The sequence below is a fragment of the Amblyomma americanum genome, chromosome 7 (assembly GCF_052857255.1).
Source record: "Amblyomma americanum isolate KBUSLIRL-KWMA chromosome 7, ASM5285725v1, whole genome shotgun sequence".
NCBI lineage: Eukaryota > Metazoa > Arthropoda > Arachnida > Ixodida > Ixodidae > Amblyomma > Amblyomma americanum.
The window spans coordinates 2,476,330-2,548,418 of NC_135503.1; the positions used below are offsets into that span (position 1 = coordinate 2,476,330).

The 72,089-nt window shown below is 46.4% G+C and overlaps 2 protein-coding genes across 5 annotated transcripts; both read right to left on the minus strand.

The window, feature by feature from the left end:
* Positions 1-23,405: 23,405 nt before the first annotated feature.
* LOC144098263 (uncharacterized) lies at positions 23,406-31,173 on the minus strand. 3 transcript variants are annotated; one of them, XM_077630774.1, is made up of 9 exons: positions 29,278-31,173; positions 28,669-28,741; positions 28,172-28,201; positions 27,493-27,525; positions 27,344-27,429; positions 26,690-26,800; positions 25,000-25,044; positions 24,579-24,632; positions 23,406-23,942 (listed from the first exon to the last, which is right to left on the minus strand). In XM_077630774.1, the coding sequence occupies exons 1-9, from the start codon at positions 29,326-29,328 to the stop codon at positions 23,658-23,660; spliced, it is 768 nt and encodes a 255-aa protein (XP_077486900.1). In that variant the 5' UTR covers positions 29,329-31,173; the 3' UTR covers positions 23,406-23,657. The 3 variants fall into 3 exon arrangements, with proteins under 3 accessions (XP_077486900.1, XP_077486901.1, XP_077486899.1); XM_077630775.1 differs by lacking the exon at positions 27,493-27,525; XM_077630773.1 differs by having other exon boundaries at positions 27,344-27,525.
* Positions 31,174-57,236: 26,063 nt separating this feature from the next.
* Positions 57,237-62,413, minus strand: LOC144098262 (uncharacterized). 2 transcript variants are annotated; one of them, XM_077630772.1, is made up of 4 exons: positions 62,304-62,413; positions 60,307-61,864; positions 59,929-60,228; positions 57,237-58,137 (listed from the first exon to the last, which is right to left on the minus strand). In XM_077630772.1, coding segments are annotated over exons 1-4 (1,869 nt in total). In that variant the 5' UTR covers positions 62,313-62,413; the 3' UTR covers positions 57,237-58,135. The 2 variants fall into 2 exon arrangements, with proteins under 2 accessions (XP_077486898.1, XP_077486897.1); XM_077630771.1 differs by having other exon boundaries at positions 59,929-61,864.
* Positions 62,414-72,089: the final 9,676 nt, after the last annotated feature.

The following is a 72,089-nucleotide window of genomic DNA, read 5'->3' on the forward strand; positions in this document are numbered from 1 at the left end:
TGTATGTCGAATAGAACAGATGCTTTGGCAAAAAACGAAAAAAGACAAAAGTGTGCCTGAAACTTTTCTTTTTTTCTACTTTTCGCCCCTAAAATTACTTGTGTGCACTGATTCGCATGCGTTCGTGAGATTGAGGAGCTAGGTTTCACCATTCTTGCTTTATTGTGTCACTAATTAAGAGGCAATGTAGCGAAAAGAAACAAAAGTTGTCAACCATGGTTAAGCGCCTTGAAAAGTGAAAGGGTTCCAATGCCAGTCTTGAAGTCACCTCACGTTTTTGGCAGAAGCAGCTGTGGACTACAGAAATCTTGTACAAACCTCTCATGTCTTTTTCATGTCCCATACTGCTTCAAGATATGTCATGTATTGTCGCGATTTGTACTGCAATAAATATTAATGTCATACCTGCACGAACATTGTCTCTTCCGTATTGTTATTTGGCGTCACTGGTCACCTCCCTGCAAGACAGTGCAGTTCCGACGGAAAAAAATAGTCGCAGTTCCGGACATTTCAAGGTAAACATAAAAAAAGCGCTTAACGGCATGCCTAGCTGGGTAAGCACTCTGTTTTAACGCGGCCCCATTACGCAGGAAATCTGGAGTCGGCGTTGTCGCCGTTGTGCACGAAAAATCGCGAGCATGACTCTGGCAGGTGGACAGCAACCTAGGAGGCAGGTGCGCCACCTAGGCCACGTGACCTTGAGACGCGACCACAACCTGCCCACCGTGGCAGGTGGCAGCTGAGTTAATGATAGGTCGCTTGGGAAGATGTACGTGGGCCGCATAACACCCGCCGTTGGCCGTTATGCACCCCCTGCCAAAGCTTAACCGCTGCACCATCGAGGAAGGAGGGATGTGAGGACTCCCTGGGATCTATGAATGTTAAGTAGATAACGACCTTCTGCATATACGGGAACTCACCAACTTACGCTATCGCGTCGTACCCTTAAGACGGAGCTCAAGTGCCTCTTTCTTTAAGTCCACGGACTAAGCAGCTTTCTATTTCTGATTCGTTCGCCTTTTCTAATAATGTGAAGAATAGAACTGCGTGTTTTTGTTTGCGGAGTCCGGGGTAGCTTTCAGAAATGAGTTTTCAGATTACGTAGAGCAGCATATCCCAATACCATCCTTGTCGCTGCCGGCGCCATGCTAGAACAGAGAATACCGCAGTAAACCCGCCCTTTCGTCGGCTTTCCAAGGCTTGATGAACGCTGTGGGGTGGAAAGAAAAATTCTTCCACACATCACAAAGTTTTGCAGAAATATTGCGAGCTCCTTGCAGGAGATGACCAGAAGAGAACCAGCTATGTTCGATACTTATGGGAAAAGAATGTTGGTGAAAACTAAAAAAGATATTGCACAGCCAGAAAAAGTTCCATCCCTCCTTATGAACACTAACAAAATAAAACTCTTCTATACCCGACGCAAGGCGGCAAGGATAGAAGTTCAGCACTGCTTGTTTCATGGAAAGCTCGGCACCCCGGCTACACTTCATGTCACACCGTCGTTAAGTCGAAAAACACGACACAAACAACCAGATATATATGTCGCAAGGCTTCGAGAAAACAAGCTTACACAAATTATAAATTTTCCACAAGAACCTTTTACTGGAACTACCTGCCTAAAAAGCATTGCACGTACGAAAACTTCAAAGAGGCCCTTCACAATATTTCTCAAAAGGACAGAGAGCTATCGCGAATTACATTTTTAATGCGTTTGCAATAGAACGTCCCTTAGCGCAATATGTGTCCGGTATTGGCGTTGTGTGAATCCTCAGGAAAGGTGAGGCAAAGTTACAAGCAATGGTCGAGAAGGAGAGGGAAGATGAGAGGATGTAAAGCAGGTGGGAGAGGGAAACTACGGTTGCCGCTCACAGTCGAGGGGTGGGGAGAGTAGCGAGGGCTCACTGCGATTGCTGGATTGGGTCGGGCAGGCAGATATCGCACGGAGGTTGACTGACTGGATCACGACACCGTCACAGCGGAGCACTATTCATAACGCTTCTGCATGAATTTCATTGATCGTCTGCGGTTTTTTGTCCTGATTTCTATGTTCTAGACAGGCGTGATCAAAATGTTTGCAATCAACATGTTCTGATGCATGAGTTTTGAAGAACATTTCTGCAAAGTGTTATTAGTGAAAGGCACTGCAACATTGTTTCTTTGTGTTTTACTTATTTCTCTTCTTCTTGGACCAAATATTCTGAATTACTATGTATAGAAACGAATATAATAAATGAAGTGTTTGAACCCTTACCTTCGCAGGCATGAACTATTTTTATCCGGCTCGTCGCATTGCCTCTTGGACGCCCACCATGAACTGGTTCTGAACCACATTCCACTGGAAACATTGCTTTAGCAAGAGGGGTAGAAGCTTAAAAGCGGTACATAATACGTATTCTGCGTTGGGAAACTAGGCGGCGCACTTGTTAGCGAGTCGCCCATAGTGCTTAGCCAAAAGTAGACAGCACACTTTTGAATTATGTGACGCAGTGAATGTTTCTGGTTTGATATCATTGGGCCTAATAGTGATTCAGACTGCTCTATTTTCTTGTTATTAATTTCGTGTCGTCGCATTCGTAGTAGCGACCCTTTTATTAGGATAATGAAAGAAAACAACAGTGAGATTTTAACCACCCTTCGAGGAAATATGGTTAATAGAAAAAGGGGCTTAGTATCATAAAGCACAACTAAGTCGGCTGGCAAACGAACCTGCGTGCTTGTGAAAGCGTCAAACTGAATTGGAGAAAGTAAGCATGCAAGTCCAAAGGCTGGGGTCATCGACATCTGCCGCGCTGGTAGCCAGCAGTGACCCACTCCGTCCTGTGAACAAAAATATAGTCGCGCTGCCAAAAAAAAAATTATGCACCAAAAGTAAATTCCGACGTGGTTTAGCGCCCACGCATGACCTTACTTCTTTTTTTCCCTCGAAGAGGCCAGTGTGTGTTGTGCCGGCCATTGTCTCTGCACTTTCATTTGCAGCGGATGAGCCCCGTACGTGCTCGTTACTCGATTTGTTGCTCGCCGCTTGTCCCTCTCTTTCGGCTTTCAAACTCAGAATAGGCGGCAGTCAGCTATGTATTGAGCGATCTAGCTCGCCAAGGGGCGGGTAGGAGAAGTGGACATACTAACAACCCCGCAGCAGGTCCAGTGTCCTGTTTAGGTGCAGGGAATTACGTACTAGTCATTGTGGCGGTACTGGGCGATGTTAAATGTAGTGCAGTAGTGCACCTATCTTCATTTGCACTAGCAGTGCAGTGTGCCCCTATTGTCACAGATTTCTGCGTTCTGAAGAGGGGCACACACACCGCGCGTCTTCTCACCCAAGCCATCAGAGGTTTCTCCACGCACGACGACACCAACGGCCAAGGAGTACAACACCCCGTGAAAAGTATGTGCCGCTGTGGCTAGAGGCATTCGATGGAGGCATTCCTCGCCACAATTAACTGAGTGCACCGCATTGCTTGGAACCGAGGCAGCAGTGCACCACGAGAGGGGACAACAAAAAGTTGGCGAGGAGTGTTCAGCCAATTGTGCGAGAGGAAATTGTCGAAACAGACAATTTCATGACACATTTTGTTGCCGCGTTTTACAGCGATATGCGAATATATAGGATGATCTTTGCCCACACAGATCGGGCAGTCATCGGTGTTTCATTTCTTTTATTCCACGCACTGAAGCACATGAGAGAGCGAAAGCTACCTTGTGGGCAGCTTGACAAGCTCGCACCCCCTAATACGTAAGGGCAAGGGCAGACAGTACAAGCGGTACGTGAAACACTAAGAAACAACACCATTTGTGAACAAAACTGCCAGAGAAAAAAATCATTTGATATTGAGAAACATGACCGGATTCTATAAATAAACACTAATATACAAAATTTCTAGAGCAATACGTCGCTATGTCCTTCACTGAGATGTTACAAAAAAGTTTTAAAAACTACGAAACACCAATATATAGGGCATGCACAACCAAATCTGCATGCATCAGAATACATATGAGATGATACAACTCAAGTGTACAACACGTTGGAATTTCTAATATACTCATGCATCGTATCGTTAGTAGGAAGGTTGTTTAAGAGTCTTAGAATAATGTTCGACAGTATTTACATTACGTAACTTGTTCTTGATCAGGGAACCTTCTTGTGTTCCATCCCCGTGTATGATACGCTTGGTAGTTTTTACCTGTGTAAGCCAACTGTGATACGAAGCTATTTTGATTTTTGTCTTTGATTAGGACTTTGCACAAACAGAAATTTTAATAGTCTTCCATGTTTACTAAGTTCAGTTGTTTAAAGAGTGTACCGTTATAACATTGTGGGAGTGGGTTTGAGAGTATTTCTATAATCTTACTTTGAACACGAGTAATTTTTGCAGCACTAGCACATGTACTGTTTCCCTACACGAGAAAGCAGTATCGCACACCAGACAAAAAAAGTGTGCGATAAAGCAAAAGACTTATGTTAAAAGGAAGTACTATGGCGATCGAATGAAATGTGAACAACGCGGCGCCTAGAAGCTTCCCCGTGCGAATTTCTTTTCATCGCACTTTTACCTGGATGGTAAGAAAAAGACGTTAGAGTCGTCCTGGAATGTAATTTACAATATCTATGGGTGTTTCATTTAGAAAGAGAGAGTGGTTCTGTTCTAAATGCTTGCCATCGGTCGAAAAACTACAGCTTTTTGTTTTCTGGGTGTTAACAGTTCACCCATTACCAAATGACCAGCCAGCTAGCTTAGATAAAACTTGATTCGCACGGCGAAAGAGAGCTTCACTGTCACTATCTGCAATAAACGAGCTAATATCATTAGCATAGATTATGTGTCTTACGAACTGGTCAATTTACATCATATCATTTATGAAAGTGTTATATAGAAAAGGCCCCAAAATGACCAGTTATTCAAATATATGTATCGTTTACGGTTGTCAGAATAAGACTTCATATCAAGAGCGAGGTCCCGTACACCATATAATTCAAACTTTTTCAGGAGTAAGTTTCGATTAAAAGAATCAAAGGCCTCACTGATATGAGCAAATATTCCTAACACAAACTTGTTTTGTTCAATGTTTTGCGAATAAATTCTTTAGAAACAACTCGTAACTTAAAACTCCAGTGCCCACCTGCCGGCCCGCACATGAGGCAGCGCGAGATCTTACCCTCCCCTCTGCCCCGCGCTACGGCATGGCGGTACTCCCCGAGAACAGAGACTCCCCTTCCACATACAATGAGATCACGAAGTATTACATTCTTAATCGCAGGGTTTATGGTTTGCCGCATCCTGAACTAAACAGGGCTCAGACACTTACATTACGCTTACTACAGACTGGTACTTATCCTTGCCCACGGAGGTTGAACATGTTTTATCCTCAGACGTATACGGAGCCTTATTGCCAGGATTGTGGTGATTTAGCCACGCTCGAACACATGCTCTGGTCTTGCGCAATAATTGAAGTCTCGGCGATCAAGGACGCGTCCAAGTGGGAGGCTGCACTTCGCAGCCCGAAACTGGATGAACAATTCTGGGCTGTCCAGCAGGCTCACGACGTGGCCGTGAGGCTTGGTCTTCCGGTCCCGACGTGGGAGCGGCCCGCTTAGTGGTTACTTATCACTACTTGCAGGACCCAATAAAGTTTTCCATCCAACCACCTGCCTGCCGAAGATAACGTTGTTCGGTTGACTACGGAGAGGGCGCTCTGGAAACCATCTGGAACTGGGCCCTGTTCACTGTGGAGTGCGCGCTGCGGTGGTGAGAATGGCGACCACTTCATAGCCGTCATCGTCGCATCTCCAGCACGGATTTATCTGTTTATCGTTTGTTTGATTGATTGATTGATTGATTGATTGATTGATTGATTGATTGATTGAATGAATATTGATTATTGATTGATGGATTGATTGATCAATCGATCGATCGGTCGGTCGGTTGGTCGATTAGTTGGTTGGTTTATTTATTAATCTATTTATTTATTGATAAGCGATTGACTTCTTGCAGGCCCTTCTTTTTTAATTACTTGCATCCTTTCTCCAGCAAAATGATTTGAAACCTTAAGAACCATTGTGTCATTAACTAAACACTGCTCGGAGAAATTGTTTGATGAGTTGGTCCTCGAACCCCATTCAACTTCTTCCTCGCAAATTTGCTCGAAGGTTCCCTCCACAGCGCGGCATCGAAGCTGACCAGGAGCCGAGCAGACGAGAGGTACGTAGGCGGCAACGATGCGCTGCGGAGGTTGTTGTTGTTGTTGTTGTTGCTGTTGCTGTTGTTGTTGTTGCCTCAAAAACGATAGCACACATCCATGGTGGGGGATTGGCCAGGGTTTGGTGCAGATCCAAACAGGAAAAACTCATCCAGCTTTGTCTCAAGCGGCTCGTAGATATAGAGGAATCTGAGAGAAAAAGATAATCACGAATTTTGAGAGATCTTGAGGAAATCGGAATGAAAATCGAGGAAACAAAGCGTTATGGGCTGAATAAATTTTAAAGAATTAATCATAAAGAAAGTAATTTTGAGAGGAAAGTAAAGGCATCAAGAAAACACAAAAATCTCCCGGTTTCAATGATATACTTGTGAAGAAGCTGACACAACTGCCTAATGGCATGCCCTTTGACGGTTGCCCCGAAGGAGAGGAGGACGATAAGAGTAAACTGTAGCCCTAATTGAGGGAGAGGATTTTGCAAAAACTGAATTCTCCGCCGTGCAAACCGCCGGCAATAGAGGATGAAATGATCTATCGTTTCAACGTCCCCACATCACGTATGTACGTAGATTCGACGGCGAGGAATTCTGCAGCGCGGCAGCGTCATGGAAACCTCACATTGTCTTGATGCGCAAGAACGTATGTTCAAACACGTGGGAATTTTAAATGTTCGAAATCCGCTGTACCAAGGATGGGCTCAGGTGATGGTGTATTTGGTAACAGAGATGGGCATCCTCATGAGGGCGTCCTCACCCTCACCTCATGCGGATTTCACTTGGTGGGGTGAGGGTGAGGGAGGATTGGCGCAAGAAAATTCGTGAGGACGAGGGTGAGGAAGGACAGACATGGTGAGGTGAGGCCGAGGAAGGGAAGACATGGCGAGGTGGTGGTGAGAGAGGGCAGAACTCACTGTTTGAGGGCGAGGGTGATGGCCCGAACCGTACTCCGGGCTAACGCTTTTGTGTGTGCAGCCTGTTATGAATTCCCATTTTAAAGAGCTACTTCTTCGGGTATCCCGGGAAAGACGTAGTTTCTGCACTCTGGAGGTACATGAGGCGAACACGCAACGCGGGTGCAGCAAATCTTCTCCGCCGCCGTGATGTAATACACCGCCGAAAAAAGCGCTCTTCAAACTCGAAAACATTTTTGTAAAATTTATGTAAAGTATTCGGTGAAACACCCTGCATATGCGATAACAAGGTGCCAGTGGCCGGGCCGCGCGGGTGGCTGCCAGTCGAACCAGAACCATGGTACCTAGTCAACATTTTCATTATGAGCCCCGAGTCTGTCGCATGATCAGAGTGTAGAGTAAAAGACGTAGAAATTATACCTAGTAAGGCTGTTGAATTCCCAAGTTCTATGCCTTCTTAGCCAGAACGAAGTCCGATTCCAGATCGTGAGGTTTCACAGAATTGGCTGCACGGCAAAAAATGCTTTTGCAAAAGTACACTGCCAAATCAAAGCCTGTTAGCGGCGTTGGTGTGGAATTTTTTTTATTCACTCTATGAGCAGTTCAGTAGAGTGATATCTTCTTTCTATATTTATTTTCTCTGGAACTGCCGTATAGGAAAGCGGTGCCGCAATGTGGTGGTCAAAGGCGACCACTGTAGACTTACCATGAAAATAAAGCAGCACCTTAGCCACCTTGGTTTGAATTATCGCTCCCTCCGCCTTGGATTGTACGATGTGCTAAAACAAAAGAAGTTGTACTGCTCTCCAAATAACATCAACATCTCTTGGTTTATTTCGGTTCCTGGTAATACCTGTGACCGCGTAATCGCGCGCCTGATTTTATGAACCATATTTCTAGCAGTCATGGTAGGTAACTGGCACTCACCGTATAAGCAGGGCGTAGACGTGAGAGCAAAAATATCACGGGCGGCTTGCTTGGAATTAACCATGAATTATCATGTGCTAGCACCGTTAGTCCTGTTTCGCATGGTTTATCTTGACTTTTTGTGCTGTTGCTTGGCCTTAAAATGCTAACTTTGGTTAATGTGTCATATGATGTAAGTTTGCGTGTTATAGCATCATTTAAGTCTTGTACTGCGGTATAATTGGTCGTTCTCTACATTCACAAATACTTGGGAGTCCTGAGTTCGGGCCGGCACTGTGGCTGAGTAGTTATGGCGCTCGGCTTTTGGTCCGAAAGACGCGGGTTCGATACCGGCCGCGGCGGTCGAATTTCGATGGAGGCGAAATCCTAGAGGCCCGTGTACTATGTCAGTGCGTGTCAGTGCACGTTAAATAATCCCAGGTGGTCATAATCTCTTGAGTCCTTCACTACGGCGTCCCTCATAACCTGAGTCGCTTTTGGAAGTTAAACCCCCATAAACCAAACCAGTCCTGAGTTCGCTCCAGGCGCATAGGTGCAGCGGTTAAGCTACGTGCCACTGCCCTGCGATGGACGGTGCTGCCATCGGTGGGGCTCGGGAGACCTATGTTGTTCCTGAGGAATCTCCCGCAACTAATCATTAAATTGAACTGCCGCGGTGGGTAGTTTGCTCACAATCTGATGGGCAGCTTGTGATGATGTTACAGCGTCACGTGACCAATGTGGCCCACGTGCTAGAAGCAGGCTTCGGACAGACAGACAACCACTTTTCGCCAGATTGGAAGCACTAGAGCACTAAAATGGCAACCACCGGAATCTTTCACTCCAGACTCGGGGAGTTGGTGATTACTACTATTCAGCCCAAATGCTGCATTTTAGCGAGTCGTTTGATTTTCGAGTGGCCTCAATAATGTTTTATTTTGAGCGACTGCATAAGAGCCTCACTGCAGCGGAAAGCCGGCACCGCACGGGGGAAGACACTAAAGAAATATAAAGTCTTAAAGTCGGGGGAGTGCTATCCAAACTCGCGATGGCACTAAAAAGTAAGTGGCCGCTACTTCAGACCACTACGCCGTCGCGATAGCTTTTCTTTTTTAAGTATGACATTTACAAGATTGAAAATGTATTCTGTTTACAATAACTAAATTGTTTACAAAGATTTTAGGATACGCCATTGAACGTATGGCAAAAAAAAAAACAGCAACAGAGCAGTAGACGCGAGGTATAGGCTAAAGGCATCACCAAGAAGGAGTGCCACTCCGCTTTTAAGTCGGTCGGTTCATACACTTCCCTAATTTGAACAATCAGTTGGGAGAAATCATAACATTCTGCCTGTACGAACTGCCAAGCTCTCGTGCTGTGTTTGCAGTGTCGTCGTCTTCGTCACGTAGCCACGTTCACGAGAGTTGCTGTTGAAAGTGCCAGTCTCTCACGCTGTAGTTTGAAAGCGTGGTCTTCATCATCTTCCATCCGTGCGCGTGGAAGCGTCATCAGACGAGCATGTAGCAAACCGCACGAAATGGCGGAAGATTAGAAGCAGTGAAATTCAGAAGACCCAGTGCAATCGCAATCTCATCGGGTAATAATAATTAAGCGACCTACAAAATTTTCTTGTTCTGAGCCTATTCTGTGCTTCGTACTTATTGTAATTATCGTGGTAAACGTTACTGAATGTTTTCTAAATACTCTTGGCGTAGACTAGTTTTATGGGTTGCATATTGCAATCACTCTGTTCAGCCCTTGGGCGCGGCCGGGCAGCCACCAAACCACGTGACGTGACGTCACGACAGCCGGAGGAAAAGCTGGGCCCAACTCGCGCGGTCGCGCGCGGCAGCAGCCGCCACCTGACTCCCGCTCCTCCCGCTAGGGGCGCTGCGCCGGCGCGTGACGTCACGGAGGAAAAGCTGGGCCCCAACTGGCGCGGTCGCGCGCGGCCGCAGCCACCACCTGACTCCCGCTCCTCCCGCTATGGGCGCTGCGCTATGATTGACGTCACGGCATATGTATAAAAGAGCTGCGCTCCTTCGCCGGAACAGTCTTATACCCCTGTCACACGGGCATTTCGAGGGCCCTCGAAGCAATAGTCTATCGACTCAAAGGCGATCGAGCGCTGCTACACGGGCAGTTTCAATGGCGATCGAGTCAATAGCGTATCGAGTCAACGGAGCAGCACGGAACTCCATCGAGATATGCAACACATTCTTGGCTTAACCAAGCTAAGCCTGGCCATTTTTTGTACACAGGCACAACAACGCGCTCACTGATTTTAGCAGTCCATTTTAGCACAGTGGGCATGGCAGCAGAAAACGAGAGAGCATGCTAAGCAATCCTTTTTGGTATGGTATCCAGGTTAGTGATTTCAAATATGCACATTCCTACAGGTGTGACGATCGCTTTCTAGTGCTGCTGCCCTGCCCACTGTGTGTTCAGCGTTTCCTTTTTTGCATGATTGCATCACCAAAAGATCTCTTGTCTTGTGGCGGTGTTGAAACAAATCCTGACCCGATTGAAAAATGAATTCCATCGGAATTGCTAGAAGGCCAGATCAAGATTAATTCGACAACGGAGGTCCTGCAGGCGTCTCAAAACTTAAGTGAGAATAAACTTTCCGGTTTAACTCAGCGAATTGATGGCACTGAGAAACAGTTGTCGGGCCTAAATGTCTTATCCAAGAAGGTAAAAGACATGGAATCGGCAATATCGGAACTTCAGGAGCAGCTTAGTAGAGTTTGCAACCAGATAGACGATTTAGAAAACAGAGGCAGGAGAAATGACCTGATCATTAAATGATAGCTTAGCGAGGAGAGTAGCGAGGAACTGAAAAAGGAAGTAATTGATGGTGTTTTTTTTTCTGGTGCAAGGTTTAACAGTGAGTGGTGTCTAAAGATGCGACAGGTGGGGTAAAACGAAAATAAATAAGGCGCGACCAGTTGTTCTGAAACTCTTCGACTTCTGTGGAAAAATTTCAATATTACTATCATGCTATTATCTCAAAAACACCAAAATCAACTCAAAACCGAAACACCAAAAAAGCTCAAAATCATTAGCTGAGGACTTTTCCAAACGAGTTAGGGAAATACGGAAACAACAGTGGAAAATCTCTGAAGAAGAGGGGAAAGAGGGCGTTAATAGCTTACTGTATGGTTGGGATGCAACAAGAGCTGCTCGCTTTAGGCATAGAAAGAAATCAAACTGACTCCGGACTAAGAGATCTCAGACCCTGAAAATACTAAATGTTAATTACAGATGTGACATAAACAAGACAACTGAGTTGAAGGCTCTCCTCCTTTTGCATGACAATGAAATAGCGGCTTTGACAGAAACTTGGCTTAATAATACCGTGTTCGAAAGTGAGTTTGTTACCACTGGCTACAGTTCGTACCGAAAGGATCGTGATGGTAGAGGTGGAGATGTCAGCATTCGGTTTAAATCATCTCTGCGAATTTTACCAGTGCCTGATGTACCCAATGTAGTGTGCATTTTGTGCACAACGTACTACGGAAACATTAGATATACTTTTGGAGCATTGTACAGGCTCCCCAACTCTACCGTTGCCGTGTTATAGGAACTGAAAAAATATTTACGCACGAATGTTAAACCCAATAATCATATTTATTGTCAGGATATTTTAATTTGCTGAAATAGACTGGTCAAATTTTTCAGCTATAAACCATGACCCCCAAGGTGAAGCTATGTTGGGCATTGATTTTGCCTTCGACTTATTGCAAACTGTAGAAGAAAATACCTTTTTCCGGGCAGTTATCGATAAATGTGGGACCTCTTTATTGTCAGCGGATCAATTACTGCCAGAACAAATGGCAAGAGAGTAGATGGAATATTGGACCACAAAGTTTACTACTCACTACTGCAGACGCCGCTTTAGATAAGAAACCTAAATATTTATTCTATCGAAACATTTCTCGAGCTTTTCTCGAGACACATTATAAGTATCTCGGACTCTTGACCACTGATGACTTCTCTTGGACAAAGCATATTGACTACACAATGGCTAATGTTAATCACAAATTCTTTCTGAGGAGAGCTTTGAGACTACTTATTCTGTCCGACTGCTCGCATACAAAAACATAATTCTGCCGATACTAGACTATGCTTGCGTTATTTGGGACACTATCACTGAAACTTACACTAATAAGATAGAAATGGTGCAACGAAAAGCAGCTCGCTTCATTTATAACATGTTTGGACGTACATCAGTGACGGAACTGTTAACTAAAGCGGACTTGCCCCCATTAACGCAAAGAAACCGTGTGTCGCGACTAAAATTCATCTTTCAATTTATTAACGGCCAATATAAGACAGACCTCACGTAATAATTTTTTGATCTGGTTACGCCACTAGGCAAAGACATAGCCACGCAGTAACGGCATTTGCTACACATAATAGCCTTTTTAAGTATTCTTTCCTTTCCCGAACAGTAATTGAACGGAATCGCCTAACCAATGACCACGTTTAAAAATCATCTATGTCGACACATCTTTTTGTTTAAAAATTTATTGTTTAAAACTTTGTTGTGTATGCTTACTTTCCGAAATTTTCAAGCTACGTTGTTCAGCTTGTTTCTTTTGTTCGTTGCCTGTGTTATTACTTTGCGCTTACTTATCTGTATCCCACCCTGCCAAAATCCCCAGTGGGGATTACAGAATAAGCAACATAAATGTAGATAACAGTGAAATGTTTTAAGTGCAGGGCACATGTATGCATGCAGTGCGTGCCAGAAGTAAAGGCAGAGTGTTACTTTAGGGCCCAACTCGTAACTGCCTCGGTTTTGTCTCACGGTTTAGCTGAAACAGCTCACACACACGTGCCCGCACGTATACGGTGGTCCTCAAAAGTCACCAGACGAACCCGTGCGCCCATGCCGACGGCGAAAATCGTGAATCAGGTCAACATTCTTTTGCACTCCATGCGTCGTCACTAAAGGCTTAAGCTCGTCGCCACAACTGCGCGACATCCATGGATGTTCATGAGCAAAGAATACGTGGGTCTCTATGGGAGCTAGGTTGAAAAAGCGCAACGAGACGATATCCTGTGGTGATGGCTGCGATCTCATAGGGGAGATCGTTCCAGTGACTATCTCTTCGGGGGATAATGACTTCATAAAAGTAGTTGTACGGACACGTTGGCATCAAAATTTCAACACATGACCGATGTGATAAGACATGCGTGATGAAGGGGCGCAGATGTATGGCTCCTGTCTAAGCTGGGAATAATAAAATTTGTGAGACACAGGCTACAAATGTTGCGGCTGAGGGAAATAGTGGATAATCAGGACTGTAGCTCGAGAGATGAAAAGCTAATATCGGGTGGGTATGAGCAATGAAGGAAACAGGCGGCTCTGTTGTGCACAGCTTAACTAACCAGCAAGGTATGCTTGCTGTGGATTTTAAATGACGGATGCACACTCAGCTTTTGACGTGATCGGCGATTTGTAGACAAGTAGCCTTATATTTTGAGGGGCGTCGCGTAGATGACGTTTAAGACAGGCTAGTTCTTTTTTTTTTTTGCTTATCAGAATAGGTTGGTTACATGCTCATGGCATGACAGATCGTTGCTGGCAGTGTGGCCTATAGGAAAATGTAGGATGGGACATGTTCGACAGGAAAATCAGAAATCGTGCATGCAAATGAGTGCGGGTTGCGGTGGTGATGAAGAGACATCCAACCAACCGCCTTACCAGTTACCCCCCTCCCCCCACCGCAGTCTTCAGGGTAACCCAGGGGTACAGAATGAATGAACGAATGAACGAATGAATGAATGAATGAATGAATGAATGAATGAATGAATGAATGAATGAATGAATGAATGAATGAATGAATGAACTTTCTTTATTTCCGTCATCATGGGGCCTCACGGTCGGGGCGCAGCAATTAGCAGGGGGTGCCTCCCAGCCGGCTCTCAGCACCGGAGACCGCGGAGGGAGTCTTGTAGTAAACTGTCTCCCCCTGACGGATGATGAGTCTTTGCTGATCCGGGTAGTGGCTCCGGACCAGCTCTTCCCAGGTGGCAAGGTCTGGGGTGCTTTGTGATTTAGCCCCAGCAGAATCCTGACACTCCCAAATTAAGTGATTTTGCGAAGTCATTCTGTGGCAGCTACTGCAGAGCTCGGGCTCTCCAGTGTCTTCATCGTGCGGCATAGAGTACGGAAAGAATTTGTTGACCTGAAGCCTCCTCCAGGCCCTGCACTCAACTCGCTCGAGAATTATATATCCGAGCGGCTCTGGAAGTGCCCCTGAGAGGGAATAAATGCCCTCTCCTAACGTATAAAGAAATAACCTAAACACCTAGACTGGATAGGAGAACACTGTCACTTCCGGATAGGTCATAGAGCACGGAAACCTGCAAGATTTTTTTGTTTTTCCCGTGGTGCGAGTGCCTTTGCTGTCGAAGGCCTTGATTTTGCTTTGATTTCTCAGCAAAACTCCCACTGACCGCCGATGGCTACTCTTTCATAGTAGGCGCTCATAGACACAAACCATTTTTTTTATTTTTTGCTTGACTCTCCGCGCTCCTCGTGCAAAGCGTATAGCGCTTGTCGGCAGTCGCTGCCCGGGAAACGGCGAGACTGAAATGCACAATACAACAATGGTTGCCATTCCACGTTGAGTCCGTAAAGAAGCAGTCCTCGTTGGAGCCGTCATATTCGTCCGATTGTGGCATCTACGGCAGAAAATATTTGTAGATGTCTACATTTATCAACGCAAAGAGTCCTTATTCTGTGAATCGTACCTTTAGTCTGCGTTTCCACACAAGAAAACCGGGATAAAAAATTTGTAGTCGATTTCGTTGTCGAGTGCAGAAATAAGCATCGAATTCTTACTACGTGCCGTGTCATTCAGCCGCTTCTGCTTTTCGCGATGGGCAGCAGAAAATGCGGATGAAAGTTGAGGAAGGCGGCCACAAGGGCTGCCGCTCAGAACGCACCGTCGATTAGGGTTACCCCTGACCAACCTCTGTGAGTCTTTTGGCGAAATTGAGTCCATAGATCACTTTTTTCTCTTCTCCCGGCGGTTCGCTTCTCTCCGTAGAATTTACTTGGGGATCCCCCTCCTCGCTCGACTAGGGCTTCCTCTGCCTGTTCCGATTCTCCTCTCCTTGGGGGCGAGCGCCAAGGGATACGCCCGGAAACCAGCCTGCCATTACATTCACGACTATATAATTACATCAGGTAGATTCCTCTGCTAGAATGAGAATTCACTGCTTTTTGATTTCAGTTTTTTTATCTCTATTTTTAATCCAAATTCGAGTCTAGGTCACAAAATTATCCAATTACTCCACCCCTTGCCCATCGGTACGCTTGCATCAGCAACGCACCCTGGCCAATCCCCCGCCGTGGGTATGGGCCATTAATCCTGAGGACATCATCACCATCATTACCGCTTGGCCGATCCCCCCGTGTGGGTACGTGCCATCTTTTGAAACGCTAATAAAAACAACGCTCCGCGCGAGACGCGACGGACGAGTGGTCTACTGTCGGCGTCGGCCCTTCTTCGAGTCCCGCTCTGGCCTGTAAATTCTTTCTGCTCGCGGGTTACCGTTCTGACGGAAATCCTCGCAAGTTTTCGGGTAAGTTCGGACTCCTGTGCGCCTGGATTTGCCGAGAATGGGAGCTAAAACATTTCAGGCTTAAAAATTTATTTAATGCGTTTCATAAATAGAGTAAACAAGTTCTCAGGATTTTTTATTGTTTTATTTCAGAATTACTGCCTCTTCAAAGGTCGTGTTGGGCTAACACCAAAGCAAGTACTTCGCGACTGGAAATATCATCCGCAAGCCTTAAATGCGGGAATCCAGGTGCTCCTATGGATAAGAAAATGATAAATGTAAGAGCGGGAAATCGATGGGGAAAAGAAGCGGTGTAGATTACTGAGCAAACAGGAATTCATGGCACTTCTTCTGAAATAAAAAAAAACTATATAAAACGTTTCCTTCTCTATACAAATGCGAATTGCAGCGACTATTTCGGTATTACCAAGTGCTTGATGACTCTTCTATAGAAGTTCTAGAGAACGCCTCGTGACTTCATTCTATTCAGTCCAATCAGAAATTGGCAGTCGGCAAATCAACGTGGCGCGTTGTCGTGCGTGACGTCAGTCCATTTTGCCAAATCAGCATAGTTTGTTGCCACGACGTCATGCGTAACGTCACTCAGTTTAAGTTAATCGGCGTCGAGCAGCTGATGTGTTACGACGACACCAATCCCGCAAAACCGATAAATGAGGCCTTCACAGCTGTTCGCTGTCAAATAAGAGCTGGACGTCGGCGGGACATGCAACACGCAGAACACACAGCCGGTGGTGTATACTCTAGAGTCAGAATGGATACAGAGAGGACGGAAGCCTAATCAGGGTGGTCGTGGCATTTACGCCCTCCCTGGCAGTTACTCAAAAAACATTCCAAACGGTCCTATGAGGTCACTTTCTCGAACTAAACTTCATCTCGCAGATTGCTCCGCATGCTATCTGCGGACCTTGCCGAAGTTTTTTTCATGATGAAAAATTGCGGACGCATTACGCTTTATTAATGGCACAACCACGCACGCAGGTGAGCAGGCGGCACCAAACTCGCACGAGGACAACTTCGTCCTAACCTACATTCCATGCCAAATAATGGGCACAGTGGCATGAGAGGAAACGAAAACAAAAAAACGCGACGATACGCACAAAACTCACGTGCGCACAGGTTTCCTGCTGACTAATGCCCCGCCGTCGCTCTCAATCATCCCCAGTGCAGGTCCGGGGCTGAAAGCCCTTTGGGCCGACACACTGCTGGACAGACATCGCGAATCCAAGCTGGGCGGGGCGGGCTCTACTTGTACCCTTGAGCGATATTAATGCCTCGCTGTCTGCATTCCGCGAACGAGAAATCCGTTTCCGCCGCAGAGCCGACCCGAACTCTACTGCGGCCAACCTGTGCACACTGAAAGGAACAAAAAACAGCGCTCGAGAAAAAGATTTCTTATTGTTTTTTTTTTATTTTACCCCCGTCCTCTTGATTAGAACTAGTTTCTGATGCCCTATTAAAAATTGTTATGAATTAATGTGTGTGCTATGAAATCATATGTCATGTGCGAGACAAATGTGTCCAACACGCGTCACGATAGAATTCATTTGTGTACATACGAGGTATGTGTCACATATCTCTCATGTGAATTCATGTCTGCTGCACACGAGTGCATACGTACCGCAGCGCGTCTCTTACGACGTGTGTGGAGCACATCAACTGATAGAATATGCATACGACCACACAACACCTCTGTGGCGCATGTTGCGTTGTATAAAACAAAAGAGATCGGCTAATTTATTAGTGCTGCGTATAAACTCGAACGTTCTTCGCGAAACACACGGAAAATCAGCGACTAACAATCCCAAAACCAGCGTGTAAGAAAAAACGAGGAAAACAGCACTTGCTTCACACATTTTTCCAGTTTCTCCACTTTTGACCTCTTTCTTGTTCTAAATATAAACCAGCGCTTTCAATCATCCAGCGCAAATATAAAATATGCCCTTCTCTGTTCCGCTGGCGGGTTGTGAAGCTAAGTGATTTATAATGCCACGTATTTTTGAACCATAGTTCCGCGTGTAGCAAAGCATACGTGCACTTTGAGAGTGCGTCCAGACAGCCGGCGCTCTGGAAATTGTTACGCCAATGCATTTCAATACTTGTCACCGAGCGCCTCAAGATTCGGAATATCGATGGCAACTCCCGCGAGCCCGCACGAACCGGCACACTTTCTGGGACCACGGGGGTGCAATTTCTGCGGCGGACAGAGCGAACCAAACAGGTATAAAAATACAGTGAGACATGTCATAAAAAATATTGTGTCTAAAATCTCCATGTCAGCCGCAATAAAGTCGTGTAGCAGTTATAATGCGTGATTGTTGGTCGAGAGAGGTCCCATGGCCTTGCGACGTCATCACAATCTGCCCACCAGGTTGTGAGCGTGCCGGTCAATAACAAATCAGGGGAAAAAATTGGAGGGGACACTCAAGCTCCGCCTTGAGGGTATGACGCGATAGCGCAATGGGTTAATTCCCAGATTCGCAGAAGGCCATTCTCCGCTTCACAATCGTCGACCCCTGGGCGTCCCCGTACCACTCCTGGTGCAGCGCATAAGCGATGCGCCACTGCCCTTCGATGGCTCCCAGCGGTGGGCCTTGTGCGACCGAGGTTGCCCTTCCCGAACGACCGGTCATTAACTGCCACGTGCCGGTCAGGGCTGTTTGCTCACTATCAGGTGGGCAGATTGTAGTGACGCCGCAAGGTCACGCGACCTAAGTGGCCCACCTGCCACCTAGGTTGCTCTCTGGGGCCACCTGCCAGAGCCAGGCCAGTGATTTTTCGCTCACAACGACGACACTGGATTTTCTAGAGAACGGTGCCTTTAACGCTGCCGCCTTAAATTCTGGTACAGGCACATGTCGGCACCATCAGAGCATAGCGGATTAATGCTAGGGCCGCTAGCAGTCCGAGTATGGCGGTCTATGAGCTGACAATAGAAGATAGGTGAAACTGGCTGGAGGTCTGGCAACACCACGCCCCCAGCTTCCAATTTCCTTCTTTGTTCGGTAGAGCTCGTGGGTCGTTTGTTGTGCATGCATTCTTGATACCGTTCAACTGTCATGAGTCTCGCGTGTGGAATTTCGAAAGCCCAGCCTCAGGTGACGTGCTGCTTGCACTGCTGATCTTTTACCAAATGCAGGTCCTTGTAGTCAGCGCCAGCATGCAACTACCGCGCCCTCAGCTTCGCTTGATGTTTGGCGCAGATGATGTTAGGAATCAGAAGTGGAAAATGTGTTTTCCCTTTGTCGTTTCAATGCGCGCATTTAAGCAACGGTTAAAGCGTCGCGCATTATCGTCACAATTTTATTTTCAAGTGTACGAAAATTCATCTGTTAGGGTAGCGAGTGGCTGCTTTGCACAGACGCGTTGGCGTTGGCCTATGTGGCAGGGCAAATTATCGTGCGCGACACGTCGACGACCCTCGACCAGCGGCGCAATGCCATTTTTACGCGATAGCGTAAGACGCTCGTTCTTATGTAACGTCGTCGCCCGTTGCCCGGGAGTTCAGAATGAGGCTAACGATTTGGGGGAGGGTCCAGATAAAGCCGAAATTGGCGAGGAGGATCCTCTAATAGGGGTATTTTAGAATATAGAAATGATCCATTAAAATAATGTAGCCGGCAATGGGGTTCAGAGTGAGACCCTCTGGGTGCCAAGCGGGCACGCAATGCGTATGCATGTCACGAAAGGTCGTTGTATCAAGCGCGTTAGAGGCGCACGTAGTGAACGCGTCGGTGTGTGTATGACTTAGTAACATGTGTTTGGGATGTGTGCTGGTGTTCTAGTCATTAAAAATGTATATAAGTGTGATAGAAAAACTAAGCGAAAGAAAAATAAAATATAAAATGAAGGATAAGGCGCTATCGCACCTGCACTTCCGGCGCAGCTTAGAGTCCTCTTTTTTTTTTTTAACAGCAACATGCAGTGCTCATCCTGTTTTCATCGTCACTGTTACAGAGCTCAGCGCTGTTGACAGTGTTGGTTTTCGCTGTCATAGCTTATAGCGCCGCATTGTCCTCGTTGAAACCGCGTCCGTGGTTGGAGCAAATATTGCACTATTAGCAGTCGATATTAGCAAGCGAAAAGCAGGCTAATATAATATAAAACATTGTTAGCAAAAACATTTTTTTAGGTTTCCTACTTTCGGTAATAAATCTAATTGCATTTTTCTTTTGCGAAATGGTGTTCCGAGGAAAGCCAGGAAAAAAAATGGTAGGGTTTTAACCCACCCCGGTGGCTCAGTGGTTAGGGCGCTCGGCTACTGATCCGGAGCTCCCGGGCTCGAACCCGAGCACGGAGGCCGCGTTTCTATGGAGGCAGAACGCTAAGGCGCCCGTGTGCTGTGCGATGTCAGTGCACGTTAAAGATCCCCAGGTGGTCGAAATTATTCCGGAGCCCTCCACTACGGCACCTCTTTTTTTCCTTTCTTCTTTCAATCCCTTCTTTATTCCTTCCCTTACGGCGCGGTTCAGGTGTCCAACGATATATGAGACAGATAGTGCGCCATTTCCTTTCCCCAAAAACCAATTATTATTATTATTAGGGTTCTAACGTAGTTAAACCGAGAAGACGCGTGAAAGCGTGTGTTTAGCCTGGTTGTCTCATGGTTTTGCATTGCTGGGTCGCCGGCACGTCTGGCGACGATATTAGACTCGGGTTCAGCTCTGATCGACGTCAAGCTGATGGGATCTGTTCGTGCCCAAGATGGAAGTTGATGAGGACTACGATGGGCAATGCACAACGCCAGAGCGCGTTGCAGTTCAACACGAGGCGTGGTCGGGTTCGGCGATAGCATAGTGCTCTCGTGCAGTGGCCATGGAAGCTTATTCGTGCCGCCGCGGGTTCGAATCCCATTTGCGGCGATATTGATTGATTTATTCAACTTAAAGGCTTCAGTGATGGCCGGGCTTATGCTGCTTTGGTCATGAATTAGAGTTCTCGCTCTAAGAAGGTTTATAAACAGATTGACAGGTCCTGAATTTCTTTTTACACGACAGCGGTAGCGTGTCCTTCCGTGCTGCCATGAAGATGGCGCTTGATTAGAGCCTACAGCAGAAGGCATCTGGACTCGGTACGCTGGTCTAGCTGTGTGTGCACGTGTGAAATTCGCGTGCTTTCGTTGCTTCCGACAGATAACTCGCTCGCTCCCACACCTGTATAAAGGGCTTTGGAGCTGAGCAACCTGTTGAAGCTTGCCACAACGATAATAAAACACGACGGCATGAAGCGTTTTCAGAGCACAGTCGTACTTTGTAACTTTTGAATGCTTCTCTCCTTCACATAAAACACCTATGTTATCCACTTTTTGACAGACTCGTAGCGACGGATATTTTTTTTAAAGAATCCTGTAAAAGTAAATCATTCGTGCATCAGTCTTTATACACAGCGTTCATTATATCCCAAAGACGCATTAACGAGCGTAACATGCGGACACGATCGCACGACATTAGAGGAAAACAGTACGTCATGCCTTGTAACTACTACGCGGTCAAGAGAGCCCTTTTCAAAATAATGGAACACATGCAAAACTCAACTGAATACGTAGAAAACTAAGCACTCGCCGGTGCATGGTTCTTTGAGTGCACTAACTTCTCCACGGCACGAGCGATCGAGGTTCAGTGTTGGAGCGCACTGAGTGCCCACGGCCCCTCTTCGCCGACAGATTAATGAAAGCAGTCCTCCGCCACACTGAAGGAGGAGGAGGGCTTTTCGCCCCACTGGAATGTACGCTTGAGCAACACAGGCGTAGGCCGGCTGAAAAAAATTTTCCTCGTCTCTTTCGGTGTTCAATTACGTGCCGGTGTTCCTAATTTTGATCCGAGACAACGAATACTCTGATCCGTATCTTAAATTAAACTCAAGTAAAGCTCTCTGAAAAATCAGTGCAGAAAGCGAAAGCTGTGCACTGGTCGGCGTGCTGACACATGATACCTCACGTGGATTATGGGGCTATTAAAACGTTTGGACAGAGTAAAAAAATTGGCTATGGTTTAGCTCTGGTTCATAATAGTTGAAATGCGAAAGTTTCATTTCCTCGGCACGTCGTCTACGCAGCGTCTCATTCCGACGCTTTCGAGAACTCAAAGCTGTCTCTTCCGCAGTTGAAGAGTTACTCCGGACGTGGCACGACTTCTAGCCGCAATTCAACTAGGGTTAACCGCAATTCAACTAGGGTTCGCCATTCAACTGGGGTTGACCAGAGCTAAACCACAGCCAATTTTTTTTTTGTAGCGGGAGCTACACTAGGCTACCAGTCGAGCATTTCGCGGTACACACGAGAGGCCAATTGTAAGCATGCGCCGTTACCATGGTACATGAAGGAGGACAGTTGTGCGCATGCGCCATTACCATGGCAACCGGCGAGGAGGAGTGGGTGCGCCGCGAGCTTCGTCACTTCTTTCTTCCGGAGTCCCTCCTCTATCCCTTCTCTTATGGCGCGGTTCAGGTGTCCGCCGATATGTGAGACAGATACTGCGTCATTTGCTTTCCCCAAAAACCAATTTAACCTTACGGCCGCGGTCCGCGGTGTCGGTCTCCACGGCAGGCGTCGCATGGATCACACCTACCGTTCCGCTGAACGCATCAAAGTGCACCGACGTGATAAGGGAGGGACAGACAGAAGAAAGGAAGAAAAAGGTGCCATTGTGGAGGGCTCCGGAATAGTTTCGACCACCTGGGGATCTTTAACGTGCACTGATATCGCACAGCGCACGGGTGCCTTAGCGTTCCGCCTCCATCGAAACGCAGCCGCCGCGGTCTGATTCGAACCTGGGTACTCCGGATCCTGGACCGCAAGGATTAACCTTGTGTATCTGAGAGAAAGCAACCAGTCCAAATACTGTGTAGGCAGTATTGAGACAACTGCGAACTTATTTACCGATCATCGGGCTGTGTTAATCTCTGTCCAAACAATTGAATAAATAATGTCTCAGCGAATACTTCCTCAAAGCTTAACATTTAGTCACAACAACAAGCTCGACAACATGCGTAACTAGCGGGAAACTACAGCTCTCACTACGTATATCTAGGCATAGCTGAGCTAAACCACAGCCAATTTTTTTTCCTTCGTTGCTGCATTAAAATGTGTTCCATCTATTTTTGTCCTATTTGTATTCCAGCCTTGTTTTTTTTCTGCCAGCACGTCTCCACATGTGCGCATATCCCCATATGGCATATAAAACGCGCATTTTATAACCTCGTATGGACGAGCCTTTTACACGTATACGTGAGATTTGTCGATGGAATGGCATGCCACCCAGCTGTCGGCCTGTGGAACTCTGCTGTGCCCGTACAGCGACAGATGGATAGCAGTTTTCGCCAGCCAAAGCAAGATGCCATTCACGGGAGGCATAATACGAAACACGTACTGTATGTAACACTGTGCCCACATGATTGTGCAACAGAAGTATGAAGTGATTTCGTCGCTTCGAAGGGCAGTCGAGAAGCAGCTTTTTTTCCCCCGTAAAGCCAAAGGCTCGCTGGATTTCTTTTGTGCGCACGTAGCCACCAGTGCTGGGTGATCAATGATCTACCAGAGAAATAAAGCAGGAGGGCTTCTCTTGCTACTGAGATTTACATCAAGTGCGCCAGCAAAGAATGGCTGACACCATCGGTGAGTTGAACGTGCCGCGAAGCTGGGCGTTCACACTGTTGAGCTGTTATGGAACAAAATTTAAAATTCCGCATGGCAGTGCGTGGCTACGCTCACTCTTAAGGCACATCAATTGTGATCTGTCGGATAGCATTAGGAACGGTGCTGAAATGCGTTGAATAACACATTTATTGGTGCAATCTTATTCCTTGTGTCCGTTTTTTTTTCGCAGCGGTACACATGCATTGCTGACGCACCGAGTATTGCGCAGCTCTCCCCTGTGCATAATCCAAGTCAATGTTCCCTATAAAGGTGATGCTCCTGAGCAATGTGCAGCATTGCCGCCCGATCCTTAACATTTAAATATACAAAAGGATGTGGATGTGCCATGCCAACCTTGCATTCAATTGCCGAAACGTCTGCCAAATATCTGCCATCTTTCATTTTCCGGAACTAGGCGGTGGTAAGCGTAATATTGCTGCGTCGCTTCCTCTTCTTTACACCCTGCGCAACCTTGGACACCTCCGCCTCGGAATCGGAAGCCTCGCTCGAATCCGACTCCGTCGTCTTCTCCGCTCCAGTGCCGTTCGGCTCCACCAGCGTCGATTCCAGAGCCGGCGTCCGCGCTGTCTGGACGGGGAGGGCCACCAGCACCTTGGATCCTCTTTCGTCACTCTCTGGGCGGACGTATACCAAGGGGAAATCGACCTCCAGGATCCGCCGCCTTTCGTACTCTGTCTGCGAGAAGTAACGGAACAGAATCGTGAGTCTGCAAGTGCACGCGCACTCTCGGCCGCTTTGCACCGTGAAGTGCAGTCGCAGGCACGTGGGCTCAGTCGGGGTAATCTGCGGAGAGCGAACGGTAGTAGATCGATTATCTTTCACCGAGTAGGCGTCCCAGATGTGGCGACGGATATGCAGGTGAATCTCACGGCTCACAGAGCACGCCTCACGTAAACAGTAATGTCAAGGTGCGCACACGGACCCCGCACTGGCTCCCAGTAAACACTGTGAAAAACTTGTGCGAGACGTCAGGACGCGCACTGATTTCGTACGTCAAATGAATTTGCGACTCCACCAGCGCTTAGACGACTTCACGTTGGCCATGCCCAGCTCTCCAGAGCTAACCAGTGAGGAATCAAGCTTATGTTAAAAGATATAAATGGTGTCGAGTCTAAGGATATAAAATTCGTACTGATTGGTTCTGTTTCGTTTATTTTTTCGGCTATGACGCGATGCTCGTATCTTGCTCAAAGCACTTAGGTGAAGACTCGCGATATTAAAATTCACACTAGAACTTTCCCACTAGTAATGAAGCCCTGCTCTTCATCGAAAGTTTAGATGAGACATGCCGCTAAAATTGGTCATGCTTACCATTTCTTCCGTCCTTGAGTTCGCATAGTATAGCAGGCTGATAGCAAAAGGTGTCTGCAAGGCAAAAAAGGGAGCTTGAGATGTACTGGTTGCAATTTCTGCCAGTTTTGACTGATGCACATAGGAAACTCAAGCCACAAGAACATGAATTCTACTTGTGGACTGCGTCCCACTCTAACGCACGAATACGGTCTGTCCCGACGAAGTGTAACATTTGTTGCAGCGTCTGCTGACGGCAGTCTCTCCTGGGCGTCGTTTGTCCAAACGCAAGCTCTGGCGTTCAGCCGCTGGAGACGCTGCAGGCGACGGCGGAAAATCTGGCAGTTTCTGTGCCTATCTTTCATGAGTTATGGCCTAACGCCGTCTCATTTCCTCTCGCCTACAACAGAGACACCGAAACTAAGGAATGATAGAAGCTTACCGAGATCAGGAGCTTGGACACCCATATCACTCTCGGAAACTTTATCTGTAAAAAAAAAAAGAAGTGTTAAACTGAAAAAACAAAACAAAATTTATTCACTCACCAAGCAGGAAACTAGGTCTCTCTTCCTTACATGGAAAACAGTTTTTCGCAGCTTCTTTGCATACCACACGGTGGAAACATTTTTTGTTTTACAGCCTTAATGTTTTGCGATAACCCTTACTTCGGGAGACTGCTGAATTCCATTCCTGTTGCAAGCCTGCATGACCATGTTCAGCTGCTGGCTAGGCACGACTACTTCTTTCTTCACAGTCGACGCACCTGCTCTGGCTGCTTCCTTGACGCAAAACGCGTCTTTGTTTCCGTTTCCTCGCATTCCGCGTGACGACCGCCACACGTAAAGTTGAGATCACTTCGCTCCGATGCACCGCTCCATTCTCCCGGCAGCTGTCAACAGTGCCCCGTGCGTGGGCACGTGTTCCAGGGATTTAGTTCGAAAAGAATGGTCCATCTTGCCAGCTGCTGAGGTAAACACAGGACACAGCAGGAAGTCCACATCTTTTAGGCTTCATGCCTTCATCATCGCCATCAGCCTTACTACGCCCACTGCAGGGCAAAGGCCTCTCCCATATCTCTCCAATTAACCCTGTCCTTTGCCAGCTGCACACACCCTATCCCCGCAAACTTCTTAATCTCATCCACCCACATAACTTTCTGCCGCACCCTGCTACCCTTGCCTTCTCTTGCAATCCACTCCGTTACTCTTAAGGACCATCGGTTATCTTGCCATTGGCGTTACATGCGGTGCCCAACTCTTTCGTTCTCTTGATATCGACTATGATATCATTAACCGGTGTTTGCTCCCTCACCCACTCTGCCCTCTTCCGGTCTCTTAACGTAGCTTTCTTGCAAACCTCGCTGCGCTGTCCTTGAGTTAACCCTTTTCGTCAGCCTCCACGTTTCTGCCCTATAGGTGAGGAGCGGTAAGCTATAGCTGCTATATACTTTTCTCTTGAGAGATATTCATTTCTAATATACCTATACTCTGCTGTGGTCGTTAGTTTTTTATTTCTTTGCTAAAACGCGACTCCGTCTAACATCATTGCGCAATGCGTGCATGTCTGCGTGGCTGGTGCTAAGTCGGGATACAGCCTGTCACTGTGATCTCTCAAAAAGAACCCTTCTGAATGACAGAACCTACGCATACCAAATGGCTTGGAAGTAATTCCGGCCTGCTTAGCAAGACTTGCTGCTCTGCAGTCGAATAACTTAACGTTAACCCTTTAACGGTTAAAGTACAATATAGCCTACAAAACGTCGCACTGGATTGAAACAGTAGCATTTAAATCACCAAATTTGGGACCATTCGAGAAATCATACTGCCGCTTCTATTTTTGTCTTGAAGATAGTGGTGATTCTAGTAGCCTCATGTAAACTTATACTATTGCTGGTTATCAAATGTGCTTACTATTTTGAGAAATGTTACGCGCTGCGTCCGCTAGTTATGGCATTAAAAAACAACCCAGCTGCGAATGAAATACACAGAACTGGAAAAATAGCTTCTGAAGGGCAGAAAATTGTTATCTTTCACCACCCTGACCTCTGTTCACTATCCCACGTGGATTTTCTCCCTCTGATTTCTTTCTGTTCAGGCAGTTGTCGGCGGGGGTGAAATAGTCAAGCCGCTTACCGATTTGGGCAAGAAGGGTGGCACGAAGAGGAAGGCGAGCCCAAAGATGGCTTCCATGGCGTTGGATGTGGCCAGGAGGACAGCGCCGCTGCTCATGCTTCGCGGGGATTTCTGGGTCACCAGAAAGACATCGCCGTGAAAAAAGAACGGTAGTGAATCGCAGCACGACACCGGAACAAGCCTCCAGGACTTTTACGTCCGCCCCCAGGGAAAAAAATGGGCAGGGTCACATGCGCCGCCATTTCATTTGTGGCCAGCAGGTCAAAGCTGTTGTTTATGACACGACATACTGCATCGAGAGTGACGCCGCCGTCTGTACCGGGAGAGAGGCCGCGTGCAGCTGTCGTTCTAAATGGGCCTTTCCGTGGGGCGGAAAGAAGACTGCTGTGCTTATGGATGACTAGCCTGCCAGAAAACACACTGGTTTGTGCCCAGTAATAAAGACACGGGCGCCCAATCCTTTAACGAAAATACGCTGGTTGCGCGCACGCCCGAGCGAGATTGAAGCGCCAGCTCCAAGGGCGCTTCCGCGGCGTACGCGCTCTGCGTCGATGCTCTTTGCGTAGGCCGGAACCGGTCTGCGCTTGCGTGTAGCGGGAGATGCCAGCGAATTTAGGCGAGGCGCCGAGATTTGTCACTTGTCTTGCCACTCACGTGGTGCACGGCCCGGAACACTCGCAGTGTGGCGGCCACGTTGACCGCTTGGATGGAGAGGCCGAGAGTCGCCACACCCCACAGCACTGCGGAGAGGAGCGGGACGGTCTGAGGGCAAGCAGCAAGGGAATGCGAAAAGGAAGACTTACAGCCGGTGTAATGTTCTGTGCTGCCAAGGTCGCCTGAGTGAGAAGAGAAATGGATATACTCCCACGAAAACCTGTTACATAAAGCCTACAGTTACTTAAACTACCATTAAACGTTTCTAATTTCCAGTCAATGAGAAATTAATGGTGTAAGCTTTTTATGACAGAAAGATAATCAATTAGAAAGTAGAAAAAATTAGCCACATGCCGCCTGTCGGATCCGAACCTACGACGTCCGAATTTCGCGGCCGGTGACCTACCAACTAAGCCGCGGCGGTGCCTGTCTAATCTTCTGCTTTCGGGGGTATTTATGCGTAGTGTAAGCGAACCTTAGACGAATTCACCAGCGCCACGCTCGTCCACAGCAGCGGGCGTAGCCAGTCCTGTATTACCGCCAGTGCCACGTGGAGCGTGATTGAAAAATAAGGGCGATAGCTGAGAGAGGCCTCTTATGCTACCTAACAAGTCTGTCAGGCCCAAGTCCCTCCTTTCCCTTCCCTTGTCTGCCGAACAGTAAACGCGCTTAACGACGCGAATCGCGCATCAGATTCAAACACAACTAGATCGCAACTCAGAAACCGGGAAAGCTTAGATTTTCGATACGTTCCTAGGGACATACAGAAAAAAATGAGACAGTTTGCGACAAAGTAAGGTGCGCTAAAAGCGCGTGGTCATTACTTACCGTAGACCAAGATGAAGTAGCTCTCTTTCTCTGCAAGTGGTTAAACGGGAGAAATATTTTGTAGGCTCGCCGCAGCACACATTTGCTTTTAACTGTAAAATCTTTGTCTGCTGCCATCCTCGGTGACATTCGTTACAGTGGACAAGGAAAAGTAAGAAAAATAAAAGAATAACATTGGGCATGGCGACCTTCTCATAGATCTGAACTCCGTGCCATGTTAAGGCCTCAGTATATGAAATACTGATCCAGTATCGATCCGCTCCTGCGCTATTCACCTTAACAAGTTTTAGTGATACCTAATTTTCTAGCACAACTGAAGCAATTAATAAACGCTTTGGCGACGAGCACATCACTCAATGTATAAAACATGTGCACTCAAGCAATCCTGGATCGTTATTTTCGCAAGCTCTGACACTACTGATAATGCAAAGTGACGGTCTTGCAAAAGCTAAACCCACAGGTTCACTTTAGCCGAGTACTTAACCCATGGCACTCACCGATCTTTTCAGGTTCCAAAGCGAGAGTGAATACAAACCCCATGATGACCCCTACAACCATCCAGTGATAAAACTGTAACAGTAAGAAGAAAACAAGAAAATGGGCCGAGCGTTTACATAACTTATAGTATTCCATCCTCACACAGTACAACCTCGCTGAAAATAAATGCTCCAAGTCTCAAAAGAGGTACTAAGTCTGGATTGTAATACAATGCGCTCTAGTGTAAGGGAAGACAAGCTAGATGGCAGTGAATTTCGTCCCTACGAGGCGCTGCATGCAGGATCGTGCCACTGAATTCGGATAGCTCAAGTTAGAAGACTCGAACGCCAGTGCGATGGGCTTGAACACGAGTAGACTTTTCGGCCACATCGCTGTTTCCTAATTAATGCGAACCACTGCAAGGAGTGAATCATGACGAACACGACCGAAGCGGTGCGTTGAAGTAAGTTCTTACGATGACCAGGAAGACCGCAACACTAACAAACGCGAAAAAGTTTACATAAAATTGTACGTCATGAACACCCCTGAAAATGGCCCTGATCAAGAAAGCCTACCTCGCCGCTCAACATAGACAAAAGGCAGACTCTTAAAACAAAAGGCAGACTTACCAGACACAACGTGACGGCGGTCAGCAGAGAGCTGCTGATAGTCTGCTCCATGAAATCATGCCCGAAATTATTCGAGAAGTCTGAATTGTTGAAGGTACCCTCCTAAATGATGGCAGTCAATAGAGCAGCTGGGATTCCATTAAACTGGCCGGAGCTCTTCTTTGCCCTCTTCCAGTACTCGTGCTCACCAGGTGGGCATCACAGCATAGCGATTAGCTTCGGCGTTGTCGATGTCTGAGAACAGCTTCATTACCTACGCGCAGTGTGCCGGACAACAAAGGTGAATAAAAATACTGCCATCAAAAGAAAAACCAGCCACCCTACAACTTCCGCTGTAACCACTGGCACTGCGAAAGAACAAGGCACACTTCCCTTCCTTCTCAAGCTTTGGAGGCGCTGCCAAATCACTGCAATTATTTTCTTCCGCGCTCGTCACAGAACGCTGGACAGTCGCTTCTAGTGGGTGTGTGCCATGTAGGAAGAGGCCAGAAACATTAACAACAGGGCCTTGGCGGCAATGTTGCGCAGTTCATGTGGCATAGGGGACATGAAATGCTCAATATTACGCACACTCTCTCTCTCTCGCTTTTCTTTATCTTGCAATTTTATTTCGCTTTTTCACTTCCCGGAAGCGCTAAACTTCGGGTGGCTTGCCGCACTTTCCTTTTTTTATGTGATGGCTATTTCCGACAGCCCGCGACTACGGTTGCCCATCGCGGAGTATAAGGCCCTTTTCTCATCGGAGTAAAGCGTCTATTACCCTCCCATTGCTCTAATAGTGAACTTCCATGGCCAAAAAGATAAAGCTTAAAGGAACTTGCACCCAGCAGACATGTTACGCTAATGATGGCTGCAGTAGCCCAGATGAATACAAGCCTCCTTGTCGAGAAGCTGGCTAGCCGGCTGAGGCTTCCCATCACTCGCCTCTTGTTGGTTTTGCATTGTCAAGTATTCTATATACACGGCATTTCTCAGCCATACGTCAACCTGTTTCGGACGCTGAGTAGACCGACCAGAAGTGCGGTGTTTTGTCTTTCGCACGCCTGCGTTGTCCTACGACGCTCCCTTATAAAAATGAACTATAGACTTTCGATAGACATTTTATACACTATATAACCATCGTTTATACTTTCCTCTTGTTTATAGACAGTCTATAGGTGGCTATAGGCTTATAAAAAGCCCATAACCGCCTTAATTTCTTCCCGTCTATAGTCGGGCTATAGACCATCTATAGACTAAAGTGTATAACAGCATTAATTTTCCTTTGTCTGTAGATGGTTCTGGACTATATGTAGACCAAAGTATATAACCGCCTTAATTTTATTTTGTCTATAGACCATCTATAGACTAAAGTCTATAAGCGCCTTAATTCCCTTTTGTCTGTAGATGGTCTATAGCCTATCACTAGGCTGAAGTCTATAACACCCTTAATTTTCCTTTGTCTATATATGCATGTTGTATGCATCCACCCTGTAACGGCCTTACGGCTGACAGTATCAATAAATAAATAAATAAATAAATAAATAAATAAATAAATATGGTCTACGGGCAAAAGTCTGTAAAGGCCTTTATTTCCTTTCGTCTGTGGACAGTATATAGACTATTTGTAGACTGAAGTCTGTAACCGCCTTAATTTCCTTTCGTCTATAGACCATCTATAAACTAAAGTATAACCGCCTTAATTTCCTTTTGTCTCTAGACTACACTCTATGACAGCCTTAATTTTCCTTTGTCTATAGACGATCTATGAAATGTCTATAGACTAAAGTCTATAACCGCCTTAATTACTTTTGTCTGTATATGGTCTATAGACTATTAATAGGCTGAAGTCTATAACTCCCTTAATTTTCCTTTGTCTATAGATGGTCTATAGGCTAAAGCCTGTAAATACGTTTATTTCCCTTCTTCTGTGGACAGTATATATACTATATTTAGACTGAATTCTGTAACCAGCTTAATTTCCTTTCGTCTATAGACCATCTATAAACAATAGTATAACCGCCTTAATTTCCGTTCGTCTATAGACGATCTATAAATTAATGTATAACCGCCTTAATTTCCTTTTGTCTCTAGACTAAACTCTATGACAGCCTTAATTTTCCTTTGTCCATAGTCGTTCTATGGAATATCTACAGACTAAAGATCATAACTGCCTTAGTTTCCTTTCGTCTATAGACCATCTATAAACTAAAGTATAGCCTCCTTAATTTCTTTTTGTTTCTAGACTAAACTCTATGACAGCCTTAATTTTCCTTTGTCTATAGACGATCTATGGAATATCTATAGACTAAAGATCATAACCGCCTTAATTTCCTTTTGTCTATAGACAGTCTGTATACTATCTATTGCGTAACTCAATAACATTCTTAATTTTCTTTTGGCTATAGAAATTCTATAGACTATCTATAGCCTTAGTCTATAACATTCTTATAGTCTATAGATAGTTTATAGGATATAGATAGTCGAATATAGGAATATAGGATACAGACAGTTTATAGTCTATAGACCACTTCTATAACTGTGCCAATTTCTTTGTATCTGACAATCTATGCACTACCTTTCGACTAAGTCCAGAACAATGTCAATTTCTTTTTGCAGTGCATGCTGAGGAGAATTACATCGGGTGGCCGCAACTACGGCTTGAGTCCTCCACCCGGTTCGCTATTTCAGGAATTAAAAAAAATACTCTCTGAGGACAACACAACGCCCTCCTGTAAAATGTTTTTAGAAGCCTTGAAAAGCTCATTTTCGTTAAACCGTGGCGTACATTGCGAATGCAATTTAATAGTATTTAGTGCTGACTGGTAAAGCGAGGAAAGGCAGCCATTCTTCAAGTAAAGGTGCCCCCAAACTGTACTACGTCAAATGAACACGCTCTCCCTTAAATGAATCGCTCGACACAATCCCATTCCTCCTTTCCATTGTTGCTGTACAACGCACTTAATTCAGAAACATTTCATCAGCGATTTATCTTTGAAACGTCCTGAAAATAAAAAGGGGAACCACGGGCGTGAGAATTCGAGGATGCACCCATCTCTTAGAAACACCGTTAGAAGACGCTCAAAGAGCATGGTCCTCTTCGCGATTAACATCTGTCCTTTATACCTTTGCAGTTTGCATTCACGTGAATATGTGCTGCGGCGCAACAATCACAAAGCCAGTATTTTTTTGTTCCTCCACATACGCTTGCTGCTTCGGAGCTCATGACACGCTGATTTCGCCCATAAGAGTTTTCAAAACGCGAACTCACGCAAAAAAGTCTTCATGCTATGCAACTTTTTAATTGTTATTCGAAAAGTGTACCACATTCTATTCAATGGGAGACGCGGCGCGTATGAACAAAGCAGTAATGTTCCGGTTTTGTTTTCACGAAAACAATATGGTTTTTAAAGCGCGAGTGGAGAATGAAAGCTTATAAACCAACTGCCTTCTGTGTGATCTTGGATACCAGATCAAGCTACACACGGCAAGAGTGCGAGTGGTGAAATGGGTTTCTGTTTCACGTTTTGCCCATTTTGCCGCGAGACGGCGGAAAATCATTCGGGCTGCAAACAACGGCGTGCTCGGATGTGTTGGTCTGTTTGTTGGTGTCGTCGGTGTGTCCTCTCGTGGATCACGTTTCCATCGAAATCTAACTTAATCGTCTACTTACAGTAAGTCTACACGGTTATTTTTTCATTTGGTCTTGTAAACCACTCTAAGAAGAGGTGCACAACAGATTATGTTCGCAGCGACAAACTTCCGATCCCGTTTGTACGAGGCGTTATAAGCAGCCGAAGCCATCGCGTTTTCGGCTAATGCCGCTTATGTCTGTGCCGCTATGTCTTTCCTAACGCGTGGAAAGGCAGTCGATGCGAAACCCGCGATGGTAAAGCCGCTCCTCGCGAGCTGTCTACTCGCTTTATCGTGCTGTAAGGTAGATGCGCTGCCAGAAATATCGCTTAGCCCGGGCATGACGGCCGAAATGGAACTATCTTTTAGTTTGCACCGTCCGCATGACCTCGATTTAATTGGCACCTGCGGAAACGCGCACTCACGTTCTGAGGTGGATTACATTAATTTTTTAATCTTTGTGTTATCGCCTGTCCGAGCCATGGAATGCTGTTCATTGAAAGGTGCGCATTGGTTGTTACGTGTAGACGCTCGCCCGGTGCGCGTCGTGGACAGCGACGTTTCACCAAAGATGTTTTGTAACGCTACAGACTGGAGCACGGGCCGTTTGTCAAAGTTGTAGTCAAACGGCGCCGAAGGAATGCTAATAGAGTGGTGGTTGAGTAAAAGTCGTTGCCGGCGCGAATGTACAAACACGGCGAAGAACCTACGAACTGCATCCCGTCTCCCCTTTCGTTGCACACGTTTGGATTCGTCCACCCCTGTTATTCGAGCCGTTGGCCGCCGCCGCTGGCCTGCGGGCACTTCATTCTGAAAGCTGAGTAAAGGCCGGCTCGACAAGAGATGGCTTATATTTCGTTCCGAGAGGCTCGTTCATGACCCCCGCTCACGAGTGCACACATATTTCCCGAATAGCATTTGTTCGAGAGGCAGAGTATACGTTTCTGATCTCAGACTGGTACATTAAGAAAGCGCCAATGTAACTGTTGCGCTATGGGTGCAGTGAAACGGCACAGTATAACCGAAAGGCCATGGAAACTAAGCTCACATAGTATCATAGGACGGCCTTAAGCACTTGAGAAAAACCAGCAATTAGCAAGTTTCACCAAGGCGTACTCGTATTCGAGTGTGTAATCGCGAAACGGCAGAGTCCATGCAATGCGGGCGCAGACATCTTACAACCTCATCGATATGATCGTCGACGCAAGAAAACAAACGAACAGAGCACAAGAACTGCAGAACAGTCCGAGTCTGACATCTTAAAAAGCGAAGAAAAAATATACTTGCTCAGTACACCTCCTTGTCATCAACGTCGGCAGGCTGACATACGACTCCGTTGTGAATTTCCCGCCTCTCTGACGGCGTTTTCGGCGCATAATAGGTATCCACGAAGTCGCTCGGAAATATTTGTGGGCAACACAGAAAGGTCCGCGGCCCCCTCGTCGCCCATTATTTTTCTCTTAAACCTTACAATAAAAGGATAACCAAACCGAGAAAGCCGCTCACACGGTCCTCACCAGGCAGTCCCGTATCGCAATGCCCCGACATGGCGTCTCTTGCTAGTTTCAGTTTTCCTCCTGTAGATGACAGCATTTTTGCATGAGGTCTATAGACAAGGGTCTACAGCACCGTCAGGCCATATACCTAAGGAATGTCTATGGACAGTATAGACCTATGTCTACTAGACCAGTAGACTTTCGTCTATAGACAGAAATTCATAGAAAGTGGATGACCATGTCTATATATCGTCTATAGATTGTCTATAGACCTGCGTCTTTAGACTTTCAGTAGACATTTCTCCATAGACTGTCTGCAGACCAAAGTATACTAAAAATGTACGGCCATAAGTCTATAAATTGGTCTAGGATTTGTCTATGAAAGTCATTAAACTTCATAGTCTAAAGTCAATAGACAGTTTATGGACTATCTAAAGAAATTTTTGTAAGGGTTGTTTGCAATGGAGCGGGAGTACGGTGCAGTTGTCGTGGTCTCTGGGCACCAGAGGAAGAGTTAGTTTAGTTTAAGGGGGTCTAACGTCCCAAAGCGCCTAAGGCTATAAGGGACGCCGTAGTGAAGGGCTTCGGAATTTTCGACCACCTGGGGTTCTTAAAGGTGCACCAACATCGCGCAGTACGAGAGCGTCTAGAATTTCGCCTCCCTCGAAATGCGACCGCACGGACGGAATCGAACCCGCAGCCGCGCGCCATAACCACTGATCCACCGCGGCGGCCCCAGTGGAAGATTCAAGGCGCTTTAAAACTTGTGATTCATAACGCGGTTACATTTTGACTTTTCCGTGCGTGGCCTTCGGTGTCCGCTCCCACACGCGATACTTTAGTGGTGCGGATAGTCTACTTTATTTATACTCATCTATACTCTGTCCGCTCCCATTTCTGAAAGTCTCTCCGTCGCTCCACTTAAGAGTATAGGTACTCAGGTGAGGGCGTTGTTTACACAGCTTGAGGTGCAGTACATGGCCTCCAGGGAGAGCCCACCTCACCCAGAACAGTTCTAGCTGATCTGGATCCACGTATCTACAAGCGTAAATGATGCTCTTGAGGAATAATGCACTATTATTGGGGCTCAATTGCAGCTCAACGAAATGGCACGTACTGCCTAAAGGAATACCATGCTGTATTTCACGCAGTAGGGTAATCGAGGCGGGCGGATGAGGTTGCAAGCTTTTTGCACCCTGACGCTGATCCGCCGCGCACTGGCAGTCACTGTCCATCTCATTCTTGGCGAATCCCTCAAAACGGTCATGGGTCACATGACGCGATAAAAAGGCCGAAAATATGTGCGTATTGATCGAAGATGCCCTTGCTGTGTCGTTTCGTCAAAACACTATCCGGCAACCATCCATCAGACATGCTACCTAATACTACTACATGTCACCACATAGCTGGGCGCTTAAACTTGACTCGTTCTAATGTCACTGATAATGCAGGTGGTCACGCGTGTGGCTATCACTGAAAATTGCACCACCTTTGGCAGTATGTCGCAGAAGAGCACAGAAATTCTTGAGGGCTGACGTTGCATTCGCGCTCAAACTCCCGGGTCGCATCATCGTGGTTCTCTGGCGGATGGAGGCTCCGTGGCATCCGGTCTCGGCGCAGTTATCTTCTCCGCAACGCGTCGCTGAACTTCAGAATACCCTGAACAAATGATGGATCAATTCACGCTAGAAGCCACTTCAATCAATCAATCAATCAATCAATCAATCAATCAATCAATCAATCAATCAACATTTCATTTTCACCACAAAAGGCATGCATGGCGATAAAAGGGTACAGGAGAAAAATCTGAGCAGCAGCAGCTTGACAAGGCTGTGGTCACTCGGGCAACAGTGGCAGGGTATTCGTTTAAATTCTGTTATTTTATATATGTTATGCAGAATACACAAAGCCACTAGTAAACTCTCGTTTTCACTGAAAACAGAAAAAACAACAATCGAAATAGAAGTAGTTGCCTGTAACATGTTGGTATTTTATAATAGCCATGAAAATAATCGGCTTTCCCATAGTGAGGTTAAGTTTAGTTTTGCGAGCGTGCCATTGGGAATGTGCATGCCAAAGGCATACGGGAAAGCGATTGGTTTTGAAGAAACATTCAGAACAGTAACGAAAGCAGGAATCTAGTGCCTGTCACCTATTCAGCCACAAAAGATACTTGAGGCGTCAGCTTTCCGTCACTCGAAAGTTGTGAACGCTGGAATTCTAATAGTAGCAAATATTATATCGCGAGCCCAATATATATTAGGCCTAATATTATTAGGCTATTACGTGAGCCTGATCGAAAATACATCGCCCCAAAAACAAGCAGGAATAACTTGGCTGTCTTCCACGCCCATCTTGAGATGCGCTGAAGTAGAGTTTCTGAGGTATGCCGAATGCTTGTCTTCTGTAGCAACAGTTAAATGGACTTTTCATGTGACGGCTTAAGTTCATACTGTCATCATAAAAATCTTGTCTACTTATCCAGTCTTTTCTGTCTTACCGAATGTGCTAGTTTGTTTTGGGCAGTTTAGTTTCTCATGCTTTTTATGTAGTGTCATTTCTTGTCTTCCTATACTTGGGCACTGTCTTGAAGTATCTTGCAAGAAAAAAATTAATAAAGAAGGTACACGAAGAACTAAAGAAACAGAGTAGCAGATAGTAGGGGCCTACGACTTACCATCCACCCAACAAAATTTACAGCATTTTCCGACCAATACGCTCTGTACCTTCCTTTCCTTTTTTTTTTTTTGAGGAGGCTTCGCTGAATTAATTCGTGCAATAAATAATTCCCCGCACATGTCTGAATGAGGCGACGCCCTGTATAGTAAACACGCCTCTTCAGTAGACATGCTCAGGCTGCGACACTTGTGCGGCACTTTCCTTTCCAGACGTGGTGGTTCGCGTGTGTTTGCTTTCTGCAGCTGCTTCTTTTTACACGCGCATCCGCGATGCGGCGTGTCCTTTCCCGGATGGCTTCTTTCCTCGCTTTCTTCCTTTCTGTCAGCGAGGGTGACCGGCATTGGCCGCTAAACGCTACGCGTTCCGAATACACTATAGCGCGGGCGAGTTGGAGGCGCCGCATGTCGAAACCGCACTCACCTTTCTTCGCCCCTCGCGTTTGAGATTTCGCTCGCATAGCGGATTCTGTGGCGCGGCCTTGGAAAAGATGAGAATTTACCTCTCCGATCGCTTAAACGACCCTTTATTCAATAGAGTGTTAGGGAGGCAAGAATGAATCCCGGACATTAGCAACACTTTGCTGCCTTCTCACGGAACGCATTATACCTTAAAAATGGCAGCCTAAAAGAAGAAAAAGCGCTTCATAAAAAATCCAGCTGTCTCTTTAAAAAACTGAGCCATGGTATATTTTTGCGCGAGAACAAAAAAAAAAGAGAAACCATAGCCAGCGCATATATTGAATAAGATATTCGTGTAACGGGTTTTCTCTTGGTCCTTCTGCACATTTCTTTTTTCGCTTGATGAGCCGTGTCGCCTCTTCAACATGTCTATAGCGCATGGCCTCAGTTTGCGAAGCGTTTTTACTGCCTTTGCCGTGCAACTGATACAGTCAGGTGCGCTTTGTTTTCTATTTCGCTTCCCGTTTTATTTCTCTTTTTCTGGGGCACAAAAAATAAGCAAACACTGTTAGATGTGCCTGCTATTCGCCCATCAGTATAATATGAATTGAAGCTCACTGTAATTTTGACGGTAATTACGTGGTGAAGACCTGCAGATTTGCGATTTCCTCGCGTCAAAGTCTTGAAGCGGACTTGTCAAGATGCTGCGACTAAAAATAAATTTCGCCCACTACGCATAGTTTTAATTTATTCTATGAAGGTGTGGTATATCCTGTAATGGCAATGATTGCAACACTGTGGTAGCTGGCATTCGTGCCATGATAATGGTGCAACTACATGGACGTGTGACCACCGTTGCTGGAACTGCTTCGTTACCCTTGATCGAACACTGAACCACGTGAAGCTGCACTTAATTCTGGTGTGGGTTCGTCGCCTATACAAGTGAGCTTTCTCGCAGTTCCCAGCGCATGGAGGCCTTCGCAGAGTTCACATCAGCGTTCATATTGTCACGTGATGATGACGGCAGTCGAAGCAGTGAGGAATACAACCAAAAGTCCTAAAAGAAAACTGTTCATTGGGCTGACCTGCGCCCAGAATAGACTGAATGTCTCGGCGGCGGCGAAAGCAACAAGCGTGATCGGCGGTCATCGAACAGAATGACCGCCGCTCTCGGCGGTGCTCAATTTAAAGTTGACAGCGAACTTTCAAGATTCGGTGTGCAAAATTACTGCAACATTCTGGAACAATGTAGAATAGGCTCCGCTGGATACGATCAATCGAGATAAATCTGGTCGCGTCTTGCATCACAAACAAAGCGATAAAGTTTCGTGGCGGCAGCTTTGAAGAATGAACAAACACTACAAAGATTCGCGGCAACATAAGAGCTCTTCTCAAGAACCTAAAAGTAATATGAAGGAAACGGCTCACCCGTATTTCGCAACTTAAACAAAAAACGAACACTTAGGGGAAGAAATCGCTTTTTACCGGCATCAAATCTGGCAGCCGATCCTGCGAACTGAAACTTTTACAGGAGTGCTTCGCCCTCATGTAATTGAGATAGCAGTTTTTTTTTTGTTGACTCGTAATAAAACTGATAAATGAAGCAGCTATCTTTAAATTGTATGATGAAATGCTAATCGCAAAGGCAGATTTTCTTACTTATTTCTCTCCAAGCCAGTTAGCCCAGCGAGTTGCTAGGTGTTAGTGTTCACCTTTAATATACAACAAGCGATACCATGAAATGCAGTGTTTGAAAAATAAATTAGCATCTAGATGCCTCTGGCTTCAGTATCGAAGTATGGCACCATTCTCCTAATTTCTGTTTTGAAGAAGAAGGTGCGGTGAAGAGCGAGGCAATTGGGGGGCCACTTAAAACTGAAACAGTGAATTCATATTCATATTCGTCCTCCTCCAATCCGTTTGGTTTATTGTATCGCCTCCATCTTCTTACTGCGATTCTTTTACCGCCGGGGCAAATAAAGTACACCCGGCCTATCTTGTTTGTACAGTACTATCACTAGCCATCTCAGCGCAATTCAATCAAGCGCACTCAACATGGGGTGTTTCACCTCCACCTCCGCGCCCCGCGTGTGCCTCGCCATCTCAATGATGTCAGATTTTTGCGCCCCTTTACAGCGTTGGCTGTTATTAGCTCTACCTCACTTTTACAATCTCGTTGTCGGGGTTGGCATCCGCACGATATGTTGCCACGCTGAGTGGCGAACATGCAGTGCCATCATGCGTGACGTCATCACAACTAAGAAGGAGAAAAAATTCTGACCATCTCCCACGCTACCTAAGGCTGGAAAACATTCTCGTTATTCATTCGTAACCCTCCTGATATTTTTTTTTACCGTGTACATCTACGTTGCTCCAACTGTTGCAGTCGCCTGGGCTTAGAGAGGCCTGACTAAGTAGCGCCTCAGTTGCTCCAGCGCGGAACCGGAGATTCTGACCTGTAGCAGCCCAACTGCTTTGCGACCGCACTTATTCGCAAGGACTCCATTATTATGTTCTGCACATCGCCGGAACTATGCCGCTGTGCTGTGCCGCTCTGGCAAGCATCTGTTCCGTTCCGTTTGCGAACGTGCTTGGCCTGGTGTGCAGTAAGCCTCGCTGCGACGTGCTTTTCCTTGGCCGCAGTGCTGTTTGACGAAGCCCGCAACACTCTGGGGCGAAGAGAGCATTACAAGGATTTTCCTTGCTCCGGGAGCGCCGTTAATTATCAGAAAGGGTTGCCTTTCGGTGCGTGCAAAGTCGACGGAAGCTTGGCAGCTATCCAGGAGCCACCCTCAGGCAATTAGCCGATACTTACTCTTCCTTTAGGTGAAACAAACCGTAGCAGCAGGTAAAGGAAAACTCTCTGCGCTTTATCCTCCGATCAATACAAGCAAAAGTTTGTTGCAGCGTCTGTTTGAGCAATGCGTAAGCCTTAATCATCAAAGTGGCAGGCGCCTGTTGGTAATATTGCGAGATATTGCAACTCCCTCCAATCTGAAAAGTAACTACTTTGCACAAAAAGACGAATTTTATAGTTATTTCCTGAAAATGGCACTCACCCAACGTACTCTGCCATGTCTCGCTGCTGTGTAGCGTGTTCGCCTGGATTCCTTAAGCGCAGCTTGCTCGACCTGCCTTCTTCGATGAGCAACGCTTGTGCTCGTCCAAGCCGTACACCACATGCTCAAGCCTGGACTGCAACGACACTTTCATCATCTGGCAGCTCCGGTATCCAGTGTCACCACCGACCACGAGCATACTCGGCATGGCATATAAACGCCAGCCTGCACAGGCCTCGTTTGGATGTGGCACCGCTGCCGGGATTTCGCCCTCACCCAACCTACTTTTTCAGGTTAGCGACTTGAGCCGCCCTACCTGTATTAAAGGCAGTAACTACTGTTTTGTAGCGATGTGTTTGATTGTGTGACATAGCAAAGGTTATTGTTGAACTCACAGTTTAGCGTTTGGTTGCTTGACCTCCTACTTCTTCAATGTGGGGATATCGAAGAGAACCCAGGTTCCGATGAGAAGACACTTATATCTGTTCTTGATTGAATGCATAGACTTGAGGCAGGGCAGGCGAAAATATTTTGTGAATTGAGGGGCGTTAAAGAAAAGCAACTGGCCACTGGGAATGAAATGAAACTTCTAATACCAAGAAAATCTGCTCTTCAACGAGGAATTGCTGCTCTCAGTGACGCCAATGCTTTTGTTTCTATTAATGCTACGTCCGATATCACAAGAAGCGTACTCATTCGAGATGCGATAACGCCGAGAATAATTCTAGGCAGCCAAACGTTTTGTCCTTCGGCAACAGTGACTACAATAAAGAAGACTGGTCAGCCTGCGCACAAACACTGATATAGTTTTTCTCAGAGCGCCTGCAAATTGAAATGACTGAATCGCACTTTTAACGAACCCACTATATAGGCAAGTTTGCTTCTACAAAGCAAAGACCTAAAACTGCCATTTTTTTTAGGACAACCAAACAGTTTTAGCTGCTGCTCGCCAACTACAAAAGTTCAGAATTTTCTATCTGCGACCATTTTTCTACCGCCACATGAAAGTCGAGTAAAAAATTTTTACACTACGTCAAAGCAGAAGACAAGCCGCTTATGCTGTGTGTTGGTAAAATGCGAATGTGTAGCAAGACCTACATTTACTACACTGCAAAAGATTCCGTCACTTGTAGCAGATAGCCAGCTCAGAAATCAGGCCGGCGTGCGCATACGTTTTCTCCAATACGTGTGTCGGTTGCTCCGTACCTTTCGCTTTATTCGTTAGTTTCTGCTGTTGTAAATTTTCTGTAACTTCTGTTGTTTCTATAACTTTTGTTTATCGTTAACTTTTGCTTGTGAAACGCCACCAGATATGATATTTTACTAATTCTACAATAGAGATCTTCTTATACGAACTTCAACTTGGCTGCACCCTGAAATAAACAGCAATGATATTTCACCTGATACAAACGCGTATTCCACGCATCCCCATGGTTAGTCAGAAAGGGAAGACGGAGCCGTTTTTATACCCATTAAAGAAAACTCAGATCATTTGTAGTCGACACGCATTCACCATTTGACACTGTATTGATGGCCCCCGTCTTGACTTCGACAAAAATGCTTGTTAGCGACGGTCACAAAATTCGGCGCAATCGCGCCCGCGCGCGGTAAAGTAAAACAAAAAAAACTGTGGGGAAGAACCCCCGGAGGGCGCGTAAACCGTGCGTGGGCTTTTCACTCAGCTCACCGGCGGGGTGCCAAAGTAAACATAGACACGCGCGGCGTCGATCTTTCTCGAGTGTCGGAGAGGTTTTTGCTCGTTGTCGAAGGAAATGGGGTAACCTTGACCGTGCCAAAGTGATACCCTCCCCCTTCACTCCTGCACCGATGACTCAGCGTGCCGCGAATGACCTAGATTGTTCTAGAAGGTGGTTTCCGCGCTCGACCAATGGGGTCGCGCGCCCGGCGCAAGAAGGAGGAGTTTGCGCAGTTGAAGCGGCGTGTATGTGCGCGCCTGCCCTGGCGCCAAGAACAAACAGACGCGGACCGCGCCTATAAATTAGGGGCTTCAACCGCTATCGGTTAGCCGGAGCCGCCGTTTAAGCTTTCGAAAAGCGCGCCCGCTCGACTCCCGGGATAACACCCCTCGACCAGCCAAGGACCAGTGAGGCAACGTGCGCCAACCTGCGGATCGGCCCCGTCGAGCTCCTCAGGTCGTCGGACTGTCGCAGTGTCCGGTGAACAAATTGTGTTTTGTTTATTTGTCTCTCTCTCTGTATTGCACTTTAGGTGCAAAGATTTTGTTGATTTGTATCTCTCTCTATTGTTACTTTGCACGAGTTGCATTGTATTTGTAAATCACTTTGTATGTGCTCGTACGAGTGATTGTGAAATCCTCTGTATCGTCTCTTAGCTGTTTAAACTGTTTTGTTTTGTGAACCTTTGGCTCCGCCCCATTCTCTGGGTTGCGACTGGCGAGAGCTGAGCACCAAACGACCAACCCCCTTGTCACTTGGTAGCTGGTCTCCGGCTGAGCTTGCCACGCTGGGTCGAGAGCATCTCCTCTGTGACCGAGACCGCTACCCCCACACGCTCTAAGGGTGTCTGGGAACGCACGCAAAAGTGCGCGAAGTGGTGACATATTCTGGCGTCCGCGACAGGACGTTTGGTGCTTTGTGAGCTCAGAGAACGGAGAAAGAGTCGGAAGGAGTTTACGAAGAGGTCGTAACCGAGTGTTTAGCAGCAAAGCGATATTGTGAGGTGCTGCGCTGACGTGGTTATTGAGGTTCACCGTATATAGGTAGTCTTTGTCTTGAGAAGTTCGTTCTCCAAATATGAGCTTGAAGGAACTAGTTGAGGTTGGCACCCAGGTGGGGATGTCCGGGGCTGAACTACGGAAATGGGTGAATTAGAAAGAAAAAGAGGCTCGAGAAGCCGAAAAGGAGAGAGAGAGAGGGTTGAAAAGGAGAGACAGAAGACTCGAGAAGAAGCCGAAAAGGAGAGAGAGAGGGGGTTGAGAAAGAGAGAAAGAATTCGAACGCGAAAAACAGCTGCTTGCCATGAAGCTTGAGCTCCAACTTGCTGGGAACCATTCAGCGGAAGTCCATAGCACTAGAGAAGAAGGCAGCGGCCTGCGGACAGATGCCAGCAGATTACTTCCCAGATTTGATGAAAAAAGGGACGATCTCGACGCGTTATTCAGGCGATTCGAAGGGATCGCGGGAAGTCAGAATTGGTCATACAGTGAATGTGCTACCGTTCTTAGCACATGTCTTAGCGGGGTAGCTCTAAGCGTATTCGGGCGACTTTCTCCAGACGATGCTGCTAGCTACAGCAAGGGAAAGGCCGCCTTGCTTAAGTGATTCCGACTCACCACCGAGGGATTCCGAAATAAATTCAGAACAGGGAAGCCCACAGATGGCGAAACGGCAACCCAGCATGCGGCAAGATTAAGCCACTACATTTATCGGTGGATAGAACTTTCAGAAATGGCTCAGGAATACAGTACACTTCGTGAGCTACTCATAAAAGAACATTTCTTGAGTAGCTCTCACCCGAGCTTGTCGCTGTACCTGAAGGAAAGAAGAGCCAAGACTCTCTCCGAAATGCTAGATCTTGCCGACCAATTTCTAGAAGCTCAAGGAGGAACGAATCTGACCAAGATTAAGAATACGAATTTGGAGAACGCGGGAACAATCGACAGCCGCGATGTTCAATTTAGACCAAAGGCTCCACCAAAGTGCTACCTGTGCAACAAGTTAGGCCATTACGCACCTAATTGCCGCAACAGCGCTACAAACAGTAGCCCAACAGCTTGTTTTAAGTGCGGCCAGAGGGGGCACAGAGCCTCGGTTTGTCCGAACCCAAGCAAGCCCATTCCCCAGGTATCGTGCGTACGGGCCTCCTCAGGTGACCACTTGGAGGAAGAAGATGAAAATGGATTTTTAGAACCGAAAAACGGCAAGAAGGTACCAATCGTGAACGCCGTAGTGAACGCGCGACCGGGAGCCAAAATGAACAGAATGCCTTTCCTGAACGGGAAGGTAGGAGAAAAAACAATTACAGTGTTGCGAGACTCGGGAAGCAGCGCTGTAATAATAAAACGAAGATTAGTGAGAGATAAGGATCTCACTGGAACGAAGAGCCTTATGCGGCTAGTGGACGGCTCGTTTCAGCGCTTACCGGAAGCTGAAGTACATGGGCAGACTCCCTACTACAGCGGGAAACTAACTGCACTGTGCATGGAGCGCCCCATATACGACCTCATATTGCGCAATGTAAAGGGCGCAATATTTCCAAAGGACCCAGAAAGTAGCCACGAGACAGAGAAGTCCGAATCCTGTCCTTCGGAACGGCGCAGTGATCGCCAAGAGAAAAGTAAGTGGCGAAGGAAGCGCGAGCTTGCTAGCTCAAGCAAAGGAGCAGTGAAGCAGACAGTCAAGCATGAAGAACGGAAGAGTCCCGCGGAGGAACATTCCGAGGAAGAAAACACGTTTCCGCCGGAAGGGACGGGCACTGCAGCAGAAAGCTGTGCGAAGCCGAAAGAAAGCCCGCGGAATGGTCACAAGGAAGCAGCGAAACGCGAAAGAAAGGCAGCTCAAGAGGCCAAGGTGTCTGAAACTCCGGCTAGGCTTAGCTTAGCGCAGGTTGTGGACATGTTCATCGTGCTGTTGTGCACAATACTTCAGCTGCATTTTGATCGCACAGGAAAATTCTTGAATGGTGACCAAGCGTGCATTCACACCGGTCAATATTCTGAGTCTGTGTGTTTTGACGCAGGTGCCCTGGAATCCATCGATTGCCTTGTTTGTGTGTGCATGCCTTAGCGCACAATCCTTTTCCGAGTCGGAAAATTTATCTGGAGAGTTCAGGTGGGGCGAAACAGAAGCCCAGGTTGACCGAGAAAAAGACCCGCAAGTCGAAGAGACACTTGTTGCGACAAAAGGCAACAGTGAAGGTCCTCACGTGCGTATTACGGAAGCGCAAGTAGGAAATGTAGGTGGAAGTATTGGCTAAAGTATGTATCATACTTGTGTGCTCCCTGTGTAATGTTATACTAAAGTGTTGCCGAGTTGCGGCATGTATTGAAGTGAATCTGGACGGTTACCAAGTGTTGTGTGCGTGCAGACATCATTGTATTTATGTGTGTATTCTGGCATTCCCCTTATAGATTGTGAGCGCAAGCATGTGCGCACGAATTTTGTGTTTTGTGAATTTTGTTGCACAATATTCTTAAAGGAAGGGGCAGTGTCACAAAATTCGGCGCATTTTTGAGAAAAAAAAACGGCGCTTCGCCTAAGCAATCGCGCCCGCGCGCGGAAAAGTAAAACAAAAAAAAACAGCGGGGAAGAACCCCCGGAGGGCGCGTAAACCGTGCGTGGGCTTTTCACTCAGCTCACCGGCGGGGTGCCAAAGTAAACATAGACACGCGCGGCGTCGATTATTCTCGAATGTCTGAGAGGTTTTTGCTCGTTGTCGAAGGAAATGGGGTAACCTTGACCGCGCCAAAGTGATACCCTCTCCCCTTCGCTCCTGCACCGATGACTCAGCGTCCCGCGAATGACCTAGATTTTCTAGAAAGTGGTTTCCGCGCTCGACCAATGGGATCGCGCACGCGGCGCAAGAAGGAGAAGGAGTTTGTGCAGTTGAAGCTGCGTGTATGTGCGCGCCTGCCCTGGCGCCAAGAACAAATAGACGCGGACTGCGCCTATAAATGAGGGGCTTCAACCGCTGTCGGTTAGCCCGAGCCGCCGGTTGAGCTTCCGAGAAATGCGCCCGCTCGACTCCCGGGAGAACACCACTCGACCAGCCAAGGACCAGCGAGGCAACGTGCGCCAACCTGCGGATCGGCCCCGTCGTGCTCCTCAGGTTGTCGGACTGTCGCAGCGCCCGGTGAACAAATTGTGTTTTGTTTGATTGTCTCTCTCTGTGTTAGTTTCACTCTAGGTGCAAAAATTTTGTTGAATTGTAATCTCTCTCTGTTGTTACTTTGCACAAGTTGCATTGTATTTGTAAACCACTTCGCATCTGCTCGTACGAGTGATTGTAAAATCCTCTGTATCGTCTCTTTGCTGTATAAACTTTGTTTTGTTTTGTGAACCTTCGGCTCCGACTCATTCTCTGTCTTGCGTCCGGAAAAAGCTGGGCACCAAACGACCAACCCCCTTGTCACTTGGTAGTTATGGTCTCCGGCTGAGCTTGCCACGCTGTGTCGAGGGCATCTTCTTTGTGACCGAGACCGCTACCCCCACACGCTCTAAGGGTGTCTGGGAACGCACGCAAAAGTGCGCGAAGTGGTGACAGCGACCGCCTGCCTTTAGACACTGGTTCGTTGACAGTATCCGCCATAGCGTTGATGCTGCTATATTGCGATACATCGTGTCTATTTTTTCGATGCCTTGAATTTTCCAGGTATTGATTGGCCTTCCTTATATACGGTTAAAATCACATCCCGAGACTTTTTAGTTATGACTTTGACCTTTTTCTAATTGTTAACCATCCGACAGGAGCACTTGACCCAGTTCTCAGCAGTGCGACTGAAACCATAGGCTGCACTGCCTATCTTTACGACTTATCACAAATTACTGCACTTAGCAGTCCGAATCGTTCATGGGCACTCTGGTCGGGAAAGTAAGACACAAGATTATAATAACGCCAACTATTGCAAAAGGAATGCTGATATTGATATCCTCCTTTGCCACACGTCCCTGCCATAACTTAGGACGATTCAAGAAAGGAGGGTCCCTTTCGGGGATAAGGTCTATGAATTCGTGGACTTGAACGTCCTGTTAGTCCGCGTGAGCAATGGTAAGTCGAATCATCGGATTTAGTATCAGGAAGAAATGTTTTTGCAAGAAAGCTTTGGTGACGTGTAATCAGTCTGATGGGAATAATTACAAGGAGTGTTTGAGATCACAGAGGGGTTCCATACGCCACGTTTAGAAATGTAATTTTTAACAATCCTCCCTCTGTGCCGAAATTAACGTCCATTAAGTTTTGCCAGGTGGTTGCGCCACAGCGATATACCAGTGACGTTTTTTTTTTGTGTGTGTGAAAACGCACACAGGCTAGGGATGAAAAACTCCCGTCAGTGTTCAACAAATTTCTGTCATCAGTCTTCACGGAGGAAGATAATTTCGGGGTACCATTTGTCTCTGAATTTGACTGGCCGTACATCGAAACTAGTTTAAGAGGACTTCTTGTTTGGCAAGTTGGTGCTTAAACATTGTACTTTTTAGGCGCCAAAACCACGCACACACAAGAGAAGGAAACAAGACAGAGCGCCACTCACAACTGGTTTAATTTGGGGAAGCCACATACATGCCTATATATACAGTCAACCGGCGCCTGCGCAAGGAGCATATTCATACATCAAGTAATACACGATAAGCATCTTTCAAAAAACTGTTTTTCCGCCTTGTATAAAGATAATGACGTTTCACTGACGCACAAACTGCCTTTCTTACTGATATAGAATGCTTCAATAAGTTCTCTTGCTTTTACATTGTCACTCCTGGCCAGAATCCGCACCGTTAAAAAACATGGCTCACAAGAGCGCGAAGGGCAGGATCTAATATGTTTTGGTAAATTTGGGCCCTCTTTATTTTGTTCCACGTTTCTTTCATGTTCCCTGATTCGCTCATTGACAAAGCGCCCTGTTTGTCCTATATAGGAACGACCGCGCGACAGGGGAATTTCGTATACTACCCCTTCGGTACACCTCATGAATTGTCGCCCGTGCTTGGTTCCGCAGCCTATTTCTTTTTGTTTTTGCTTTCTTTTTCTAATCGAGGGCAAACACTTCCGAGCTTCAAGGGGGCTGTGAAAACGAGCGGGACACCATGCCTGCTCGCCACCTTTTTCAGGTTGTGGGTCAACTTGTGCACATACGGCACCGCCACAGGTCTCACCTCTTCTCGAGGGACCTCTGCCCCAGCTCTCACTGCCCTCGACTTCATCTTCTGGAGCAGGCTTTCGGCGACCCCTATCACGAGCGAACCAGGGAATCCGGCTGAAGCCAGCCTGGCCAATTGGTCGTCGAAACTTAGTCGCATCTTGTGAACACATGACTTCTTTAGTGCAGACTCAAGACAGAGTGAAGCAATGCTTCTTTTTACTAGCTTTGAATGCGCAGAGTCAAATGGCAGAAGTCCTTTTTTTGCTCGCGGGGCGTAAGCCCGACACACATTATCCTTCCAGAACTCAATCTTAAGATCTAAAAACTGTAAAAAATGGTCCACAGGCAGTTCACATGTAAAATCTAAGCCTTTTCCATGTTGTCTAAACAGAGATAAAACATCGCGTGCAGCTTCAGCAACATTCAAGCTTGCGTCCTTGGTTAAAATAATCAAAAAATCGTCCACATATCTAAAAACTTTAAAAACTTTGTTAGACGGTAAAACCTGATGAAGGACTTGGTCCATCTGTGAAAGAAAGATGTTACATAATACCGGCGCAACGCACGATCCAATACAAATGCCCGCATTCTGCAGAAAATACCGCTGGTCAAATGTTAGAAAAGTGGACTCCAAGTAAAACTTTAAAACAGTTAAAAAATCATCAATAGAAATACCTGCAGAGTTCTGGAAGGAAACAGGTTCATTTCTTTCAATACATTCCCTGACTGCAGTGAATAGGGCCGCGTGGGGTACAGAATAAAATGAATCAACAATATCCACTGAAAAAGCACACCCAACCTCAGCTTCAGATTTTAGAAATTCACAAACTTCTTCGGATCTGTTCGTTAGAAACGGATCTCCCACTTGTAGTTTGCTCAAATGCTTTAACAAGAAAAGACTAATCTGCTTCTTCCATGAACCCTTTTCCGTTACTATTGTTCTGAATGGCGTTTTAACCGCAAAGAACACTCTCAGCGCTTTGGTTTTGCTTTTGGCAATTTCTTTAGCAAGGCTGACCAAACCCAGACGTTCACACATTTCCACAGCGCGGCTTTTTACTTTCGTTGACTTCACAGGGATGAGTGAAAAATTCTACTTAATCGCTTCAGCAGCTCTTATCGAGAAGTTATCAGTCATAACTACAAACCCGCCCTCTTTATCTGCTTGAAGGAGTGTCAGTGAATTATTGCTAAAGTATGACACAATGGCTCCAACCGACATTTTCATGCGACGCATAGGCCTCGGGTACCCAGATTTATGAAGACAGTCAACGCCCTCCAGAAGGCACATTTCTTGCTTTTCTGGATCGGCCTTACTTGCGGTGCGTCGATTTGCGGCTACCAGTTCATGCGGCGGCACCTTTGGCTCAATGCCGAACTTGGGTCCTTTTTGAAGTACGGACGTCACCTCATCTGGCAAATCGATGTCCCCAACAACTACCAAACCACTCACGGCTTTCTTCACGTTTTTTCTGGCTTCTTTGAGCAGACTCTTGAGGATGCACATCCAGAGTTAATCTGTCATCTGGGATGCCAACCGCTTGACAGACCGAATGTTCTTTCCAGCGAGCCAGGCAGGATATTGCGTGAAACAAGCAGTGCGTAGAAGGTCGTTGAGCAGGCAAATTTGGAGCCACAGCTCAGATCTCAAAATCTTTGTTCGTTTCACGTGTCCCCATGAAGGTAACACTGGGCGAAATAGGGCACTGACTTCTGCGGAAACCAATCCAAACTAGTGTTGTATCTGTTGACGGCACTTCACTTCTAATCGACAACCTCAGTGTGTCTACTTCGTCTGCCGCTGATAATATAAATTCTAAGGTACTGAATAACACTTAGCCCATATCCAACCAAATATTACGTTGTATATTACAGCAATCGTTACAGACATGTCATCCTGCAGACTGGAAAATGCCAAAATAATTACCATTTTTAAAACAGGTGACACGAGTTATTCTGATACTTACAGACCCACCCACTCACATGCATACGTTGTAAATTACTTGAGCATGTTATTTCCTTTAACGTTCACCGTCATAGTCAAATAACCTGTCAAATAACCTCATCAGCATGGCATCAGAAAAGATTATTCCTGTGGTACATGATTGCTCGGGCTAGCGACTGGTCTGAATTTCAATATGGATAGAAATTATCATACCGATTGCATCTTTCTTGATCTTTAGAAGGCGTTTGATCGCGTAGCCCACATTGGTGTAATTTCCAAACTGTGAGGCCTTCGCGGTGATTTTATAACAATATCGCGGCTTCGTAAAACTCGGTTATCTCGTGAACAGTTAACCTTCGTTAATAATTACTCCTCGTCTTATGTTTTGTTACCTCAGGTGTTCCATAAGGCTGTGCTCTCGCTTCTTTATTGTTACTTATTTGTAGTAATCTTCTGTCATCTAATATGTCGGCCTGTGTGCGTCTGTTTGCCTATTACTGCGTAAGCCACAGCGAAATAAAATTCACTCATAGCCATCACGTTCTCCAACGGGATCTTAATACTTCTGGGTGGTGCGAAACTTGTGTCATGACTCACGACACTTAACCCCTTCAAAAGTAAAATAATGACTTTCAGCCGAAAGCGTCCCAGTCCAAAGTTTTCTTACTTCTTAAGTGGACACTGAGCGCAACTCCATCCACCTATTGTTCACAGTAAAAAATTATTCACTTACTCCTTTTGTCTGTGTTAACGTGTCTCCTGCACCATGCAGAAGACGCACTTCTGGCGGGGAAAACTGTACTTAAAGATCTTCCGCCAGTCTGGTCAAACTCGCTCGTGACGTCCTTGCTAAAAGGGACTCGTTGCCATCTTGTTTAAGTGGTCGGAGCCGTACCATCTGGGATCCGGCGTCGAGGCACGCAGTTTAATTAAGAAATCGGCCGGCGATGGCGACACATGTATTTAGTTCTATGGTCTTCTCTAGCTTATAAAAGCTTCGTTTTAAGTGAGAGTAGTCTCTGTGATAAAAGCACGGTAGCCTATCGATAAAGGCCAACTTTAATTAGTCCTTAGTGGAAGCTTTAAATAATGCGCCTGTGCCTGAGACTGCGTCCTACAAATATCTGGGTTTTCATTTAACGCCCAACTTATCCTGGTCCTATTATATAACTTCCAGGTGTGCTAAAGCGTTCCGTTCACTTGGTTATCTCCGCCGGAACCTAATGAAGTGGTAGGGTATTAAACTGGTTAAACCTAGTAGGCGTTCGAAAGCATGTGCTTAGCCTGGCTGGCTCGTGGTCTTGCTTTGCTGGGCGATGGTATTAGTTCTATAGTAGTACGAAGACGGCGATGGTGCAACGCACAACACAACAGCATGCTGCATTAACACGAGTCGTGATCGGCTGCGGTGAGAGCATTAACATCTGTGGGCTCAGGTCTAGGCAGAAACAGGTACGCTTGCGCCGATTGTTTACGGGCAGTCAGCTGGTTATTGTTGCTGCTCAAGAGACTAACATAAGTGAACTAGATACAAAGGTGGCCCTGCGGTCCTTTTCAACAGATTGCAATGTCTGTGTGTCGCACTAGTTAGACCTTTCAGCGGGCTTCTTTCTGTTCTTCAAAAAGAGTCTCTCTGTTTCTGACTTTATGTACGAGCTTTACACAGAAGGGCGCCTGATATATTGTGACTTTCGGCTACACGGCGAATCGTGGAGGTTCATCAGCGTGTATGCTTCAAATATTCGGGTGCAGTGAGCAGTTTTCTTTCAAGGTATGGCAACTCTTCTAGACTGTGACCGGTATGTGGTACTCATGGGTGATTTCAACTGCGTGTGCGACCAACGCGAACGTACATGTCCAAGCGAAAACGCCGACAAGAACCCTGGTACTTAATCAGCTATCACTGAAAGCGCAGGCTTAATTGATGCTGCATTGTCATCCGCCTTCTCGTTTATTAGAGGAGCCTCGCATTCACGTCCGGATCGGTTTTACGCTTCCGCAGATCTCCTTGAAAGGCGTGTTTCGTGTGATGCCAGGCCTGTTTTTTTCTCTGATCATGCGATGGTCACTGCGCGGATTGGAGAATGTGCCTGTCCCAAGTTTGACACTTGGACATTTTATTTCCCAAAAAAAAGTGAAATGGGAGGGCGGCGAAAAAGCTGTTTGAACACAGCTTGACAGCGCTCCATCCCCCAAAGGCAGCAGTAACAGTTTGCATATATCACTTTACAAGATTACTTTTCAAGATTTCAAAAGTTAAATACTGCATACAAGACTACAAGTTTCAAAGTTAGGAGTTACAAAGGTACAAGGCAAAGGACATAATTGTTTACAGGAAAAAAATATAAAAAATGAAGGTCGGACAAATATACGTGCAAGAGAGACATACAGACGCAACGCATTTGTCTAAAGCGAAAACGCTAATAATTACAAAGTGAAAAACTTATCCACATTGATTATTTCTATTGCCATCACAAATGTTCACTATGACATAATAATATCTGTAAAATGCGGTTGTTTGTAAGGCTTTCAACAACCACGCCTTCCGAATGGAAGCGGTTAAGAATGCCTGGCAACGTGTGCGCAATTCTTTGTTGGCCGTAGTATGTACGCGAAAAAGGAATGTTCCAGGTTACCTGATGACGATAGGGGTAGACGCAATGTGTGTTCTCTAAGTTTGCCTGTGTTAGGAATGTCTCAAGTTTCCCCTTAATTGCTCGCTTGAAGCATATAATTAACTTAAAGCTATATATCTCAGTAGCTTTCAATATATTGTTTTGAGGAAAAGCGGTTGAGTGTGTTCCAAGTAAGGAACATTCTCTATTGCTCGTATTGTTTTTTTCTGCAATACAATCAAGCTATCTATATTCAGCCGCAGTCGGCACTGTGGAAGCTTAATTCTTCCTTGTTAAATAAGGAAGAATTTAAGCAGCGAGTAAAGACAGCTTTGGAATCTTGCTTTACCATGGCAGTCCCATTATTTGCAGCTTGGGAGATGTTTAAGCAAGAAGTTCGTGCAAGTGAGATCGGCTCCATGAGGACTTACTTTAAGCATGGTGCGGAGAAACGGCCGCTTCAGTGCCTTTATAGTTTGCGCGAACTTGAATGCGAGGTTCCAGGATTGCACACAGAATAAATTGCAGCTGTAAAGAGTCGCCTTCGAAGCTTCGATGCGGAACGCTTTCGAGCGGCCCATGTACGATCCCGCAGCAATCGTGCTGTGCACTCTGGGGAGCAGACTAGACAGGCCTTGCCTGATGAGCGTCGCTCGTGTGTGCCAGGTGCGTCTCTGAGCTCTACTGTGGTGTCGCCCTTGTCACAAGCACAGATGAAAAATTAACCCAGATTTCAAAACTCTGCACCTTTCTTTTTGCTGCCGCTCAAAGCATTGGTGACGATGCTCAGGTAGCTCGCTGGGTGTCTATGATTTCGGCGCTTTCTGAAGATGAGCGCGCGATAATAAGCGGTCCTATAACAATGGATGAATTGGAAGATGAATTTAATCGATTAGCACTTTCGAAAACCGCGGGACTTGATGGCCTCTGGGAGGAATTTTACAAGACATTCAAATCTGTGTTATCTCCTGTTCTACTCCAAATTTTTGAGGCCAGTATTGATGTTGGATTTCTGCCGCAGTCATTTATCAAAAGTCATATTGTCTTAATTCATAAAACTGACAATAAAGAAAAACTACGGTTTGTGGATGGCTACAAGCTGTTATGCTTTCTAGTGTTGATTATAAGATCTTTGCTACATTCCTCTCAAATCGGCTACAGCTTGCAATGTCGTCTTTGATTGGACCTCATCAAACACGCGGCTTGAGAGGTCGGTCAAATACAGTCTAATCTGCATGTTGCCCGCACAGTGTTGCAGTATTGCAGTGATGCTCATGAACAATTAGCACTTCTGTATATTTACCTGAAAAAGGCGTTCGATCAGATGCCCCATTATTTTCCTTTTTCTCTTCAAAATCACGTTAGTCCTGGTTCAGGTCTTTCTACCGGGGTACGGCTTTGCTACAAAAACTGTTCCACGCGCTTTATTGTTCATGGCTGTCTCTCACAGCCAGTCCTAACTCAGTCCTCTGTGAAACAGGGCTGTTTAGTGTCCCCACTCCTGTTCGCATTATGCTTGTAACCACTCTAAGTTTTATAAACAGTGCAGCCGTCACTGGTTTTCGTATTATGGGTCACGAAGTGAAGCTATTAGCCTATGCGGATGACCTCGCGTTTTCCTGCGCTGATAAGCCAAACATCGATGAGGCTATTCGTTTAACGGAAGGCTTCAGTTCAGTTTCAGGACCACGGGTTAATCGCTCTAAGAGTGACGGTCTCTGGGGGATGACACCAATCGAATATGCGGGTATGCAATGGACACGTACGCCACCAAAGTACCATGGCGTTCCTCTGAGTGCCTGTGAGCACAGTGCACAATACTCGAAAGACCGCGTGCCAACTCTTCAGCGCTATGCTCAGACTCCTCTGCCCCATGGTTTCTCGATTTTTGCCAGGGCGACCGCAGGGAATGTTTTCTCGTCACTAGAATTTATTGCGTACTGCAAATGATTCATTGCACAAGACTTTATATCCAGCTTTTCCACAGAGTTTTCGCAAATATAGTGTGGGATTCGTCTTATGAATCAACGAGGCGTGACAACCTTCACCGGCCTGCTAGAGGCCTTGGTTTAGTCCGCCTCTATGCCCGAGAGATAGTTTCACGTTTCATGTTTTTCCGGGACACTACACACCAAAGAGTGCGTGCATTCTTGGAAGTAAACTAAGTTTTGCGGAGCCTCATTGTGTCTCCTAGTGTGTCCGTGTTTGTGGGGATTCATGCATGAGGTGTATTCGGCTGTTCGTTTCCTACTTGTTCGTTTTTCCCCTGATTTCCTTTTTTCGATGTCGAGGAAACGGTTGTACAAGGACTTAATTTGTATGCTCTTCCCTCCGCCAATGTATCGCTCTCTATATTTTGGTCTACCGGGACATGACGTACTCAAGAGAGTACGTAAAATGCCCCTCTCGCTATGTACAAAAACATGTTTTTTTAAGCTACATACTGGTACATTACAGGTTAAAACATGGCTAGATATAAAGGGCATTTTCTTGTCTACGGTTAACGGTCGCCTTTGAGATGCTCCTGAAACGATTGAGCATTGTTTCATCAATTGTAAAAATGCAGTACTCTTTTGGGACGTCATGCAACGGACATTGGAAAAAGTCAATTGGACGCCACATTCCGTACGATATCTCACTTCATTGCCATTTGCTCATGAACCGTTAGATAAATTATTTTTAATTGGATTGCAGAGTCCTTGCAGAACACGCATGATGGACTGACATTGTGAATCTATTTTTTCTGCTAAGACCATATCAGTATAATGACTGTACGCCTAACGAATGCTATGCCCAGGCCAAGTTTGAACCCGAGTGACACTCACTCTTAGCGCTGCGTTGTTCATTGCCCTTTTGCTAGTTCTTTGTTGCTCCAATGTGTCGTATTATGATTAGCTAGCTGGGCTCTGAATTGACTCCTCTCTCGCGCTTCGTTGCTTACGTGTTTTGATTTGCCACTATTTTCGTAATGTTTGTAGATAACTAATGTTGATAAAACATCACATCATTGGAATAAATACTATAGGATAGGATAGGATAGGATAGGATAGGATAGGATAGGATAGGATAGGTTAGGATAGGATAGGATAGGATAGGATAGGATAGGATAGGATAGGATAGGATAGGATAGGATAGGATAGGATAGGATAGGATAGGATAGGATAGGATAGGATAGGATAGGAATGGAAAATGCCGGCAACGAACGGTGATAACGCGTATTGACGTTGGCAAAGCGTCGACCCGGTGTTATGCCCCACTCTGCACTGCTTAAAAAAAAAAAAGCGGTGATGGCATAGTCCGCTCGGGCAGTGGCCAGCGAAGCTGATCCGTTCGCACCCCCGCAGGTTCAGATTCCAGTGCGGCAGTATTTATTTATTTACTTATTTATTGTCTGACCAAGTTCACTCTCAAGATCAAGCTTCACACAAGCTCGGTGAGACGGTTTGTCCTCTTGAAGTATAGGGCTTTCGCACTAAAACAGCGCTTGCTCATGCATGTGCACAAATTGGCTCACGTAACCTGTGTGTACGGCCTCAACTAGAATTTTCGTCTCCGGTGTGGTCACTTCTCCACAACTGCCTGGACATAAATCCCGAATCAGCACAAGACAGAGCTGTCAGTATTATCTCCGACAACAGTACCCGCCCATTTGGTGTATCTTAAACGAAAGAAGAAAATCTCACCCCGCCTTCAAAAAATCGACACTCAGTTTCGCTTCTGTGTTTGCTGCACAAGTATGTGTGTAACGATAGGCATTCGCCCTTGCTCCTTCGCACTCATATGCGCATCACTGGATGCTCGCATAATCAGGTCCCTTTTTCGCGCATCTTCGGACGCACAAGCACTTTGAATTCATCTGCACTTCCTCGCACCATATCGCTCTGGAAGGATCTTCCTGGTGCAGCTTCTGCTTCTTGCTCTGACCATGTGTTCAGCTTATATTGGTAGTAAAATATGCTATATATTATTTTTTACCATCTAGTCTTCCTTTTCGTATATATTCTTTTATATTTTGTATGAATCTGCATGTATTCTTCCCCGTAAGGACCATCCATATTTCCGTTAATTGTTACGAAAACTCTTATGATTTTGAAATTGTGCTGTGCCTAGTGTTTTTCCCCTTGTTTACTGACATTTACTTTTAAGGTAAACAAAGTGCCTTTGCGGACTGTAAGGTAACATAAATTAATAAATCAATAAAGTTGAAAATGACTTGAATGTTATACGCCAGGAGGAAAACTAGTAAGAAAACAGAAAAAAAAACGTGCAATTGTCACGCATCGTTGTGTAGTAATCATTAACTGAACCAGCACACAAACAAGCTTTTTAATTCCTTTATTAATCAGTGCGACTTCTGGGCTTCTATGTTGTCCCCAGCAACTTATCTCACGAAAAGGTTTCCTCTGCCCTTTCTAACAATCATCTTCATGAGCGCTGAGAGATGCTTGAGCTTCAAGAATCGAGAATAGAACGTCATCTCACTCTCTCCACGGTGATGGTGGTGCTGCAGGCCGGTTTACTCGACGTCAAGAACGTTTGCATGTAAAAGGCGACCTCCGCATGGTCACCGTTGCACGCCTGGTCTGATGTCTCTCGACTACAGCTCACGAAGAAGTCAATATCCACCTCTCTTGCGGATATGCGCATCCACTGAATATAATTTCAAAATTTAGCAGCAATGTTACGCATAGTTTCGGTCACGCTTTATTTCGGTACCTTATTAACGAACTCGTTGTGACAACGAGCGCTGGCCGACATACGCTTTCTACTGCCGCTATTACTACCAGCAGAGGAATCTTGTTATGGCCCACTTGTTTATTTGCTCCATAAGAGGGAATCTTGAGTGATGTCATGTTTACGTCATGCAGCCGACACGGCAATTGTTTACACTTCCTGGCACACCATCATTAAGACTGAGTACAGAATAAGTATACTTTATAAAAGATTTCCGAAAAATTTAGAAAGAGGCTGCGGCATCAGGCCCAGGAGAGTAGCAATAATGACGTAATGTACCGAACAAACAGGACTGCGCAAAACAATTAACGCACGATGGCACATCCCGCAACTCTTGATTATCAATCGAGTGCAGCACGTGCAATTTGGAGGGCGAGTTTTGGTCCAGAAGTTGCAGTTACTGAGCGTGTGAAGGAGATGTGTAGCTTCGAAAATGAAATGAATGTGAATAGAATGAGCTGGGATGGATGATGCCTTTTTGGTTCCTGAAAATGAAGAGAAGAAACCAAGTCATTACACTTTAGATATTGCCTCGCCATTCTTGGTTAGACCCTGCGCAAGTTATTAAACGACAGCCTGCAAAAGCAGTGTCATGATCACTTAAAATTATGTGCATTTTTCACGTGGGATATATGATTCAAGCAAAGAATATGATCTCCTTCTATTCATGGCATATTCGTTCTTAACAGGACTGACAACTGACAAAGGTATCCATTACGTTACGTTTAATGAAAAGATCAAGCTTTACTCTGATACAGTTACGTACGCTATCATTGGTCTGACGAAAATTTTTACGTTCACAACATGTGAACCGAGCGTTTCAGCGAAAGTGACTGCACGAGGCAGGAAGCTTGAACTCCGGCAGTCTGCGATGCTGGTACGTTCTGCACCCGTGTTCTGTGCAATATAAGCTCATGATACAGATGTGGATTAGCAAAATTGTATGCTGTGCTAGTTGGTATAGCATACCGTTTTCTGAAAGCGGAGGTAAAGAAGAAAGACAAGACAAGCGCGCTCGCAACTCGGTCTATTCAGAAATTTACTTATGTTTACGTGCAAGTAAGGTTTGTGGTTCCGGCACGTACTGTATTATCATATAGAACAATGTGCACACGTGGCATCATTCCTTTGGTCACATACTGGCAATGCATTTTCTTCTCTTGTTCCGCCTTTGGCGATTACATCGTGCCAGTCGATGCAGACTGCGACTGCACAGGCGGGCTGTTCACCGATTGAGTGGCGAGTAGCGAGCAGTTGCGAGTAGCGCTTGTCCCGTCCCGTTCTGTTAACCTCCATTTTTACCTGCGCTTTCAAAGTCATGATACCGAACCCCGGTGGTTGAAATTATTCCGGTATCCTTCCCTGCAACATATCTCATAACCCATTTGCATCTTTGGGACGCTAAAAAACGCATACTATTGCCATACCGCTCCGCGCTGAAATTATCATGCTATTGGTGAATCCGGTTACGTAACCACATACATGTCAGTATGCATGCACACCAAATTTCATTGACTTCATCTGATTTTTTTTCTCTTGAAGACCTTTAGTAGATTCCATCAGCGTTTATGCTATCTACAGTGCGCATGTAATGTAATTGAAATGAAATAAAATTCGAAGAGCTGCGCAGCCATCGCGTCGACGATTCGGAAAGCTTGAACGGACGAGGCGAGACAGCTTTCACAACAAGACATCGCGTATCAGCCTGTTTGCCTGTATACATGCATAAAAACGTGCAGGCGCACAATGCTGCATAAAAGTAATGCAACTGTGCTCAAAGCATTCTCCAAGGTCACGACCACACTGTTTGTAGAAAGAAAGATTGCGCTCTGCTGCGGCATATATTTCCGGTTTGTCACTCTTACTGGCATGCGAACCGACCACGCTCATGGTTTCCAGCATCCGGGGACATGAAACTATTGCAGCCAAAGAGCGACAGTTTGCTTTTAAAATGGTTTAGAGAGTTTATAATGCACTATTCACAGAATTAGGCACTGGCACCAAGCTTTTTAGCGGGAAAAAAAAACTCGTATCACTAAAAGGTAATCCCACGGCCACCTTAGCTCAGCTCTTATTCTTCTTAATCTCACTTTGTCCGATGTCAAATCAGTAACAGTTCTGAAAGCTCGTCATTGCTATGACTTCAATCTCCATGAGTGCTGGTTACTCTAATGATGAAATGTTCTGTCCTGATTATTCAGTGCAGTAATTCGCCTTCATTAAAATTTAAGAATTCAACAAATCAAACAAAGCCCCGTGCAAAATATGCAACTTACATTTCTTCTTGCGGCGAAGGTACAGTGCATTGTAGTCGATGGGGCCGAGGCCGTAGGCATAATTGAGTCCATAGTGCGGGAATGCGTGATCTAGGCCCACGCCGAAGGGGGCTACGCCATAGCCGAGGTCGGGCACACCATACGCTGGCACGTAGTCGAATGCCGGTCCGTACGCCCCGAAGGCGGGGGGACCATTTTCGCCAGGCACAGCCGGAACAGCTCCGTGCGTGGAGGCCAGACCAGGGGTGGCATGAACCGCAGTGGAACCCCCCGGTGCAGATGCGGAGTGTGCTGCGGCCACTGCAGGGGCGACATGGTACGTTTCAACATTCGACACTTTGGCGGTGGCAGCCTCTGGCGAAGAGACTACGAGCTGACCTGGGTGCACACCGGCCACGGCAGGACCAGACTCATGAACAGCTGCATTGGTGACAGCTGGTACAGCCGAATGGACGGCGGTCACGGCGGGGGCGGCTTCATGAACAGTGGAGGTGCTCACAGCTGGCAGAGCTGTGTGGACCGCCGACACAGCGGGTGCAGCACCTTCGTGCACAGCTGCAGTGGTGACAGCCGGGGCAGCCGCATGAACTGCGGCCACGCCAGGCGCGGCTTCGTGAACAGTGGTGGTCGTCACTGCCGGCGCTACAGAGTGCAAGGTGGCCGCAGCAGGGCCAGCGTCACGGACAGTGGCCGCGGCCGCAGATGTCTGGTAAGAGTCTACTTTGGTAACCTGAGCTAATGCCGGCGCCGCCTGGTAGGTGGCAACAGCCGGACCAGCGCTGACAATGTTCCCAGCTGGGGAGTCGTATACTGTTGTGATGGCGGGGCTAGCTCCTTGGTAACTGCTGGTGGCAACAGAGGGAGCCGTGTGTATGGACTGGTAAGCACTGGATGTAGCGGTCACAGCTGGAGTATCGTGAGCTGTGCCGACGCCTGGAGAAGTCTGGTAGGGGCCGAGTGCTGCGCCGACAGTGGATGCAGTGTGGACGGCAGTGACGGCTGGGTATGTGCTGGAAACAGCAGTAGAGTCGTGGCCGCTTTCAGCCTTCGTCTCCTTTATAACAGGCGGAGACGTTTGAACGGACGTCCCCACAGCACCATTCTGGTAAGCGTTCACAGCCGGAGAATTGGGGTAGGCGGGAAATACTGGTGCCGTCGAGTAAGCGGGTAGTCTACCGAGGGCGGGTGCGAAGCCAGCATAGGGGCCGGGTTGGTAGTAGTCGTCAATGCCAGTAACAGGCTGATAAACGCTTTGCGCAGGCAGTGTTTGGTAAGGGTCATACTTCGTCGCCTTTGAGGCCGATCCTGCACCACCATTGACCAGCGAATCCGGTTGGTAGTACGGGCCATAGGCCACTGTGGGCTGATAGAATGAGGGATATCCGGGTGCGGCCTGATACGGAGGGACGGCGGGCGCAGATTGATAGGACATAGATGTCCCCACCACCGGAGCCGCAGTCACCTTGGAAACGGCGGCTGCAGCACTCTCAACCGCTGTCACTCCTGGTGTGCTGTGGACCGTAGCTACAGCAGCTGGTGAAGCTTGGACGGTGTTCACAGCCGACACAGCGTTGACAGAAGGATGGACCGCAGTGACCGCTGGATCGGCGTGAATAACAGTACCGGTGGCTGATGACTGAACACCGCTCACTGCGGGAACAGCGCCTACGGAAGCGTGAGCGGCACCATAAGCAGCGGACAGTGCAGGCGGGCTGTGCACTGCAGTCGCAACAGGGTCCGTGTGAGTCACGGACAATGTCCCTTGAACGGCAGCGGCGTGCACATCGTTGTGCACACTTGTCACTGCATTCGGAGCCGCGTGGTCGGTGCTTCCGGCCGGAGAAGCGTCGACATGGACCGCAGTTTCGGTGGCTGTGTTGTGGTAATCAGCCCCGCAGGCGGCGCACGCCAGCGATAGTAGTACCAAGGCCGATATCTGCAGAAAAGAGACGTACAACATTTCAGCTCTTTGAACCCTGCACGTTTTTCTTCTCAAAGCTGCGTGGCCACATCGTAGATAATAAGCGGACATACTATGGCATACCGCACCCATTGTCGAACAATACTACTGAAGCGAAGACTTGAGACAAACTGTTACAGCTGCTCAAGCTGTGGCTGCACTGCAGAGAAATATTGCTTATGGTATGATCCTTCGGCCAGTAATTTAGATCAATATAAATGCCGAAGGTGAGAGCGGCGGTTATCATAGCATCATATGCAAAATCTCAACGTGACGCAGTTCGTTTAATTTTGCCGGTCTCTTGAGCTTTTCGTTTCTAGAACTTTTTTCATCAAAAAAGTGGTAGTCACACCACGGCTTGAGAATAAATGCTTTGGCGGCACCATAGCGTTAACATTTCGCCTTCCGTACTTACTCTCAGCATTTCGGATGGCGCTGAACCAGTCCACCAGGCTTACAGGCTGGCTGCGTGGCGACGGTGGGTTAAACCTTTATATAGTCCCTAAGCCATTTGGGCGAGGAGGTTTAACAGTCTGGGCGGTCTCCAGAGCGAGCGCTTCTCATCCTTGCGCCGGACTCATCTTCAGATCTACTTTGATTTCGTTACCTCGTTTTTCTTTCTGCGACGCGTGGAGGATCTTCACAAAAAAAAAGGAGGGGGGAAGGGGGGGGGGACATGAGAAGCGCGGAGCACTTGCCCGACCTTTCCCTTGCCGTCGAAGGCCGAGGGCACATATCTCTTGCAAAGAAAAGCGGGTAGAGCGTCGCAGTCCTCCTGGCCACTGGAAATAAGAAATTCAGCGCCGCACACGAGTTGAAATTTTTTTTCGCGCAGTTTTTTTTTTCCGGTTTCTAATTTTCGTTTCGACGTCTTTCCGCATCTTATTCTGCTGCTCTTCTCTCATTCCGAGCTTGGCTGCTGTCGCGCCTTTTCGTCCACGTTCCCTTGTCGTTGGCGATGCATCGCACGCCCGCCCCGTCTTCTGGCATCGACGAGTTCAGGGCAGAGAGAGGGAAGCGGCCGCGATAGCGTCTCTCCGTCGACTGCCTCTCGCTCTCAGTCGGCGCCACAGACTTGACTGGCGGGAAATGGCGGTGACGCGTCATCCTGGCGTGGCTGTTTTTGCGGTCTGCAGAGCCTCACGTTATGTCATCGAAATCAAAACACAAACTGATTAGGAACCGCAATCATGGCACGTGGCTCTTTGACGAATGCCGTAGAAAAAAAAAACAGTGCTTAGCAGAGCAGCGTCGTGGTGTTCCAGGTTGTATTACAAGGTTGGTAAGATTTTTCTTCTCCTTCGCATTCTTGTAATAGCTGGAATGTTGTACTTTGCTGTCTCGTCAAGGTCAGTTCGCCGCTGGTTTCTCCCAAGGCACCCGTATCAGTGGTACTAGGCTTCCGTTTAATTAGCCTGGTGATTGCGTGTCATCGCGCGTTATTCAATCAGAAGCCTCGTATTTCGTGTATTCTGCGAACCTTGAAGACATAGCAGCCTCATACTCTGCTGTAAACAGCCACACACTGCGGGGGATATCGGAGTGGCAGAACACATACGTGGATGAGGCCCGCGAGATGGCCAAGATGGCCCACTCCTTGCAACGCGTGAGATCGGCTATCGTAAACGCTGGGTTTTGATGTTACGATTGTTTCTAAATATTCTGTGACACTTCAGGTCGTCTACCAGATCTAGCTGGGACTCGTGGCGCCACTCTAAGAATTAACATCTGAAAAAATAACGACATGTTAAAGCAAAGGGTAGGGTTATCGCAATTGGTCAAGATATTTTGGTTCTTTTATCGCATGAAACAAAAACCCGTAGATCCAAAGCTCTCATTTGAGCTAGTTGGTTGTAGCTTGACATGGTTTGTCCTGTCTTGAGTGTGCTTGTCTTCGTCTTTTAGCGCCTGTACGCTTTTTGCGTAAACCATGTCAATCCAAAGCTCCTGTTGGAGATATGCGATAAATAAATCACACAAGGACAGCTTTTACAAACATCTTGGAATATGTTGCTGTCGTGTGGGGTGGGGCCTTTTACGCAATGCCAGGTTCATAAGTTGCTGCGCTGAATATCTGACGCAGTAATAAAAAAGTTGATCATGTGAGCAACAATTATTGCTAAATTTACAAGACGAAAGCATTGCGGGTATGTGGCAATTTCTGGTTGTAAAGCTACAAAATGTCCTCAGTATGACACAGTTGACATGACACAACGAGCATTTGAGCTATAGGCACTTTCGTTTGAATATCAAGACCTGTTAAAGTTTTAAGTGGCAATCGTCACAGGGCGAGAGAAAAAAAAAGCCGCCACCGTCTGGAAGACGTTGAAGTAACGAGCGTTATCTGTTTGGTTTACTAGATGAAGAAAGCGAAGAAGAACGCGCCGCTCGTGTCGAGAAACGGAATGCAATACCCTTTGAAACGGGGTGGAATGCCGCCGCGCTCGGCTACGCGTGCACGCAAGCCGCCTAGCGGAACGATCACCGCCTAGCGCCATATATCAGAGAAATTACGATGCACGTCTACCCATAGTCGAATTGCACCCCCTCAAGTTACGTACTAAACGGAATTTGCTTCGTTTGGGGGGTCAAGGTGGGCTTGGAATTCGGTTCGCGGTGCGATATGGTGACGCTTCAATTAGTAATTGCATGTATACAATGTTTACCTATTAATAATTGTGGTCTTATTTTTATACCACAACCCAAGGGTTTTATTTGCCTGCCAAATTTGGTATACAGCTCTCCTCGGATGGGTGCCCGTTGTTGTCAGAGTGTATATATATATGTATATATATATATATATATATATATATATATATATAGGAATGTATATATGTGCAGCGGTCCCGTAACGGGACAGTTTTCCTACCCGTTTCAGGACGTTTTTTTTTTTTTGTGAGGGGGGGAAAGATGAGAGCGCACAACCAATTCTAATGGCCGCCATCTTGGATTCGAGAAACCGAAACTATGCCGCCATTTCGTCCCCTGATGTCATACTCATATAGTTCCACCTCTACCCACCATATTGGATCGTGACATCATTATTGGCACGCGGCAGGTGGTTTTCTATAATGCTATTGTAGATGACGCCACAAGTCTCAATGTGAGATGCGCTGTTTTCTAGTTGCAGCCGCAGATGGCGCTTTGATCTCAGGGTGGTAGGAGACCTCACGAAATTTCGAAACGTGATGAGTAGTTCCTGCCACAGATGTCGCTGTGATCAAAGGTGTTAGCAGACCCCACGAAATATTGAATTGCGACGAGTAAGAGCTAACGCTCTTAAAAAGAAAGGCGCGTCACCATGCAGTTCGTTTCCACGGACGGGGGATTCTGCCGGTCAGCACGAGGTGGCGGTTTCGATGTCGGAAAGCGGCGTTCACGCGGCAGCAACTTGGCCTGGTAACCCACTGCGGCTTCCGTCGTCATAACTCAGTAGAAAGCCTTGCGGGGCTCACTCAACGCGGACATTAAGGCTATAGCACAGCATCGCCAAGCCTGCTACATATGCATTGCGAGACTGGAGTCGTTCTGATGAGCTCAGCTTGCAAATGGGAGGTGTTGAATTCAACTCTTGCGCGGCGCAAGAGACTACAAAATTTCACTGCCATATATTACTTTTGTCATCTGTAGCTCAGTTACCTCAATAATATACTCCGTTTCTCCCCTTTCCTTGAAATGTCTTCTAGAGTACCTGGCTGTTGTCGGCGCAGCGGGAAGACGTGGTCAACTAGGTGCAGGATATCGATCCAAGGCGATCCAAGCCTGAGGTTTGGGGAAGTCGCCCTTAGGTCCGAAAACAGGAAAAGTGACAGAGTGATATTAGTAGCCCACTCAAAAGGCCAGTAAGTCACGATATTTGGGAAAGCCCGGTGGTCAATAGCGAGTAACGGTTAGTAGACTTGACGAAATCGCAGACCGAACCCGAGCCTTGGGAAAGCACACGCAGATAGACCTTGTGGTAGCGTGAGGTGAGAGCTGCGGACAAAAAAACGAGGCTCGAAACGGTTGTAGCACGGAGGTAGGAGTTTCAAAGACCATGTCAGGGGGCGAACGCCGGTGGTGCGACGCCATTCGAAAACCGTGAAAGGGTTCACACTGCGTGCAAGTACCGCGGAGTAACAGCTGAAGCACCGAGCGGGTGGCGCGAAAACTCTGCCATCTTAGTACTGTTGGACAGTCGGGGTGGCAGAAACTGGCTTGGGGGAGAGGATCTCGGTCGAGCCCCTGTTAGGTTGCCCTGTCTCGGATGGACGGAGACCCAGGCAAACGTTGTGTGGGGTATGGAAGTGCGCCTGCAGGCCGAGAGCCGCACTATCGGTTGAAATTTGAGTGCTCGCCCTTTAGGGGGGCCTGGGAAGGCGCTCAAACAGATCAGAAATACGGAAAAAACACCGCTGTCCCCAATCCCTCCTAATTCCCATATCCCTACCCATGTTTCCCATATCCCATTCCCATTTCCCATCTCAACATGCTACTTCCTTGGAGAGATAAGGAGAGTCTCCCCGGGCCAGCTCTCAGGCTGTGGGTCGCTTTGGTAGCAATTCCCTTATTGATTTATTTCCACCTTCGGGTGGCAAAATCCCATTTGCCCAAGGGCCACATCTTTCATATTAATATTGGAATTATGCTCGCTGTAGCCTACATATGTGGTGCGGGACAGGCCTATTTTCTCTTAATTTTGTTGCCTCGATATTATGTTTCCCCCTGCCAACTTTACAAGGTTTTTCAGTCCTCCGCCGGCATGTGCATCAGCGAACGTTGTGAAATTGTAATAGCGCTGGGAAATGGCATCAAGATAAAGGTTGAGAGAAAGAGAAACGAATTTCATGCCTGAGTTCGAACTTAGTGAACCACTTTGCATTCTTTCGTGCTCCTTATCTAACACAAGGCCCGCTAGCCCATTATGCAGGTCCAAAACAAACAGATGAGACTGCTGCCCGAATGCATCCATCAAAGGCAACCCGATCTATAATGTGGGTTTTATGGCCCTCCCGGCTGCACTGTTAGGGCTCGAGGTTGCCTATTGAGGCACCCGATTGTGAAGATAGCAGTTCATACTTTTCCTCTCTTTTAAGCGTCGCCATTAAAAAGATCCGGTTTTTCCAGTGACCTTGAAGGGTCCGTCATCCGCATTTCACGCGTCTGTGAGTGTGGCATCCTTGACCCTCCAGCCGCTGTGTGTCCGCATTTGTCTCCGATGGTGTCGCTGCTATCTGTCGCCTTCTCAGAAAATGGCACTTCCGCCTTTCCCTCGCAGCAGACATCCGCGAAGAGAGGCTGAGATGCTTACTCAGATTCCGTGGCATCACCACTCGATCGCCTTTCATCTCTTCGTTCTTTCCTTCGCACATGGACGTATTTCTCCACACGCTGTCTGTGTCGAGGGATTAGTACCGTCTTCTCCACACAATTTAAAACTTCTATGACGTCTTATTCGAGCTTAGGACACACTCCGGAGTAATTATCCGTCCAGTCGACGACGCGCTAAATCTAAAAAGCCATTATCCGCGATAAACGAATGATCCAGCGTTTGCTCAAATGGATCTTCTGATGTTGATACGACACAGCGCATTTATACTGCCGTCATTATTACAGCGAGCGCTCTAACCTGGACGTTCAGAGCCTCGCAAAACCGTCTCTAGCATGTGTGGGCCTAGCGTGAGAGCTCCTCATCGTCGCATCTACCCAGCTCTGTTGTTGTTGTTAGCCTATCAAAAGATACCCAGCTCTACCCAGCTCTGCCTAGCGCGAGCGCTCCATCCCGCGGCACTGCCCGTTCATCGTCGTCTTCCACGCAGCACTAATCCGGTGGTTCTGACGCGAGCAATGTTGTCGTTTGCATGTCCGCTAAAAAAAAGACAGAAAATTGAATCAGTCATCAAATGTGTGCCTCAGTTCAGTCATTCATGCATGTAAAATAGTCTTTGCCAAACAAAAGCGGATGCTTTCGCTCTGAATGGATGCTGTAAACATTCTCTTCCATTTTTATACTTGTCTTGAAAATGTCGTGTCAATCACATAATCTGATATAACTTTTTTATTAATAGTCTGGAAGAGTTTATTAGAAGCGACCCCTCAAAACTATAAAACTATCTCGGCCAAATTAAAGAAAGGTCTATCGAAAATAAAGGTCGATGACAAAACATTTACTCACCCATGTAGCATCACGGAAAATTATGATCGCTACTTCCCAAGTGTATTTTCGAAGATGAATGAAATTCAGCCTAGCACCTCCCCCCCCCCCCCCCCCCCCCCCGCGTCTGTGTCTGACTGTTCGCGTGAAACCGTAATCACACATGAGGGTGTCCTGGCGATAGTTTTGAATATCATTGCAAGAAAAATTAGTGGACAAGAAGGTGTTCTTAATGTATTCTTCAGGCCCTATGCTGAATAGCTTTCTGGGTTTTATACCGATAATCTAAATTGTTACCTAGATAATGCGATATACTAGATGATTGGCGAAAGCCACGTATTGCACCTATAGATACAAAGGGGAGTCACCTTCTTGTTACTAACTGTCGCCCAGTTTCTACACCTAGTCAATGCTGAAGTTGTTGGATTGAAAGTTACCTCAAAAAATTCTTCGTTAACCACAAAACACTCGCTGCCTACCAACACGGTTTTAGAAAAGGTGTCTCTACTGCCACACAATTAGCCTCAACAATTCATGATTTTTTTTAATGATCTTGACATGTCTGGCCAGTTGGATGTTTTCTTTTTGGATTTTTGTAAGGCCTTCGACAAAATTCCTTATAGGAAAATATTATTGAAGTTGCATCGCCTTGGTCTTAAGTTAGACATAATAGGATTGGTTTCTGCGTATCTCAAAGACAGACAACAATTCGTTCAAGTGCAAAATATTAATTTAGCATGCTTTCTATTATCAGCGGAGTTCCCCAGGGTAGGGCAGTGAGACCATTGCTGTTCTTAATTTATATAAGTGATCTAGTGCATGTATTATCAGATGATGTTTCAATCAGACTATTTGCAGATGACTGTGTTGTTTTTAAAAATATCTCGTGCAAGGAAGACTATGCTTCTCTACAGGCGGCTATGGTGTAAAGAATGCGGCATGGAAGTAAACAGGGGAAAGATGTTCTTCTACACGTCACAAGAAACGTATCAGCATATTTACTTATTACCTTGGCAGCAATGCAATTTCCGAAGTTGATAAGTATAAGTACCTAGGAGTAACCCTCACGAATAGTCTATCATGGACCATGCATATCTCAGATATTTCTGCTTCTGCTTTTCAAAACTTACGCTCTCTTAAAATAAACTTAAAAATGTTCCCGTGAGTACAAAGCTTTTAGCATCTAATGCGAGTATAGGGTGCAAGTTGGAACATGCGTCGGTATTGTGGGATCCCTACCTCTAGAAAGGTAGGGATCCATCACTAACCATCGCCTCCTCTAGAAAAATACTTGCCGTGTGCGCCAAAAACCTGCTGCCCTTACCTTTCCCTTTTACCTACTTTCCAGTGAAGGTGGTCGCTAGCGATCCTTGTGGCGGCCGCTTGCAACACATGCGCGCATGCGTACATTACCGCGCGGTCGTTGTGCGCCCGTACGCCCGCCGTAGCCGTAGAAGACGACGTCTCTGCAGCAGACGGCGTCTTCCGCGCGTTTTCAACTGCTTAATAATCAAACGAAAACATAAGCACGCAGAGCTGAAAGTGAAGAGTCGCAAATATATTCAAGTGGCCAGAACACGACTTCGCTCAAATACAACTGAACAGACGGGGCGCCGCGACACCACACCACCCTGACCACCCATCCGCATTGGCGCAGATAAGGAAGTAGCTAGCTCTATTCTTTTTGATAAATTACATCACTACGGTATCAGAGGACATGCACTTAATATGTTAATTAGTTATCTCTCTCACAGAAAACAATTTGTTCAAGTAAGCCATTTAATATCTAATCAGAAAGCAATAGTCGCAGGCGTACCTCAAGGAAGTATTCTTGGTCCCTTACTCTTTAATTTATACATTAATGATATAGTATGTATATCATCTGACCTGTAGTTTGTTATATATGCAGACGACACTAGTATATTTGTGCCTTCATCCTCTTGTGCTGACGCGTTCGTTAAAGGAAACATAGCCTTAAAAAAGTTGGAAGCTTGGACAGACAGTAATCAACTGAATATTAATACAAAAAAAACAAAAGCAGTAATTTTTCACCCTAAGGGTAAGCAGCTATCTACCGATTACGATCTTCTGTTTAGAGGTACAAGGATTGAGGTCGTCGAAATAATAAAGGTATTGGGCGTTTTCTTTTCCAAGACGTTGCAATGGGATGACCACGTAAACCATATTTTGCAGAAATTATGTTCCATAACAGGTATACTCAGTCGAAATCGTTATGTCTTTCCAATGTCTGCAAAACTAGCCATTTATTAAGCCTTATTTTCTTCTTACATGAACTATTCTCATTTAGTCTGGGGCACAACGACCGACAAAAACCTTAGTAGTCTTTTAAGGATGCAAAAAAAGGTTTTACGGATCATTAATAATTTGCCTAAGTTTTACTCAAGTAAATTTATCTTCAGAAATCTTAAGGTCATTCCAATAACTAAAATGTATCATTATAAACTCCTACGCGAATATAAACTCAGCATCAAGGAAAATCAAAGGCTGTTTTTGGACATATCGAACTTAGAATTAATAGGCAATGCGGCCTACAATACGAGGACAACAGACCGTTGGAAAGTGCCAAAATGCCGTACGAACTATGGGTTTCAGAGTCTTAGGAATAACCTGCCTCGATTACTAAATGAACATATTAAAGCGGGAACAGATATTTTAGGACTAAATTTCCGGAACCTGAAGGCGTTGTTTTATTAATTTGCATGTCCCTAATACACACCACACATTTCATAAACAAAACACCTTGTACAGATATTTAGCCACTGTTTCATTATGACTGCATGTCTTTATTTCCCGACCGTTCCATGAGCTTGTCGCCATACCTTTCATAAAAATGCCAAGTTATAATTTTGTTTGTCTCTGTATATTTCTGTATATTTTTTTTTCTGTACATTTGTTTCTGGATTGTGTTGCTTCGTTGCCGTCAATGCCAGGGGTGACCAAGATTTTTTTTCAAGCCGTAAAGGAACGGCTTTTCTTCTTGGCCCCTTTCACAATGTGTACGTCATGTTGTGAAGAACAAATAAAAATGAATGAATGAATGAATGAATGAATCTCTTAACCGTCCACAACTCAAGGCACGCGACTACAATGGGTGAGCGAGCGACGCCGTAGGCATCTTTCTAGAGGAGGCAATGACCTAACAGAACTGGAAAGTATTTTTCTTTATGCCTTGAGTTTCATTGCTTCATTGATATGTGAGATTTTTCTTGCTAAAGTTCTGAGATTTTATTGCAGTGTTATCTTTATCTGATACGCACTTCGCCATTCAGCCTTTTTTTTTTTTTGCGGTTCACCGCATGCTATAGGGCTAAAGCACTGGCCTGCAATATGATTAAATAAATTTTTAAAAATTCCGAGGGTACCTTACTGCGTGAGGTTTCCTAGCACACAAGCAACGAAGGGACAAGACACAAGCGCTACTAAACGCTTTATCTGGAGCTAACAGGTTTTTGTAAAGGCACAAACTAAGTACGATATGGGAAACAAATGAAAGGTTATTAGGCTGGCATTGCAAAATTCTGCAACAGGTATCTCAAAATCAAAAACATAACTAAACCAATTGCATGCAAAAGTAAACGTAAAAACTGGTATGCCTATTTCAAAAGCCCGCAAACTACTCCGCATCCAAGAAGATGTCTTTTCTTGATAGTGTTAAGGAGATACTGCTCACACAATTTTCAATCCTAGCCTTTTCCATTTCAAAGGCCTCAGTTATCTCTCTTGGTCTTTTATCTGCCTTTTTCGCTATCACCGGGCAAACCTCGAAACTAGGCTTGCAGCTGTGAAAACGGAAGTGATGTGCGAAATGTCCAGACCCCCTTTCTCTAATATTCCTATTGTGTTCGCTTCAGCGCTCGTTTAGGCTGCGGCCCGTTCGGCCTGTGCACGACTTGCCGCACTAAATTGGTACCTTGTACACAATGCTTTCGGTGCATGGCTCAAAAGGGTTCTGGTGGCGTACCGAGCAGTGACTCTGATGGGTGCTGTCATGGCTGGCGGCCTTGCACATGCGTGGCAGTTTCACAAGTGCAGACATGCAAACCTTCA

Excerpts from the sequence above, each read along its gene's own strand:
- LOC144098263 (XM_077630773.1), bottom strand. The coding sequence starts at position 29,328 with ATGGAGCAGACTATCAGCAGCTCTCTGCTGACCGCCGTCACGTTGTGT. Across the intron at positions 28,202-28,668 it reads TTTGGAACCTGAAAAGATCG|AGAAAGAGAGCTACTTCATC; the intron begins GTGAGTGCCATG and ends AACCACTTGCAG. Across the intron at positions 24,633-24,999 it reads TGTCCAAGCTCCTGATCTCG|ACACCTTTTGCTATCAGCCT; the intron begins GTAAGCTTCTAT and ends TTTGCCTTGCAG.